The sequence below is a fragment of the Sesamum indicum genome, linkage group LG15, assembly GCF_000512975.1.
Source record: "Sesamum indicum cultivar Zhongzhi No. 13 linkage group LG15, S_indicum_v1.0, whole genome shotgun sequence".
Taxonomy (NCBI): domain Eukaryota; kingdom Viridiplantae; phylum Streptophyta; class Magnoliopsida; order Lamiales; family Pedaliaceae; genus Sesamum; species Sesamum indicum.
The window spans coordinates 8,198,297-8,267,945 of NC_026159.1; the positions used below are offsets into that span (position 1 = coordinate 8,198,297).

Sequence of the window (69,649 nt, forward strand, 5' to 3'; positions counted from 1 at the left end):
TCCTTACTATAATTTCTCTTTCTTATCAACAGGTTTCGACAGTATGGACTTTGGACTCGTTATCAAGATTTGTATCCACAAAATGATCTAGTTTTCACAATTGGCACCAGTAATTATACAAAAGATTGGTTTTTTGCACATGTTACAAGGTACAATATTTATTTGTGTCTTTTTTTTTTTTCCTTTCTCTTTTTAAAAATCCAAGAGATTAGTTTGCATCCTTCTTGATAGACATATAGCTTTCAGAAGCCCTTTAAATTTTCTTAATCTCTTATTAAATAGTGAAACAACAAACAAGAACCCCTTACCATACTGTAGATATATTTTTGTCTATTTTCTATATATTTCTAGCATATTATCCATTTTGATTACTAAGATAGAAACAAATATTACTCAATAGCTCTACTGAAATCATAAGTATTGCAACATCAGGAAAGTGAGAAATGATGTGTTCATACCAACAATATGGCAAATTTTGTTTGACCTCAAAAATGTCTCTCAAGGGGCAAATTACACTCTACAATTGGCGCTTGCATCCGCAAATAATGCTGAGTTACAAGTAAGATCATTTTTCAATATATCTAGTATGTTTTTTCACATGTCAATATAACATACATGAAAGAATTAACATTGAATTACTTGAAATACTTTTCATTTAGTTACCATGTGTGTTTATGTAATGTGGAATATCAATGGCTACTTTTATATTTGAAGGTGCGTCTCAATAATCGAAAATCACCTCCAGATTTCACCACAGGGGTGATAGGCAAGGACAATGCACTAGCAAGGCATGGCGTTCGTGGATCGTACCATTTTTACAGTATTGATGTAGCAGGGAGTAAACTTGTAGTTGGGAGAAATATAATATATTTAACACAAGTAAGAAGTGAAGGGCCATTCACTGAAGTCATGTATGATTATATCAGTTTAGAAGGTCCTGCATAAATGGATTCACATAAAAAAAAAATCATTTATCTTTTCATTCAAAATATATAGTTCTTATGATGTTATCACTTTATAGATCTACAATAGGACGCCATTTGAGATTTATGGAATGAGTTTAGGGTGACTTCTTTTTTATATCCTTGTTCAAATTCAATTGATACACTAAATTCCTTCTTTTTGTTGGTTCTAACTTGAAATATGACTTATAACAACTTTGAGCTTATATTATTGAATATTTGGAGTGATGCATACTAAAAAAAAGCATTCAATTGAGTAAGTGGTGTAGTGGGGGTGATGAAACTTTTAATCCAAGCAATCTTCTTGAAAAGGCTGAGCAAGTTGTGCAATGGGGATGTAGGGACAATTTCCTAAAGTGATAAATTCAGCCTCTGACCCCATCATGAAGACGCAACCTTTTTTTCCATCCACTTGTCATTATAAGTTATTATCTATCTGGTGCCCTAAAAGCGTTTCAGCTACATCCGCAGGAACATGGCTCATTAGTCCTCTAGCATTTTCATAAGCCTCCTGAAAATAAAAATTATAAATCAGAAAAATCCAAAATTAAATATAAAATATAAACAATATAAAATAATTTTCATCAAGGAGGGTACCTACTCAACTCCTCAATATGTCCACAAATAATGGTCGATTAAACATAAAATGAATAATCAGCTAATTAGCTAGTTATTACACTTAGCTAGGTTAGATGTTTAATACTGCCTGATCTAAACTTTTTTACGAATTCATATCAATAAAATCACATTTTTCTCATCCATATATTTTGTTGCAAACTATGGAATAGGCTGAAATTCCTTGGCTATATGTTGCTATGGCGCATAGTCAAGCATATGAAGGTGATAATAAAATATGTTCTAGTGACATTATTCTTAAATATTTTAAGCCATTGATTATTAACATGGAACATCAGCAATCCCATAGAAACACATGATAAGGATGTAATGTTTTATGGACATTAGACACTAGTATGTGTACTGGTGTCTGTTTGAATAAACTGAACGAATATGTAAGAACTATTGTATAGGTGTGATAATGAATAAAAAAATTCTGACGACCGACTGTGTGGTGGTGGTTAACCATTATTTGTCAAATCAGCATCCACGTAGAATGTTGACTGTGTAAGTAATGTCCATTTATCGTCGAAATAGGCTTCCTACCCAACCACCAAGTCTTTAGGATCCAATATTTTGGACCATTTTTCTTCATTGATGAAAAGTATTAACTGGAACTTACGCTCTTCATCAAAGGATAAAAGGCGAAACGAGCTATCGGAATAAGCAACCCATTTGGTAAGATTAATTCTTAACTTAGACAAAGACAAAATTCTCAGCTAATTAAATTTCATCCTATGTAACCAAAATGTTGATTGAATGCAGCTTCCTGGAACCATAAAACATAGAGTGGTTCAGTTCCGCAGATTCAGGGAGCAAAATGGTTCTCCATTATGCACCAATAAGTTTTCAAAACCAAATTCATTTAGTTTTGGAGAATATGGAAAGGTTCTTCTATTCTTAGTTTTTTTGGTTCAAGATGCATAGTGGGCCGGACTGGGCTAATCCAACTCTGGATCGGATTTAACCAATAAAAAAATAAGCTGGTCCGGTGCAGGCCCACTTGGAGCATGGCTGGTCCTGGGCCAGTCCTAGAAATCAATACCTAGGACCAAACCCAGCCTAGTAGCCCCTGTCTAGTCTTGGATCGGGTTTGAGCCAAGTCTGTTGGGCTTTTTGTTTAAATAATGCATGGCATATTATTTTTATTTTTATTCTTCTAAGTTGACTATTCCAATAGTTTTTATACTTTTAAAATTCTAAAAGCTACTTTATTGTGCTACTTCTAAATTTTTAGTACTTTAATTTATTAATACTCTTTTTTTATAAAAAAAAAATATTTTAAGTCCTTTTTTAATTTATTATCATTTGAGTTTATTATTTTAAGCTTGTTAGTCTAATTACTATATAAATTCATTATATATTCTTAACTATTATTTTTCTATATATAAATTTTCTTGTGATTTAATTTATTATTTATTATTCCATAAGACAATTATAAATTTAAGTAATTGTTTATAAAAAGACCTCAATATCATTCAAAAAGTAATAATAAAGCAAGTACATTCACGCCTGGTCCAGGCCTCAATTGAGTCGGTCTACGATCTGGGCTTGAGTTTAAAAATGAACCTTATTGAGGTCCACTTAAAGGTCCAAGACCGCTCCAAGATCGGCCATGAATAATCGTGGGCTGGTCCTAAGTGAGGCTTTTGCTAACTGGAACGTGCCGGTTCTGGGCGGATCCTGACACAATGTGCACCTTGAGTCTTAGTTTTCTCATTTGTGAAATAAAATTATTTTTGTATACTTGGCCACTATCCTAATAATAACCTTCGAACTAATTGTGGTTAGATGTCCAAATTTAACTACTTTTTTCATACATTTCATGCACAGTGTTTGAGGCTTGTCTTCTCGCAATCTATATTATTTGGGTAAGTTTTTTTTTTTTTTTTTCTATTCTTTGCTCAAGCTAGTTTCACGGACTCTTCCTCGTTTATGGGGTTCTCTTATCTTCGCAAGGTATGTATTTTAGATTCTTTTTCTTTGTAGTGTTCGTAATTACTTTCTTAGGCTATTTTTTAAGTGTTTTTGACTTTATTATGAGAGTGTCTAAGCAACATGGAGAAATGCCGATTATGTATGTCTCACAAGTATTCTACTCCAGTTATCATCCCAACCCTTAGCTTTGCATGGAGGAAAGATAAAGAAAACAATAAGATACGAAATTCGAGTTAAGCATGTTTTTTTGTTAAGATTAAATGCAATTTTGGTCTTCTAACTATAGTCATTTTCCACTTTAGACCTTTAACTTCCTAGGGTTGCGAAATCAATACATGTGGGTACTGTTTATTTTCCCTCTCATTCCACATCAACGTATGATGTGGCAATTCATGCCACATCAGTTTTTTTTTTTAAATAAAAAAAACTGCAAATTCAGCTTCAAATAGCCAATAATGTCTCACCCCTAATTTAAAAGTCCACATGGGCCCCATATGGAATTTTCCGGCAAGCTGCGTAAATTTTCAGCGAAAAACGTCCTAAAATTGAGCAATTAAAAAAGGTAAAGGACCATTCGCAACCATAACAAGTTAAAGGACTAAAATGAAAATAATTATAGTTAGAGGACCAAAATTACATTTAATCCTTTTTTCTTATATCATATTTACACCAAAATTTATCACTGTAAATTTTAATAAAGGTATCTTGCCTTTATTGAAGTTGGTGTTGCAAAAAATATAACTTTTAAAGAAAACTTGATAAGAAGAAGTATTCTAAAAGTATAAAAGTAAAACACAATTTATGTGTATGTAGTGCTTATAGCCTATGTAATATATTTTTGAATATAAATGTGGATGTCCCCTCAAACATTTTTTTTAAAGATTAAAGTTAAGAAAGTGCAGCCCCACCAAACAGTGCAACCTGCTGGCTTATGAGCAATTAAGGTATCAAGCCCATGGTATACTTATCTTTGTTAACTTGGCAGGCCCATAAAATGGAGATCGATCCAACAAGATGATTCAACATACAATACGAATGATATGTCACACGTATTTCTGATATCACAAGATACGTCATGCTAAAAAATCTCCAACTAATGCCACGTAATCTTCAACTCCTCAAGCAGTAGGTAAGCTGATTCTAGGATTCTTGGATTGGCTGGTAAAACTCGATCAAGAGGTTATATCTTCGTCCAAATAAGTCTTTATCACGAGCCAATTTTCTTTTTTTATATTAACACGTGCAACTTTCTAACGGTGTATGATTTATCCTGACTACTTTCCCAATCTTGTTCACGACTGCCTATAAGTTGAAGTCTTGTGCAGTTATTTTGGTGACTAAGTCTCTCATACTCTCACTCTTATTCTCTCAAGAAATTGCTACTTTTGAGCAGACTTTTGCACTCCACAAGAATTTTATCAGTCCATCATCATATTAAACTATTATGGTCATATTATTTCAATTTTTTCTATATTGATTCAGTAAAACCATTACTATCTTAAGAATCAAATAACTAACTTTGTTTTGCAGATTAGTCTTCTTTTGATCTTAAAATATTACAGAAAATTCTTCAATCTTTATGGTGTTACTGAACTCCGATATGCATCAAATATATACACCAGCTAAAAATAAAGAAAAACTAGAAGTACCTCATTTAATATTGAAAAATTAAAATAAAGTTTAAACATTTTCCACTATGTAATTATTTTAATCATAATTATAGTTTTAAAAAATTATGTAATTTATTCATGTACTAAAAGAATGAAAATATTTGTGAATACATTAACTATTAGTTTAATAACTAAAAGTATTTTCATATTATAATAATAAATTTTGTTATTACGCATTCATTATTCTTAACCATGAAACATGTCTCAATCTTTGGGATTCTATATTTAATACTAGCTATTTTCCATGAACTTAATATTTTTTGTAAAGTATCGCAACACACAAATTAACACTATCTTGTATAATTAAAAACTACAATCGAATTATAATTTTTCCTTATTGTTTTTAATCAAGAAAATATATGTAGTGTAGATTTTCTTTCAAATATATATAGTTATAATCAAATAAATAAATATATATATAGTAAATGTATAAATCAAATATCAATCTCTACCAAACAAATCACACCAGCTCATAAACTCCAAAAATTTTCAATAAATTGTCACTTAATCTTTCATTAATATCCCCAATTAATTTGGCGGAGTTTCCATCCCCAAAGCAATCAATTTGTATTCAGTTGAAATCCATAAATTAAACTGATCCTTTCTTAATATTTCCTATTCCTTAATCTCAGCTCCTGTTTTCCATATTTACCTTCCCACTCTGCACAATATTAATCCTAAATTACTATATATTTCACAATATTTGGCCATTGATTTACTTAAATCCATTCTTCCCATTTTGCAATTTTAGCCTTTGAAAAACATTCACTTTTAAATAATTTATATTCTATTTTTATGTTTTCTGCACTCCTTTATTTTCCATATCTTTCACTCACAAATTGGTTTAGTACTGTCTTCTCCTCTCCATTACCATGGTTCTTCTTCAAGAGGATCTTTTCCCAAGGTATGTCTTCCAGACTTCATCTCATCACTACCATGGTTTTTTCTTTTAACTATTTATTTCTTGGAATTTAGATCTCAAGTTTCTTAATTTTTTTCTTTCTTCTGGTCTTGTAAATTAATTTTATTTTTAGTATGTTTGTGAAAGTGTACAATGCTTCAATTTTTACGTGCAATAGTGATCATGCCACACTCGATCGATGTCTGTGCAAATTAAATAAGATAAAAATTTACTTGAGATTTATGCATGTAAGTGTATATATATATTAAGGCAAATGTAATGTTTTGTTATTATGCATATTGTATTGTGATAAAAATTAAATTACATGAATGTGGTATGTCCTATTTATGTACAAACAAATACAACATACATGCACTCAATTATATAAAATATATATATCTATATATATATATATATAGATTCTAAATTTTTAATAGCAGAAATGAATTAAAAAATTTGCACAGGATTAAAAATGCCACCCCTATATGTTACGGGACTAAAGTTGCGTTTTTCCTAAAAAAATTATATAACATTATAGTTCTCTTTTATATAGTATGGATGATAAAATTGTCTCTATGTCAAGACGGGAAGTCGCATCGAGCTTCTTATTTCGTCCTAATACATTGATAGGAACAATTAAATGTATATTTGATTCCAAAGATTAAGGTAGGCGTAATCCGTTTTAGTTTCTCATTGTAGATTCGGACGATGAGCTGTTACAAAAAGGATTAAATACATTTTTTATTTATAGAAGTATATAATATAGTTGTATATATTCATATCCTAAAATATAAGAAGTAACAAAAACTCCAGTAATAACTTTTACTATAATTGTTTTAGTATGAAAATTTATTAGTACCTCCTCACGGCTTATACCTTAAATATTTGCATATTCAATCAAAACTTTTTCCATAAATTACTTTTGGTAATTTTGAACTTTTATTTAAAAATAATATTTTAACATTATAACTTTTATAAAAGAAGAGAACCAAAAAAGATTCATAAATATATTATTTCATAATAATCTCTAGACTTGTTATATAGATATATTGATTTTTCAATTTACTTTTTCGGATATAAAAATCTCTCTAGGTTCATTTGAATTAATTAGTTATAATAACTACAATATATTATTCAATATTAAAGTATTTCTAATCTATGGTCTGTTACACAAATGGCTCCTGCCTTTTGAATATTTACACATACAATTATCAAAAACATCGACATTTTTTTATAAATTGTTCCTATTTTTTAGAAAATTAAACATACACCTTTTAAAAATATCAATATCGTTACATAAACTATCTCTATAGTTTTTACTTTCAAGGATACATAGTTTCTATAGTTATACAAAAAACAAAGATAATTTGTATAAAACGAACATAGATCAGAATAATGAGTGTTAGAATAGGTACCGATTCTTTCAGAAAGGATGAACATAATATGAAGGAAGAAAACTGTCCAAGCTTACAAACTACCACAATATGGGCATTGAGACCTTTGACAATGATGTTTATGTGATCTTCAAATTGAATTTTCTTTTTTATTTCAATAATAGGAAGGGGTCTATATTATATGCATTTTATTTTGAAACTATAATAATTATACTTTTAAATTTTTAAATGGAACACATATCTATTACATTGACATGACACCAATATCAAGAAAATTGCATTTTTCAATTGGTAATTTAATCTCATTGCTCATCAAATTAACGAAAATAGTTCAATAATTTTAAAAAAAAATTCTAATTCTATAAAATAGGTCGATAATTTTAAAAATTTGTACTTTCAGTCGTTCCACCAGCTTCCGCTAGGAAAATGACGGGAAAAAAATAATGCGTGTAAGTAACGTGGTCGTCTTTCTTCAATCCAAAAGAATGCCCCCTAACTTGCATGTGGTTATTTTGTCAATTTTCTTAAACAAATTGGTAAGATTGATAATTAAGTTTAATTTTCGCAAGTTATGAGATTATTTTTAATAATTCTATAATAATGAGACAGAAAATATATATACTAACCTCAAATTATGAGACAAAAAGGGCAATTTCGTTGAGTGAGTGACACCAAAATATGACAAGAAATCCCACCACCCAACTTTTGCAGTCTCCCAGAAAATAAGAAGGAAAAATGTCTAAACACCATAAATGATGATAATAATAATAATAATAATAATATAGCACTTCCCTATCACCATTAATTTAGAATTCCTAATAATAGGCCAAATTCCAATCTGGTGAGGATGATACCGTAGTTTTCTTCAGAAAAAAATTGCAGTTTTACTCCTTTAAATATGGTGTTGGCGATTTAATTCTATACGAATATACTTTGATAATTTTGTCTTATAATTTAAAATTTCGTACACTGAGGAAAAAGAATGATCGAGAAAGTGCATTCAATTAAACTAGTTACGTGAACTATCCGAGCCATTTTTGCTTGAAATGTGCGAAATTCTTAAAATTACATACAGAACAAAATTTGCAACTTCCACACAGTATCATTATATCTCTTTTTATTTCTTCTGAAACAACATTGTATACCTCTCTTTGTACACCATATTATTACACCTTAGAATATTCTTGATTTTAGAACTTCAGTTCTAGTTGCACTATTATTAAAGTTCTTGTATTTTTTTCGATGTAAACCATAGTATTATTAAACATTTTTTTTTATTTTTTTGAAAAAGGGGATGGGTTTTTTATTGTATTAATTTATTTCACAGGTTGTTTGAATATGGAGAAGGGTCGAAAACAGGTACTCGTTTGGGTCGCGTTTTATTTTACTAAATATTGTTTTATGTACCTTTGCATGAGTTGTGTTATGTGTTTCCTGTAGTAATCAATTTTTGTGTGTTGATATTACGGATTTAATGCAATTTATCTCGTGTGTTAATATTATGGGTTTCTGGAAGGATCTATTTTTCTGCCTAGATTATGATAATTTTTATTTGTGAAGTCGGGATATAAATTGGATTAAAGTCTAAGTAATACTAAAAAAATAGAAAAAATATAAGCAACCCCCTTGTGATATTGCAAATGAGTAAATTATCACCTTATGAAAAAATAAATAGTGATTTACTTCCTTTTATTTTTTAAAATACAACAATTTATCTTCCTGTGTTTTTCAAAATGAAGCAATTTACCTCCCTTTATAAGGAGGTAAATTATTTCATTTTAAATAGTACATGGTTGTAAATTGCTATATTTTTTTCATAGGGGGTAATATGCTCATTTTCAATATCATAGGGGGTAAATTGCAATTCACCCCTAAAAAATAGTGTGCCCAAATCACTCTTATTTTTTAAAAAATTACAAATATACCACGCGAAAATATCATCATAACACAACCACCACTATTTGTTAATTGTTAGAGGTAAATTTTATAATTATACAACAAATGATAGTAATTTGTGTAAATTAGGTAAGGGGATAAACGCAATTATCCCTTTAATTTATCTCCTGACCCACATCTATGAGCGCATGCAGGTGTACTCCACAGAGTGGTGAAGACTCATCTCCCCCACTCAAGCTCCATGTATCCCGTCGCCATGTAAGCCTAAAAATGACTAACAATCCTTAGATAAATTCTTCCATTTTAAGCAGAAAGATTTTCAGGTACATTTTAATTTCACACCCACGCATATATTATATATGGCCTGACTTTTATATTACAATTTAAAATTTTCCAAGAGAGGCATATGTCAGTATAATATCAGAGTGTGATAGAAAATTCTTATAAAAAAAATTTTCTGTTGATTTTTTTGGATAAAAATCTTCGATCACATATGTACACATTATTGTCACACCAATACGTGTGTAGTATGTGGCTCCACTTTTCAATTATAATCTGATTTGATTATATTTCTTAATTTAAGAAAGAACACGTGTCGATATTTAACATCAATGTATGATGCAAATGTGTAACAAAAAATTTGGTGAAATTACATTTTTGGTCCCATAGAATAGGGGGTTCGTTACTTTTCGCCATTTGCGTCACAAAATTTTTGAAATGGTCAAATAATTTTAAAATTTTATACGTTTAATTTTATATTTTATTTTCATAATGATCACAGAATTGAAAAATTTCGACAAATTTAGTTCCATATATAAAACTAGTAATTGTGTAGGTGGTCTCAATTTTTGTGATGGTTTTGAAAAAATGTCATAAATTAGGATTAAATGTGTCGAATGTTTTTAATTTTGGAATCATTTTGAAAATCCTGTAAAGCAAAGAATTAAAAGAGTTCATCCCCTCTTCAGTGGGACTAAAAGTATGATTTTGCGTAGAAGATTCACATCGATTTTTCTGTTGTATTTATAAATGTACACGGATGGCAGGTTGAGATGGACAATGGAATTGTTAAACTCACATTAACAAAGCCGACAGGCATGCTGACGGGAGTAGCATACAAAGGAGTCAAAAACCTCCTGGAATATCGTCATAAAGAAACACGAAGAGGGTAACGTCTGATGAGACGATTGTTTTCCGTTTCCAAACAGGCTAAATCAGACAGCCCTTCACTAACAGTTATTTCTTGCTTCATATATTCTAATGGTTTTGTCAATTTGTGAATAATGTAGGTATTGGGATATCATGTGGACTACGTCAAAGAAAGACAGAAGTTTCTTCGACACGTAAAAATCTTTCAGAAATTCAAGAATACCCATTTTATTACATTGAAGTAGAGAAGGCATAAATTATTGTTCAGGCATCTTATCCTGTCCCTGTTCAGGCTCCAAGGTACTGGTTTCAGGGTTGTAGCACGGACTGAAGATCAGATAGAAGTTTCATTCACAAAGACATGGAATGTCTCCAATGGTGAAAATGATGTTCCTCTCAACATAGACAAGAGGTGTAGTATAAATACAAACTTGTTTTGTTTGCTGGGTTTAACTAACAAGAACGTCATAGTTCTTGGCGATAAAATGCAACAGACCCCCTTGTGAAAATACTAATAAGCAAAAATTCCTTGAGGAGAAACAGAAAGAAAAACGACAACACGACCTCCTGAGCTTTGAAAAAAGGGGAAGGGGTAATCCGATATTCCCTAATGCAGGAAGCTCGGGGCTGCATTCCTTTCGGTCTTTGTTTATTGAGTTTTTGTGCCTATTGATACTTTTAGGGGGTAAAATGCTATTAACTGAGACTATAAGTGAATTTTCCGGTACTAATTACAGTGATTGTTTTCCAGGTTCATAATGCTTCGCGGAGTTTCTGGTTTCTATTCATATGCAGTACTTGAACACTTGCATGGATGGCCTGATCTAAACATCGATGAAGCAAGAATTGCATTCAAGCTTCGGCAAAACATGTAAGAATTCAGCCTTTGATTCACATTCAAAGCATGAAAAATCGCTCAATTTTTGTGATGAAATTGATTGATCAGGTTCCGTTACATGGCTATATCGGACGACAGGCAGAGAGTCATGCCGACCGACCATGACAGGACAGTAGGCCACACTCTTGATTATAGAGAAGCAGTTCTATTGACAAATCCCAGCAATTCCAAGCTCAAAGGAGAGGTAGGCGCCCCAAAGATCATGATTTCTATAAAGCTATACAGACAAGAATTTTAACTTGGTGAGATGTAAATAATCATCCAGGTTGATGACAAGTACCAGTACTCGTGTGACAACAAGGACAACCGAGTGCACGGTTGGATTAGCTCTCATCCGCACGTAGGCTTTTGGGTGATAACACCAAGTGATGAGTTCCGAGCTGGTGGTCCGGTGAAGCCGGATCTTACTTCTCATGCTGGCCCAACTTCCTTAGCCGTAAGCAACTCTTCACATTTATCTACGTTAAATTCAGACAGTAACTAACCACCAAGAATGTTGTAAAAGATTGTCGATTAACATGTTAATGAAATACAAATGACTGATGTAATCAAGTAGGTACTGATTTGTCTTTATCGCTTGCTTCTCCACATACAGATATTCTTCAGTGACCATTATGCTGGGCCAGCTTTTGGAGTTAGATTACGCGATGGAGAGCCCTGGAAAAAGGTTTTCGGCCCTGTTTTCATTTATCTGAATTCGGATTCAGGCGATAAACAGAGAACTCTTTGGGAAGATGCAAAAGAGCAGGTCATTTTTACGTGACATTCTTATTCACATCGTGTTAAAAACAACCGATCACCCTGAAAAAAATAGCAAAGAGAAATAAAAAAGAAAAAATTAGCCGAAAAATTGATTACATTTTTTGTCTACACAAATTAATTTTTATAATTTAAAGCTGTAATTTTAAAAAATTCGTGATTTGAGGAATTCTCAGACTAATTTAGCCAGAAAATTGTATGTCACTTGAACATGATTTGAGGACTTCTCTGTTTATGAGGATTTTGTGTTTTACAATGTTTTACATGAGGGTAAAATGCAATTAATCATATGCAATTCATACCACAAAAACCCTTCAAACACTTATTTCTTCTCTAATTTTTCCATGAACTAACCGGAATTTCACCATTTTCATGAATCAGATGTCAAGAGAAACCAAGAAATGGCCTTATGATTTCCCGTTATGTAAGGATTTTCCTCATGCAAACGAACGTGGTGCGGTCCGTGGTCGATTACTCGTCCATGACAAGTACATCAACATGGACCTCGTACCAGCAAAATCAGCTTATGTGGGATTGGCGCGACCTGGAGCTGTGGGATCTTGGCAGGATGATGCTAAGGTACTCAACAATCATTTCTTGTAAAATGAACATTCATTTCTTCAATCAATCCTTCAATTAGAAGCACTGATTTACCTGAACTTGCTTCCAAATCGTTTCCAGGGCTATCAGTTTTGGACACGAACGGATGAAATGGGGTACTTCATGATAAAGTTCGTTCGAGCAGACAATTATAATTTGTATGCCTGGGTTCCAGGGATCCTCGGCGAGTATAAACACGACAGCGAGGTTATAATAAAACCAGGTTGGTGTCATCTTCAAATAAATTGACATAAACTCTCTCAGTCAATACCAACATGTTTTTTTGGCTCAAATACAATTTTGGTCCTATAATTATAAATGTTTGGTGACTTTAAGAAATTCATTTTGCAATTTAATCCTCTATCTTTGTTAATTTCATAAATTAAGGATATATTTTGCTGAAAATTTGAAAATTGGCCTGAAAATTGCATTTGCGTTCCACTTAAATTTGGAGGGAACCAACCAGGAATACTGATTTGAGGTGATGCGGAAAATGGGCTGATTGTAAACCAAAACAAAACTAGCAATGTCACCAGTTTTTTTCTTTTCAAATCAGCCTATTTCTTGGCAGGTCAGCCGAAATGAGCCTCAAACCTGGTTTTCCTCAAATTTAAGTCAGTAAATGACTTGCACATGCTAATTTTTGGTTAATTTTCAAATTCTCTGCAACATGTGTCCTTAAATTGCTAAATTAAGAAAAAAGGACCAAATTACGAACTCAAATTTCTAATGGACCAAATCGTTAAACATCTATAATTACAAGATCAAAATTTATTTTAAGTGCTTTTTACTCGAGATATGGAGTGACCTACGAAAATACTAATAGATAAAAAATATCCTAAATAAAACAAAAAAACAATGTGACCCCGTAAACCTTTGAAATAAGCTTGTTATCTCTCCCATCAGAAGTCGTATTGCCCTTTTTTTCATTTAGAAGAGGTTTCCGCCTATCAGTACTTTTCTAGGGGGTTTGTTGCAAACCTCAGAAATGAACTCATACGTGCATGTTTCCAGGAAGTGAGATTCGAATAGGTGATCTTGTGTATGATCCTCCAAGAACTGGTCCGACCCTGTGGGAAATCGGGATCCCTGATCGTACTGCTGCCGAATTCTACATTCCTGATCCAGCCCCTGAACTTACGAACAAGTTATACATCAACCATACAGAAAAGTAAGCTCTACAAAATACAAAGTTACTTGAATACATATAAACTTATGTTGCTAATAGCTTTTTCTCTTCTGACATTGGATAATCTGTCCAGGTTTAGACAATACGGTTTGTGGGACAGATATACGGATTTATATCCTGACGAAGATCTGATTTACACTGTTGGCGTCAGCGATTATAGAAAACACTGGTTCTTTGCCCATGTTAACAGGTGATGTTTATTACACTTATCTGTTTCTAGTTCCCACGTTCTTCTGAGATAATGATGATTTTTGTACTGAGATTGTAACTCTTACTTTGCAGGAAAATAAACAAAGATAACTATGTTCCTACCACATGGAAAATCTTGTTTGATGTAAGAAATGTCATCATGGCAGGACAATATACACTGAGGATTGCTCTAGCATCTGCTAGCTTGGCTGAAATTCAAGTATGGACATGTTCTGAAACTATCTTTCCAATAACTACTCCCTCCAAACATTCTGAATTTCCAACTTTCGTAGCATTTTTATGCACATACCTTATTCTATAACCTTACTCATAAGTACTACGTATGAAAACGTGGGATGATCCTCACCGTTAGCTAAAAAAAACATTCGGTGTAAGGAAGTGTTGTTCGTATCTAATGTCGTATTGCTTTTGTGGTTAGGTATGGATCAACGACCCGCACACACAGCGCCCTCATTTTACGACAAGGCGGATAGGTAGGGACAATGCAATAGCAAGACACGGCATTCATGGGAGATACTGGCTGTATAGAGTGGGTATATCAGGATTCCAACTCGTGAATGGGAAGAACACACTCTATCTTAGGCAAGCAAGAGGCTCGAATCCGTTCATCGGAGTCATGTATGATTACATTCGCCTTGAAGGCCCGCCCGAACAAGACTATTAGATCGATGAAGGAAGAATTTTTCTTTGTGGCTTAAGGGTGAAAGGCTGTGATATACTTGAATTCTTTGGCACCAGAGGAGAAAAGAGCAGGTTGATTCTTAATTTTTGCTTTGCTTTTCTGTTTGCAAACACAAAAATCAAAGTAAGCTTCTTGCTTCAGAGACTCTTTGTTTTTAATTGATGAATATAAATGGTTGTCCAGCTCTTCTGAGAGCAGCTGAAATATTTACTTGCTCACGATTGACACAAAGAATGGTTTATTAATTTTGTTTTTCAGTGTTTTGGTTCGAGACCATATACTGGATTTTATTGTTTCCTGTAATGTTTTTTTGAGAAAAACTATGATATGTGTAATGAACAAATGCCCGCTCTCAAGAAAAAATTAGCAAATTAACCTCTTGTGTTTCAAAAGGATAATTTACTTTATTTTTCAAAACATAGGGAGTAATTTATTATTTTATTTTTTATACAACTTTTTTTCCTCATTTCTCATATTATAAGACAGTTTTTCCCGAGAATAAAAAAAAAAGGTAGTTATGTTAAGTAAAGAAGTCTGGGCAATCTGCCTTAACACAAAATGATGCTCATAGCTACTCGAAACTCAACAAACCAGCTAACTCCAACTACTACAGGCACCTAGGTCGCGGCCATCAATTGTGCTCGTACTGCACAGGCAATCATCTACTGTATGGTCTCCAACAACCGCGGACAAACTTATTATATTTAGGGGCATCATGCAAGCATGCTCTCATAAAACTTTTCCTTTTTTTTAAATATTATTTGAATCCGGGTTAATTATTTTTATATTATAAAAAATAAATAAATGATATTAATATAATTTAAATAAATATATTAATATTATTATTACGAGTCGCGATTTTTCGAATTAAATTTTTTTTTTTTTAATTTTGTGCGCAGGTCGCGGTTTACACCCATGACTTTGCAATTCACAAGTTGTAAATGTCAATTGGCCCAATTCACAACTTGTATTATTTTTTCTATAAATTAATTATATTTAATTAATTTTTAAAATTGTATTAAGTTCAAAATATAATGAAGCATACAAATGTAATAGTGTATATTTTTCTATACAATTATAAAAAAATACAATGAACTATACTGATAAGTTTGCGACAGAGTTGGAACCCTTCGATTGAAACCCGAGTCTGGATTCAAAATTTAGAAAAAAATGCAAGTACTATAAATGTATAAATTATTATATTATATAAAAAGTTAGCAGTTTACTTTAATTTATTTTTTAAAATACAATAATAAATAAAGTAATTTATTTTATATTTAAAAAATAAATTATTTTATTTTAAAAAATACAAAAAGATAAATTACTATTTGTGACAATTGGCCCAATTTACAACTTGTGAATATAACTATTTTTAAAAAAAATAGTTACATATAAATTTTAAAAAAATATAACTATTTTTAATTGTAAATATTTACAGTTGTGGAATTAACCAATAATAACATATAATTATAAACATAACTTTTGTGAATATAACAAACTTCTTGCAATCTTCAATTTTTTTTCTTTAAAACACTTGATTAATGTGGGAGAAAAAAGTTTAAATAAAACATAGAGCAAAATGTTTTTAAGCAAAAAAATTTTGAAATTAGACCCATTCTTCAACATTTTAACTAACATATTTATTTTTTTATTTATGTTTTTACCTCAGAAGATTCTTTTTTTTAATTCTAGAATATATGTTTTGAAATTTTATGTTTAAATATCTGAAAAATTCTAAAATATTTTGAATAGAACATTATTTAAAATTGTAAAATTTCAATACCTTTTCTCAAAATTTACATCTTATAATTCAAGATAATCGCTATGCCTTTCCAGAATGTGACAACCATATGAAATTCGACCTCAAAATCGCATTCCTTTTTCGGACAAGAATAATAACTATAAATATTATATGTACCTCTCACCGCATGGGTCGCGCGAGGCCTTTTATTATTTATCTATTTGTTTGTGTTATGTGTAGGGACAGTTGATGAAGCCATGTGGTGGCAAGTGAATGCCAAAATACGTGACCAACAACTATTCTTTTCTTACTTGTAATATAATATATTAAACTTTTTTAATTGTATTCACGTTATTAATTGTTGAGGAAAATACTATTTTTTTCGTCAATTCATACATTTTTCATTTTATTAATCAAAAAATTCTTATTAATTAGACCAAATTTGTAGCTGATTTCAGTGTAAAAAAACACAAGTCTATTTTTCCCTCTTTTTAATATCCACGTGCACTTCACACACTACAAGAAAACAGCTTGATAGCAACGAAAAAAAAATTAGCGCCAAGGTAATTAGCAAGTAAAATTCTCGTTGCTAAATCACATTATTTAATACAAGAATTTACTTGGTAACGAATTGTTTACAATACATATTAAATAGTGTAAATTAACAACGAAAAGCTTACTTGCTAATTGACTCGATACTAACTTTAACATCAAATTTTATCGTAGCTATCAAGCTATTTTCTTGTAGTGATGCGCGCATATTCGTTAGTGTTTGACGGAGACGTTACGATTGGGATCAATTGTGTTCAAAATTGATAAGTTCAGGGGCCAAGAGTGTAACTCGTGAAGAAGGGGGGCCAAAACTATTTTAGTGGAATTGTTCAGTAACCAAATATGTAATTTTTCCTATAATCATATATTTTGCTTTTAAATACCAACTTTGGTCATTTTGCATTTCTCAGCTTTGTAGAAACCTGTCAATGGCGACATCGCCCGAAACAGAGCACCCGGTGAAGGCTTTTGGATGGGCTGCCAAAGACACATCTGGCATTCTTTCTCCATTCAAGTTCTCCAGAAGGTACGTACGTCCCTGCATACATATACTTCTTATTTCAAGTCGGAATTAGGTTAAATGCAACATAACTCCTAATCGACAAAAATGGGGAAATTGCATTTTTCTTCCTATACGTTAGCCTTTACGTTTTTAGTCTTATTGTTCACGAGAATCTTAGATTTAGTTCCGTATCTAAAAAAATCAATTTAGGTCCTCTTTTCAATTCTCGTTAGAAACTTAATGATAAAATTATAGTACGTAAAAATTACGGGTCAATTGTTCCTTCAAATTAAAAACTTAACGGTTATGTGACTTGGATGTGCTTTTTACTGTCAAATTTTTAATGGATGTCGAGGGAAGGACATAAAGTGAGAATTTTTAAAAATACAGAATTAATTTTGAGATTTTCATAAACAATGAGACTAAGAACGTAGAGACCCTAAGTTATGTGACAAAAAGTGCAATGTTCCGTCAAAAACCCTTCAAGGAAAAAAAACAGACACTACGCCCTTGATTTTTAGAAAAACTGGAAGAAACACGGCTACCTAACGCAAGATGTGACGTTCGTCCTTTATAAAAGTTCAGGAATCATATTATTTTTAGGGTAAATTACAACAACCTCCCCTGAAATTTGGCATAATTATGAATATTCCCTCGTTGTTTGAAAAATTATCAATATCTTCCTAATTTTAACGGCCGTCTAATAATTATAATTTTATTTATTGTTTAAAAAAATTATTTTTTTATGGACTAAGTGGATAATTTTTTTATAATTTTTAAAATTTTTTCATCCATCCCATTCGATTTTTCTATAAGTTTTTAATTTTTTTAAGAAAACAAAAAAATACAGTAAGGGCAAAGTTGACAATTTTATACCTTCATCCAAAAATTATATAATTTCATCAAACATCATGGGGTATTTACAATTTTTCAAACAATAAAAAATAGTCATAATTATGCCAAATCTCAAGAAAGGTCATTTGTAATTTATACCCTTATTATTATTATTTTCATATAAGCTAAAATATGTTTAAAATTGACATAATTTTTGGTGGTTGTTTTGGGGTGAGTGTGCAGGGCTACTGGGGAGCATGATGTGCAGCTCAGAATCCTGTACTGTGGTGTGTGCCATTCAGATCTTCACATGGCCAAGAATGAGTTGGGTTTCACTCAGTTTCCCATGGTGCCTGGGTACGTATTTCCATTCTTAAATTGATCGAGTGCGTGTTTTTGTATGGTTTCATGTTGCCATTTGAATATCTATCATGGGAAATTTTAATTCAGATCAGGTTATGCTAAATTTGAGCTAATTATAAGATAAATATGATGAATTTGCTGCATAATTTGTTGACAGTTTAAGAAAAGTGATAATCACGTGGCAAAAATATATCACAACTGTTCTGTGATTGATTTGATCAAATCTGATTTGGATAAAAATTTTCTCCTATCTAATGAACTTTTGAGACATTAGAGATATGTACTATGACAAGATAAAAGGAAAAATACTGATATCATCAATATAATATAGTAAAAAATTCAACTGGACTTATTAGTTGTTGTAAAGCTAAAGTTTGAATCCTTATACACCGTAACAAAAATCAATATTAGTGACAAAATATCAATAATAATTTTATTATGCATATATTTAGTGACAATAACTTTGATTTCATTATGTTATAATTAATGACAAGAATTATGCATAAAACTTGCCACTATAAACTATTAGTGTCAATAATTTGTGGTGACTAGGTCCTGACTAATTGTTTCTTGGGATAATTTTGTACAAAATTTTTCTATTACTATTATTGCTAGTGAGAAATTTTACAAAAATGACTTTTACCATTAAAAATTATAAAATTTATTATTGTGACAATAAAAACTTTTAGCACTTAATACGTATAATTAGTGATGATATTATCTATTTTACTCTGTTTTTTTTTTTTTTTGTTTGGTGGTAATTTTAGCTGTCCATGCTTTAATTTCTTGTTGTACGTGCATTTTACATCCAATAATCAATGAAAAACATAAGAAAAATCCTAACAGCTCCATTAATTATTGGATGAAAAATGCACGTGAGAGCTAAAATTGAAATATTTTTAACTATGGGATTCAATATAAGAAAATCGTAATAAATGAGATTATATTAAAAAAAGCCCACATCTAAGATCAAAAATATGATTTTTCAACCAAAAGTGCGACTTTTCCCCTAACTTGAAATTATCTGATCAATATCATGGAACTTGTATATATGTTAATTTCTTTTTTTTTTTTTTTGATTAATTAGTGTATATATGTTAATTTCAAATTATATTGAAGGGAAGTCCTACATATGGATATGCTAAAGAGGTGGTGTTTGATACAGGCATGAGATTGTAGGAATAGTGACAGAAGTAGGCAGCAAGGTGAAGAAATTCAAGGTGGGGAACAAAGTAGGTGTTGGCTGCTTGGTCGGCTCTTGTCGCCAATGCGACCTGTGCGATAGAGATCTTGAAAATTACTGCGCCAAACAGATCCTTACCTACAGTATGCCTTACTACGATGGCACCATCACACAGGGAGGTTACTCCGACATCATGGTGGCCGACGAGCATTTCGTCATCCTTTGGCCGGACAACTTTCCGCTCGATGCCGGTGCTCCCCTCCTCTGTGCCGGGATCACAACATATAGCCCATTGAGGCACTTTGGACTCGACAAGCCCGGAATGAGTGTTGGGATTGTTGGTCTTGGTGGACTTGGCCATTTGGCGGTGAAGTTCGCTAAGGCTTTTGGGTGTAGGGTGACGGTCATTAGTACATCTATTAATAAGAAGGAGGAAGCAATAGGAAAACTCGGTGCGGACGAGTTCTTGGTTAGCAGTGACCCAGAACAGATGCAGGTATTTTATTCTATCAATTTATCCACAGTTATTAGTTTTCTGGACGTGATATATTACTGAAGTAATGATATGATATGACATGATACGATATGACTAACCGTGTTTGTGTGTATGTAGGCCGCAATAGGCACATTGGACGGTATCATAGACACGGTCTCTGCAACTCATTCCCTTTTTATGCTAGTGAGTTTGTTGAAGGCCGAAGGGAAGCTTATCTTGGTTGGTCTTCCACAAAGCCTAGAAATACCTATTTTTCCCTTACTTATTGGTAAAAAGTCCAATTCCACTTCATTTTTCTTTTCTAGGGTAGTTCAAATGTATCGTTTTGGATAACACGCGATCATGGATGACAGGTAGGAGGGCTATAATCGGAAGTGCAACCGGAGGATTGAAGGAGACGCAGGAGATGATTGATTTTGCTGCTAAACACAACATACTACCGGATGTGGAGATGATCCCTATGGATTATGTGAACACGGCTATGGAGCGTCTGTTGAAATCTGATGTGAAGTACCGCTTCGTTATTGACATTGCAAGTACACTAAAGGCGGAGTAAGATTGGTATTTGGTCTTGGAGTTGTTACGTTGGTCGTCTCTTCTATAACTTTTACTTATCCTTAGAAAAAACAGTGAGATTGTTATCTCGCTTTTTAGAAAATTGTGGGGACATGTTATTGAGATGTGGAATAATGAGAACTAATTAATCATCCTTGTTTTCATTTAATAAGACCTCTTACTTAATTTGGTGCTGCAAAACGTTGATACGTTCCCTTCACAAAATTATTTGACATAGTTCGAACAAAAACGAGTTTCAGTTTAGGCTTCTTTTTTTATTCGACACTTATATCAATGACTTTCTTTTTCTTTTACCAATCAAAATAAGTTAGTTCTTTTTTTTTTGACCAAAAACAAGAATGAGTTAGAAGTAGTTTTCAAGTTAAATACCACTTAAAAAATATATTAATTGCAACGGACAATAACAATCGTCCTAAAACTTAATCGCGACCTAATATTTAATGACAAGGATGTAATAAGAAAATACTATCGTAAATTTTGTTGGAAACATTAGATTACGGTGGATTTTTTACGACAACAAGAATGTGGTAATATATATGTTGATAATACTAGGAGCAACACGAAGGGGCCCAATAGAGTCCATTTTTAAAATTAAGGCCCGATCCATATACCAATCATGTGGGGGCCCGGTCCAGACTCAACCCAATCCTGAGCTAGGCTCGGTTGGGCTTATGGTTTTTATCTTGTTATGAAATTGAGGTATCCTTTTAATAATTATTTAAATTTATGATTATTTTATGGAATAAATAAATAATAATTTAAATCATATAAAAAATTTATAACTAAAAAGAATAGTTAAAACTGCGTAGCTTCTATAATCATTTACTAACAGACATACAATAATGAGTCTATATAATAACAAGTCAGAAAAGACGTAAAATAAACTTTGAAAAAAATAAACAAAGAGTATTATGAATTAATGGGCTAAAGAGTTTCAGAATTTCAAAAATTTGAAAAAGCTTCTAGTATAATCAATTTAAAAAAATAAAATAAAAATTACATGTTATGCATTATTAAAAATATTGGCCCAGTATATTGGCCCGAATCAGGCAGTGCTGACCACTAGGTTGGATCGTCCTAGATATCAGTACTTGAGAGCGGCCTAGGACCACCCCATCCCAACCAGTTCTGGGTTGAATCAGGTTGTTCTTTATTGGGCCATATCAATCATGAATCGAGCCGCTATGCATCTTGAGTTGGTTATTATGACATGAAGAGCTTCTTATATACAGTAAAACCTCTATAAATTAATAACCTTGGGACCATGAAATTTTATTAATTTAGAGAGATATTAATTTATCGATAAATTAATATTTTATTAATTAAAAGAGAGACCTTTTAAATTCAGCAAATTTAGTACATATGTATTGAAAATAAATGAATTCATATATGTTTCATTGATTATATTCATGCATCAATCAATTTTTTATAACTAATTAAATATATTCATGTATAATATCAATTTATTGTATACAATTAACTATTATATTTATAGACACATGTATCAATTTATTGAAATTACTTAAATATACATGTTTACAGTAATTCGTTGCACTTAAATAACTATTATAACCAATTAAATATATTCATGCATGATGAATGAAACATATATTACATAAATCTCTATAGGATAATAAAATAATTTATAACACCCAACCATGTCTCATCATCTAAAAGGCACAACAAAATCATCCATAAATGATCAAATGCGTAAAGCATTACAGACTTCATATTTTAGTAAATTACCTTAATATTTATGAATTATTAATTTAGAGTTTTAATGGGACCTAATATTTATAAAGGAATTCTCCAAAAAATTATTATTTTATTATCTTATCGAATTTGATGATTTTTTACAAAGGCCCAAGTCGGGACCGGAAGATTTTATTATTTTAGAGAGTTTATTAATTTATAGAGTATTAATTTATAGAGGTTTTATTGTATATATATATATATATATATATTGATCGTTGCGGACGCCGTTTCTATATACATATAATAAATTATTTTTTACGCTTTAAAATATATTATAAATAAGAGTAAAATAGAAATTAATATATTATATAAAAAATAAATAAAAGAAAAGAAAATTAATTTATTATTTAATGCATAATTTGGAAAGTTGAATAAGTTAGTTATTATTTGTTGAAGGGCATTTTTTACTTTATAAAAAACTAGTGCGACGATGTCATTAATAGCCATTTGGAAGTATGCAACTCCTTTTCTTTTTATATTAGTATAGATATACGCCATACACTCTAACATCTTATTTGTCCAAATATTTAAGAACTTATTTTTAAAGTAGGATTCAAAATAGTATTTGGGTGATCTTATAAATTTTTTAAAGTATCTTATAAAATATTTCAAAAAGCTTATAAGATGCTTATAATGTCTTATAGGATTTAAAATTATCTTATAAGATGTATATCTTAAGAATAATTTAGAAACTGTTTTTACTTTTTCCAAAAATTGAACTTCTAAGCTATACCTTTTTAGTATTTTATATAACATTCTATATATAAAATATTTAGAAAACTTATAAAGACACTCAAATACCATCTTAATTCAATAATTTTTTAAATTAATTACAAATTTAGAACATATTATATAAATTCCATAATCTTATATATATATTATATCCAACACTCAAATAATATATATTTTTTTTAAAAAAAATCTATCATCTTCTAAATTCCAAATATGTCTTATAAAATATATCAACTTATAAGATTTTATTAATCAGCTTACCCCAACACCCTCTAGCTCATAATAGTGTTACTATAAAGTTTAACACTTGGGTGGCGATCACTAGAAAAAATTTATAACTTTTCATTATGATTAATTCTCATATATAATTATAACATTTAACTACTGTTAATTGTCATGGTTAATAATAAATAGTCGTAGCAAATAGTTATTGACTACGGCTACACAGCGGTTGCTGGTCATGGTTTTTGCGAAGGGGGCCAAAACATTTGTCATAGCAAATGTTTTGACCATTGCTCTTATTCGTGGTAAATAAATTGTTAATGGTGGAAAAGCTAGTCTTTTGCATCAATTTTATTTAAAATAGTCATTTACCATGATTTTAGCCATAGCCGTTAATATTGTAGCCAATAGTAATCTTTTTGTAATGTTAATAGTAAAATATTGTAATAAATATTAATTAATTACGACTACGCAAGTACTGTTCACCATTGTTAGTACAAACAAGACTAGTCTATTGTATGCGTACAATAGCATAGGCTAGTTCATCCAAGACAAAGCTAATAGTACGGAATTACACCAACATGAAAGTAGTAGTAGAAGAAGAAATACACACACATAAACAAACAAAAAGGCCCGTGCGAAGAAAGATAAGAAGATGTTGGGGACACTAGTGTGTGTATGGTTAGCTCTCACGGGAAATCCACACACACGCCCCCCACCCCACCCCCACCCTCACGAGAGACACACTGATCTTCCTGAAACCAGAGCTGGTCGGCAAGCTAGCGAAGCAGTTTCCTCTTGATTCACGGCGAAAACACGTTTTTTGCACTGGTAGTTGGTAGACCTAGTTCTTCATCCCTGCTTTCCACTTTTGTTTCAGCTGAATTTATACAGCAGAGGTACTTGAATACGGTATGGGAGAAAATTATACGTATTTAGTGGGTGTTTAGCTAAACATCTTTTAAGGGTGCATTTGGATTAATTAAAATGTATTTGGAATTATGGACTTTAAATTCTTAAAAATAATGATAATACATCTTTGAATTTATTTGGATCATTTTAAATTCAAATGATTTGAAATCTTTAACTCTGATTTCGAACTATATTTTGTTGAATATTGTTTAAATTCTTTTTTGATAGAGAGTTGTTTGAAATTCTTCCTTAGATCCAAATCCCTTCATCTGTAACCTAAGACATGTTATAAGTCGGTTTTGATATTCTAACAGTTTTACTTCACATACTCATGTCCCAGCAATGAGTTAATCGGCACGTGTTCTTTTCAAATTAAAAATAAAAATTTAAGATTATAATTTAAATGGGGTCCACAAATAATATAGACATGGGTTCTGACATTAGTGTGTAATACTGACAAGTATGATAAAAGATCCTTGATTTACTCTTATATATAGTTATACATTTTAATAGATGTTTTTGGAGCTTTATAAGATGTTAACTCTTATTCTAAATTGTTAACTCACATAGCAAAAGAGCTAAGGGAAGGAACACGTGCAATGCTACCGTTCACTGTTTGGATCTGTTCAAGCCTTTCATCCACAGTAATGTGGTGAAGAAGCAACCACTATCCAAATATGATCTCACCAGTCATGGCACATTTTGAATATAAATAAGTTGTATCATTTTTGTGATTAAAGGAACATGCTCTATTCAAACGAGTTATGTGGGGCGACAACTCAGATGTGATTTGATTGATGGGTTGGCCTAACATTGAGTAGTATGATTCACTTGGAGTCTTGGAGATCATATGAAAAGGTGAGACAAAACATCTTGGGAATCTCATTGGATGAGAATGATGTTTGCCATATGAATCATAAAAGCAGAGCATGATAAATTGCTCTTGCAGATCCCAAATCCACTAAGAAATGGTTTTTACCTCACTTTAGAGTGGTGGGCTTTTGAAGAAATAGTGGGAGGGGTTAATGACCAAAAGACCAAGTCTTAACTTGAACAATCTGCTTAGTTTTCTACTTTACATTTTGAATGTAGAAAATGTCTAAGAATCAACTTATTACCATCTTTGAGATTAATAAATTTGATGGAACTAAGTACAATGATTGGCTACGAAATATGTAGATTGTCCTCAATTTTGGGAATCATCAGACTTAAGTCATGGATAAACCGCTTCCGCAGGCCTTACCAGAGGAGTTCTCACTTGAAGAACATTTGACCTTCAAAAATTGGCATGAGGACAACCGCAAGATCCCCATCAGCACCATTGAGCTCAATTTATCAGCAGACATGGCTATTCCATAAACAATTTTAGGGTGAGACACTTATTGCACACAATAAGCAAATTACGGGAATAAAATCACAATTAACTTTGTATATACCTCGATGTATCTGTGTGTGGTCTGCCAAAAATTGAAATAGATATTATATATAAGGTTAATTATTCTTAGAGTCCCTATGAAAATATCAAATTACATTTCCCTCAATGAAGTTTTGGAATTATATTTACACTTCTTCTGAATACTCACTATTTATATCTATCTCTCTTTCATTAGGGTTTGGAAGAAAAAACGCTGATGTAGCAAAAATGTATATAAATTTTTAATTTTATCCCTCATTCAATATTCTCATATGTAATAATTTTGTACTTATATGGAACAATATGTAATAATGTTAACATCACTCCATATATATATACATATATATATATATATATATTACATTTATTCCTTTACAAATACAAATATATACATGAAAATGCTAAATGAGTGGCAAAATAAAAAATTTATGCAATTTTTTTTCTGGCGTCAGCATTTTTCTTTCAAACTCTAATAAAAAGGGATTTGGTGTAAATGGAAAATTTTCGAACGGGGTTTAAGTGTAGTTTCAAAAATTTTTGAGAAAAAAATATAATTTCGCATTTTTAAAAGAAATTTAAGTGTGAGTAACCCTTATATATGTATATGGCTCGGTAATTTTTGGTTTTCAATTTATTGCATAAATAAACAAGTTAAGTAAGAGCAACGAAATATGTTTTTAGCGAGTTTTCGCTTTTTATTTCCATATCTTCTAATTTTGTTAAACTAAAGGATATATATTATAAATAATAATTTTAATGGATTAATAGCTAATATTTAAAGCTTTTCCAATTAAATATTGCATGTAAAAGACCAAATTAGCCATTAATATACAGTACTTTTAATTTCTCCAAAAAAAAATTAAATATATAAAACGTACGTAGGACGATTGATCTTGTTTCATAATTAAAATAGTAATTAGCATTTGGAGATAGCATTTAATTGTTTTTCACATAATGATATATCATTCCTACAGTAAATTCTCAACAAATAGTTACCTTATAATTGCATGCATGGTAGTGTAACAGGGGAAATAGCATTATTTTTAGTCTCCAAGTTCGGTTCATGTCACTTTTGGTCCTATTTATTATGGAATTAATACTTTTAGTCTCATAACTTATAAAAATTAATATTTTTTGTCCTCATGCACTTTTTCATCTACAATTTAATGATGTAGGCCACGTACCTAATACGTTGCTCTTAAGTACTTTTTGTTGGAAGAAAAATTGGCCATTTTTTCAATAGAAGCATATGAGTGCTTCATTTGGCCTACTTGATTCACTTGTAGAAGACATGATTCTTTGCATTGTTTCTACTTGGTTTCAATCTATAAAAATATGGGAAGGATAAGATTCAATTTTTATGAGAAAAGAGAGAAATTGCTATTTTTTTTTTTTTTTGCACTAATTTTCTTCAAGATTTATTTATCCCCCTCAAATATAGTTATATTTTACCCCAAAAATGGTTCCAAGTTGAAAAACAAACTAATTTTCTCTCCAACCAAAAAGACTTAACGATCACATGCTAGACACGTGCTTTACATCATTAAATTGTAGACAAAAGAGTTTATTAAGACCAAAAGTACTAATTTTTATACGTTGCGGAACCAAAAATACTAATTTTATAATGAATGAGATCAAAAGTGAAATGGACCTAGCATATTGGACCAAAAATATTATTTCTCCTAGTATAAAATTGTGAATTATTTTATTTTGTATTTTGCATACTAATTGTGTTAACTTAATTTTTATTTTTTAAATATATAGTTTATGTGTATAAACTATCAAATTGAATTATGACCGAATATATATATATATATGGAAGAAATTAAACATACCAAAATTGGGTTGAAGTCCTCGCTCGGTGCTAACAATTTGATGGCCTTTTCGTACCAAATTAAAGCACAAAAGAAATTAAATTTGAAATCTTCTATATATTCTACTTAAAGAATAAGATCCAAGAACATGGTTGAATGAAATTTAATTCCAGAAATAATTATTGAAAAAAGAACTAATACGGCACTAGAAATTGTATTTTCATTCGGAACACAAATTAATAGATAAATATATATACATATAGAGTGCATCTATAATTAAAATATAAAGTGGAATTATATTAAATTTTTAAAAAAATGAAAAAAAGAAAAACAGATGATGGAAAATCATGATCAAAGCAACCTCAAATGAATGAACTCAATTAGAATTTTGAAATGGCAAATCAACATAGAGGAGAGGGGCTCACTGTCCAAGACACTCAAAAGCTTGAAACAATGACAATTCTCCATTGCCAAAGGACTAACTCTATGCATGCCTTATTGTTGCAATCTTTCTCCCTTATTCATTCAATTTGCACTTTTCAAGCCCCAACTTTTCCAGACACCCCCCAAAGTCACACCATCTTCCAACTAATTATTATATACAAGAAAGCCCTTCCCACTGTGTGTACTGTGTGTAAAAGAGAGCCCTTATTTCCCACTGTGTGCACTGTGTGTGTGGGAGAGGGTGCAAGAATCAGATCAGGCCCATAAGCTTTATGGTTTGCAGAAGCATAGGTATTGAGAGAGAGCCTATATATATATATATATATGTGTGTGTGTGTGTCTGTGTCTTCCTTCATCGGCTACTGTGATTTTCTGTTACATGTACTGCTTGTATATGTTGTCAGAAGCTGATCAAAGTCTCAGAGTTTTAGTTACCTGATAGAGAGAGACATTGAGACAGTGAGGATGAGTTCTGTCTGCACTGACTCAACATCAAACAAATCAAAGATATATATATACATACACATGCCATTAACTCCACAACTGTCCAAAATTCATCATCATCAGTTCCAAAGAGATTGAATTAAGCAAGAATAGAGAAGACAAGAAGCATTACATAGAGCTTTTCAAAGCAATTAATAGCTTCTTTCACTGTTGGTTTATGAATGAATCGACTGTGTTGCATTAATCCGCTCGAGAATTTCATATGAGAATTGTAAACATTACAATGAAGAAAGAACAAAGAAAAATGTAGACATAGGAAAAAAGTACTAAAGCTGGCAATCAAATGTAAAGACACAATCATGAATAAATACAAATTAACACACTTTTCTTGATTAATTGTACAGTATTAATCAGCTTTAATTAATCCTAGTCATATAAAAACTACAAAAGCAACTTCTCTTGCTTTTGAACTCTTAATTCTTTCTCCATCTTGATCTCATCCGGACGACATAAGGGGAATCAAGAGACTGATCACATAATTATTTTCTACACTATCTTCTCATCAAACTGAGTCAATTCACTCCAACCCTGAATCCCACTCCAGTTGCTGGCGTTCTCGTTCACATTGTTGCTGCTGCTGGTTGCCGGGGTCGGAGCCACATTTGCATAAGAATTGTCGAAGAACCACTCAGTGCCATCTTTTCTTGATGATGTCCCAATTAGACAAGATTCTGGGATTGAATTTTCCAGGTTCTGAAACGTAATTGGCTGCTGTCTCTGAATAATTAGAGGCTCAATTGTTGCAGCTGGGATCATGGTGCTGCTTAGTTTGTGGTGATTATCTCCATTGACAAACAGCATTGCTAGCCTTTGTTGCTGTAGTTTCCAGTGAAGCTCTTGGTTGATAGAGCTCAAGCACTCGATTGAAGATATTGCAAGATTGTTGCTGCTGCTGTGAAAATTCATGGCTCCCAGTTCTTGATGAAACCCTGATAATTGAGTGCTGTGATCTCCTTGTTTGAGTGCAGACGATAGGGGAAAAGAAGAGCTGAAGCCCATTAGAGGAGAGGAGATTCCTGAATTAGGGCTTGAAGAAATTCCACCTGAAGTTCTTGATAAGCCCGGCCCGAAAGCCAACGCGAACTGATTCAGAACGCCACTGCTTGGTGATTGAAGCCCACCAAGCTGAAAATCCATGGCCGGCGAGAGGCCCTGAAAGAACTTCAGCCCCCCAACATCGGCTGAGTGATCATTTGATGAGTTCCCGGCCGCCGGAGAAGGCTTTATTTTTTTGCTTTTCCGGCAGCCGCCACCTATCGGCACGTTGCGGAGGGCGCCTCCTTTGGTCCAGTACCGTCGGCAGGTCTTGCAGAAGTGCCGTGGCTGCGTGAGGCTGTAGTTGTTGTAGTAGCAGAACTTGGTGTTGGGCGAATCACATCGTGGGCACTTGAGGGCCGGTTCTTGGGGCCTCGCCGACGAGGTTTTCCGGCCGGTGGAGCTCTGGGATTCACCTTTTCCAGCGGGTTTGGCTGCTATGATATTGTTGTCCTGAGGTGACATCATGTGAGAGAGAGGTGATTAAACCCTAGGTCAAGAAGAAATACACAGGTAGCGAAGTAATTGACAGAGGGAAATCTTAGTTGTTCAGTTTCCGTTTGCAGAGGCAAAGATACTGATGTGAATTCATTGGTTTCATGCATGGGGTTGATGGAAAATGAGAGGATGTTGATGGGCTCTTGTGATCTTCATCAAGAAGAAAAACAACATAGGCTATAGGTGTAGATGTAAGAGAGAGGAGAGAGAGCAGATCTCACTAGAAAGAGGACTAGATTTATTTATATATATATATATATACACGGTGTAAAATTGCATTTACACCACCTAAAATTTTGCCTAATTATTAATATACCCCTGTTATATTGAAAGTTACTATTATCCCACTTAAGGTTTGTTCTATTTTAAATACCTGTAACTTCATTCCATATGGTTTAGGTGAATTTTATACAAGTATTTCAAAAATTAACACCCCTCATAAAATTTTACTTTGATGTACGTATGATTTTTATTATTTTTTTTTTAAACTGAAAGGCCCTTTCAGTCAAATTTTAGGTAAAGCATTTTTCGTCCAACTTCGATGGTTGTTTTTACTGCTTTAAAATGAAGATTGTCAGCAACAACAAAGTAAAAAGAAGGCTGGGTATAATGAATAATGGAGATGATAGCGAGATATGAAAAAAAAAAACAAAATGAATACAAAATATTATTATCTATCTCAAACATTTTTTGCCAAATTTTATTTAATATTCTTTGTCCATTATGTTCTAAAAGAGCCAGCAAGAATTTTAAATATTTTTAATTGTAATTTTCAGTCTAGCTAATAGGAATGTGTTTGTAATTAGATCAAAATTCAATTAAGTATAAATGTATTTTACTCCTATATATATATATATATATATATATTTAACCCATGTTCAAAGTAATGGAAAAAGATTGTGGCAATATTTGTCTTCTACAAATCAATTTGTCTTATAATTTAAAAAATTTCGTCACATTAAGGATAAAAATAATCGAAATGATAAAATACCAAAAAAAAGTGGACCAAATTAAGTAGGTCACGTGCATGTTACGTGCACTTACAAGCCGTTTTAGCAAATTTTTATTATTTTTTTCCTTAATATATAAAATTTTTAAAATTATAGGATAAAATTATCAAAACGAAATAGTAAAATACTAGAATTGTCGCCCCATATTTGTGGGACTAAATTGCATTTTATCTTAAGTGATTAGACAGGGGCTCAGGGTGGGTTGGATTGATTTTTTTGGTGGGGGGTGGGGGTGGGGGAGGGGGGTAGGTAATGTTGTAACAGACAAAGTAAAGCAGATGATGTAATGGGGATGAGGCAAAATGGAGGGTGGGCATGTACCTAAAGATAAATGAAAGTGAAGGGCAAAGGGGAAATTGGGAAAACAGAAGAACAAATGAGAGCCACACTGCCATTTCAGACCCTCACAATTCCTTGAAAACAACTTGGTAAGAACTTTCTTGTTGATGCACAGTGAGCGTACGTACCATGAATATATACGTGTCGCTTCCTCCATCTTTTTTTTTTCTTTTAATTTTGTGTTGGAGAAAATATTGTGCATTTTTTAAGCTGGGGCTCGGAAAATTATTTTTTTCATCCTTTGATTTTTATTTATTTTTAGATTTAGTCCTGTACATATATAGTTTATTAACTAATTAGTCCTGTAAGTATGCAAAATGATGAAATTAAGTCCGATTTAGGGTTTTCTCGTAAATTTTCTAGCAACTTTTTAAATTTATGCCGGAAATTGTATGCGTGACAAATTTTGCTGAATTGTCCGATCACTTTTCCAGTTGTGCTCTCCATGTGTAATGAGTTTTGGAGGAAAAAAGGAGGTTTCTTCCATCGAAAACATTTCCTACATGGCTTTCAAGTCATGTTCAAGACCACATAATATATATTAAAATCCCAAAAAAAATATACAACTCAGCTGACATATCACCTTTTTCGGGCAAAAATACAAATTCCCAACCACCAGAGGACTATATATTTGTCATCATTTTGCAAATTTATAGGACTAATTAGTTAATAGACATACTTAATTACAGGACTAAATCTAATAAAAGATAAAATTAAAGAACGAAAAAAATAATTTTTCGAGCTGATGCCCCATAATAAAAAAATGGGCTTGATTTTATATTTCAAATTCTATTACATATTCAGTTTTATTTAATGTACGCATATAATGTGTACAACAATCACATTATCTATTTTACTTAAAGAAAGTTTTTTACGTACGAACATATGCATATTAAAAGAAATAAAAAAAAATATAATACTTGCACCACCTTCAAAATTTCTCCCTAAACAATTATTTTCTTCTATTATGATTTGAAAAAAAAATATTGACGTCAACACAAAACCTCATATAAACTTTTATTTTTATTGTCAATGAGGCCCAGCATAGTTTAGTGTCAATAAATCATATAAACTAATGGGTGGAGCGTAAAATCAGAAGTTTATATTATTTTTGCTGAGGTTAGCACCGAACCCTTACGAAAGGGATATAATTGTAAACAGAGAATTCTCTACATTGGGTTGACGATTCAGATTTGAGGGCAGAATTTGGATAAAAAATATTAAATGACTTCAATTCAACATAAAATAATTCAAATTTAAAATTAAAAATCCTTTGTATTTAAAGTTAGAGTTAAATACATTGTTGCATTTCTAAACTATACATAAAGTGCATTTGCACCCCTAAACGATAAAATGCAGTAAAATAGCCCCTTATGATATAATCAATTATTTTATGAAGAAAATGCCCTTATTGATTTACACCCTTAAAATATGTTTATTATAATCATTCCCCTAAATATAATTTGAATTATTATAAAAAATTTATTTAAAACAAATAGTACCCAAAATATATGATTTTTATACTGAGCATAGAATCTGTTTAATTAAACTCTACAAAATTTACAATCCTTATATTTTTTACATAACTGGTAAAATATTTGTGTAATTGTATTTGTGTTGTTATACATATCGAACTTTTTGTAAAAAATAATCATTAATAAAATTTTAAAATATTAAATTGATCATATATATACACTGTAAACTATACAAATTTTGTATTATAATTAATATATAATTTTCTACAATTTTTTTAGTAATGTTTATTATGTGGATATATAATTGAATAAAAATTTAATAGCTGTATAACATAACTTTTCCATAATATTATATGCATTACATATTTATATGTACTTTTTAACATAAATTATTTATTTGTAGATATTCAGTTAATTATAAATATTTTTATATTACATAATTTATAAATAAAAGTTATAAAGGATTAAAAGGTCAAACCACAAGGAGCACATGATTTATTCGAAAACTTTTGCAAAAATCTGGAACTAAAATGACCAAAATCGCGAAATGCCAAAAAATATAAAAGACTATTTTACAACTCGAGAAAGAGAAAAGATAAAAATATATACCAAAGTGCCAAAATTACATAACCATAAATATATCTAAGCCTTATAGGTATTATTCAAGGGTTTGCTCCACTGCCTCTGAGTCATGGTCGGCATGTCCGACCATCTTCGTCTAGTACTCGCCCATCGCAGACTGATCCTGGCCTCAAATTCAAGCTCGATAAATAAGTATTGGTCTTGAATGCGTTGTACAAAAGGATAGAGATGCCACAGATATTCCACGAGGTGTAGTAGGTGCCCCAGCCGAGGGAAGCAATGCAACTGGTACCCGAGAATGCTGCAGACCTCGAGCTGGTGTATGAGCTGCAGCCAGAGCCATTAGATTAGAATTTTTTTTAAATTTTAATTTATTACTTTGTAAAATGATAGTATTAACTTTTTTTAATTAATTATGATTTAATTGGAAAATTTATTATCCCAAAAAAAATTATTTTTATAAAATATTAATAAAATAAAAATTAAAACAATTTTTTTAAAAAAATCTAATAAATATTTGGGATAAACTTTGAGACAATAACCATAGAAATGTCATCCTAATCGCATATTAAGTCTCATACTATTTTGGAACGGATTTTTTGAGACGATAGTTGATATATTCTAGGACGGTATTGCAACCAATTCCGTCACAAGTTCCGTCCCAAATGCATTTCAATTCTCAAAGTAATTTGATACGGTTTCCAACGATGTTTCCATCACAATTTTCCGACTAATTGTTAGACAAACTTTTCAACTAACTTCCGACGACAATATATAAGATTTTTTTTGTGCAAAATCCATTGAAAATCCTCAATTTTTGTCCCAAATTCTATTCCAAATGAAACATTATTTTTTTCCTAAGACGGAATTTTCCTACTCTACTTTTTGAGGCAGTCTCTTTTGTCCCATAATCATCAGAAGTTCCCTCGGAAATCCTATTAGGGACAAACTTTTTGTCACAAATTCCATCTCAACAAAGCTTTTCTTTTTTAGCGCTAATAGAAACATATTTAGAGATGAATAATATATCCAACTGAAAAGTAAATTCACAAATAATATCAAAATGCAATTACTTTGGTAAAAGAAATCTTAAATATTTTAAGAAAAAATTTATTTACTGTGGCACATGAAAATATAAAATAAATAAATCATGAATGACATATAAAGTATTGATCTAAACTTAAATATATCTATCTCTACATATATAATAACAAATAAATATCAAAATTTAATTTTGAATAAAAACCATCAATTTTATTAAATGAGAAATATTATTGAAAAAATTAAAAAGAATGGGTTCTAACTAGGTTATAATATCACAAAAAAAAATTAAATTTAAAAATAGCAAAGAATTATAACAAACCTACAAATAAAAATTGATCAAATTTATTGAACTGGAATTTCTTAGAAGAATATCTAAAATAAGGAGCTTTGACTAATTAATTTTATTTTCATATTAATTGATTTGATTCAAGGTAATTAAATATAATTATTAGAGAATATGAAATGCAAAATTTAATTTCGTGAATATTCTTTTATTTAATAGTATTATTAAAGTTAGAAAGTGAATTACAATTAATAAAATTAAATAGTCTCGTTATCAATTAAAATACTTATTATCATTTATTCAAAACATAATTGTATATACTAATATTTCAAGTACGGAAATATTGTTATGAACTTAATATTTTTATAGCTAATTATAAATTGAATTTGGTCGGATCTGAATTAAATATACAACAAGCATAATACACTCATAATATAATTAATATACAATTCAAAGAGAGTGATCAAGCATATATAAAAGTGTATCATTCTTATTATGTGATTATTTGAGCTTATTCAAATCTAATTTGAGTAAGATTTAGTATCAATTACAACGGGCTCCTCTAAAATTTATCATAATTATAAATATTCCCTCGTTGTCCGAAAAATTACAAATACCCCCTTATTATTTGAAAAATTATAAATACCCCCAACAATGGACTATCATAATAAAATATTTGTTACAATATTTATAATTTTAAAAAGATATTTTCAAACAATAAAATCTTTTTTATAATTATATTAAATTTAAAAGAGCTCCGTTATAATTTACCGTAGAATTTTCCCAGAAACGAGAAAAATGCATGTATGAGTGTCACCCCATTTGGAGGGTTGTGACTCCAGAAACAAACTACAACCCATGCTCTCCACGCCAACTCCCCGCCTAACCCATCCCAAAACTCATCATTTCTACTTTGGCCTTTAGTATATGTATTCTTGTTCGTATTCATAATTTTTGTATGTACTCACCGGTTCATACATATTCGATGCGTTTGTATATATATAAGGAAAAAATACTATTTTAGTCCGTTAAGTATGTCTAATTTTAATTTTAATTCGATAATTATGTCTATTTTTGTTTAGAATCAATAACTTACGAAATTGCTTACTTTTAATCCTTTGGCAGATTTTCGGACAATTTTACCCTTATGCAACTTTTGAAAGGTAGTTTTAGTCCATATGCATTCATAGGGGTAAAATTGTTCAAAAATCTGCCAAAGGACTAAAATTAAGCAATTTCGTAAATTACTAGATCTAAAAAAAATGGACATCGTTATCGGACTAAAATTAAAATTAGGCATACTTGGCGGACTAAAATAATACTTTTCCCTATATATAATATATTTACAATAAAAAGATTACAAACATAATATGGTTGAAATCTATATTGAATATTTAATGATAATTTTATGAAAAAATAAAAAAATAAAATAATGTTCCAAAAATAATAAGGTCAAAAAACGTATTTTTAATTTTTAATTTTTAATTTTTAAAAAGAATATGATGTTGGAGAATATACGCATTTGGGTAATTAAAGTCGATTACTATATATTCTTTTCATTTAATTAATCGTGTAATTATATATACAACCATCTGTACGATTTATTAAGGAGATACTTCTAGAATAACTATCATAATCGACAAAATATGAAATACTTGAAATGGCTTTAAATGTATCTTATTTATTTGACCAGTAATCATCTTTTCTAATTAATTAGTTTTTATTAATAATTTAAATCTTATTTACAAGCATTTAAAGTTAATTTCATATCATTAATTAGTTTTATTTTCAGTTATTCATTTTATTTTTATTTTTCCACATCAAATTAAATAAAAATAACTAAGAAAATAAATTTATGCAGATGCATCAAGTAGGCTTCAGTGGCAAATTTTCATAGTTGAAGATGGGTTAATTAGTGTACTTTTATCCTATTATTTCCAATTTTCTCCATTATTATTATTATTTTTTTATCTATGTGGTCTTTTTCTTTGTTTATAGTTGGTTGGTAATTAAAATAAGAGGGTATTGTTACGTAATTTTTCAAATAACAATAAGGTATTTATAAGTATCAGAATAATTCATTGTAAATTTACCTTTTTATATATTATATACTTAAAAGATTATTTGTTAGTGTATATAATTACCATATAATTTACATTCACTAAAAGAACAAAAATTTGTGTGCAAATGCATACATAAAGAAAAGGGATGATTATACTCCTCTACTCTAAAGTTTGGTGTAATTACATATAGATTTTCTATGGTTTGAAAAAATATATTTAGCATTCTTGAGATTTGAATCCGTCTAACAAATAAGTCTTTCCGTTAGTTAAAATTTATCGAATTTGCTGATGTTAATAAAAATATTTTAAAAAAATCTATATATATTTACCTCTAATTGACTTAATTATTATTGATTTATTGCAGGTCAAATAAATATTTTGATGACCAAATTACCCTCATACGTCTTCACGCGTTAATGCATGTGAGGGGGTATATCTTCACCATTATAAGGTAGTTTAATCGGATAAAAATTATTTGACATGCAATAAGTCAGTAATAAATCAATTGAAGATAAATAATTGTCATTGACGTTTTTTGTTAGTATCAGTAAAATTGACGAATTTTTACTAAGCAAGAAACTTATTTGTTAAATGAAAGCAAACATCAAAATTACTAGATAATTTTTCAAACTGTGAAAAATTTATGTGTAATTATACCAAATCTCATAAAAGGGGTTTAATTATCCGAAAGGGAAATTAAAGTTTTATGGAGCCAAAGTCAGGGCTGGGCATCATTTTGCTTATTGCAGACTTTTGACCGAACCCTACCTAATTAATAATTAATCATCACGTTTATTTAAATTTTGTCTTCAAACCAGACTTTGTTAATGTGGATTAGTGGTAATTATTAAGGGTGGCTAAGTTCCCCACTGTTCGAGTACCATAGTTTTGACCAAAACCTGTTCCGCTGGCAACTACTTCACACAATTTAAACACCAGCAATAGGGTGCATCAACACTTTTAAAAATTATACAAAGAATTCTTTTCCTATGTAAAATTGTAAGTAATTTTTGAGATTATAGTTGTAATTATAAGTACATTTTCTGTATAGAAGTAAAATTTTACAAATACAGCCCTTCTATTAAATTACATTGAGGAAAAATGCAATTCACCCTCTGTGTTTTGGAAAATTAAGAAAATTATCCCCCTATCTAAACCATTAATAAGGGGATAATTTGATTATTTCTCAAAATATAGTGGGTTTAATTCGTTATATTTTTTACAGGGATTCTTTTGTTTATTTCACACGTCACAGGAGGATAAGTAACATTTAATCCAATTATATTTGAATCAAGCAACTCATTTTATAATTAAGCAAAACCATATGAATTTTGGCTAATGTGTCAAAGGGAGAGCTTATTATCAAAATTTCATTAAAATATCAGTCAAATTACTCATAATTTAGAGGGGGGTTTTTTGCATTATTTTTTAAATGATAGGGAGCTTTTTTGTATCTTCTTTTTTTGTATGGGGTTTTTCTAATTTTTTTAATTTCACAGGAAGGTAAAGTGCATTTAACCCTTTTATAAGCACTTAAAAATATCTTTGAAGTAGGGTTACGGACAAGCCAAATTGAATCGAATGCATTATTATTCATACTTGTTTGAGTTACTATTTAACTTCAAAAATTGCATTTGGGTTTGGTTTGATTAATAATCAAATCGAGTTTTTTAACGAGTTTTTCTTTAAATCGAATAAGAGTTGAGCTTTTGAGTAGTTTGGTATTTTCAAGTATATTTTATTAGTTTATTTCGTAAATGAATCGAGCTCAAACCCAACCTGAAATTTGTCAATGAAAAATTAAGTTCAAGTTTGATTTGTTAAATTAACGAATCAAACTCAAACTAGCTTATACTAATCAGTTTCAGATCGTACATCGAGCAGCGATATTTTTTCATGCCTATTGTATGGGGTTAAAATTTATAAAAACTCCTTTCCTAAAATTACTTTTGGGTTTAAATTTTATCAAAATCATGTTTTGATAAAAACTACAATTTACAAATTTTAATCCCACCACTACTTATTTTTAAATCTAATTATCTATTATACCCGTTAAATTCTACCAAAACCACTTGACATGAAATCCGTGTTGGAACTTATAATTGTATAATCAATTATTAAACTTATGAATTTGAATGTTATAATTACTTTTCTTAAAATCAATTCTCTCATAATTCTTTTTGAGGAAAAGCGATGAAAGATTATTGCAAAAATAACCAAAAAGTTGCATGAGCAAAACAAACAGAAAGAGACCCCAAAAAAACACAAGCCAAAATCCTGAGAATCAACTTGTGTCCTGATACCCCCTTTACCAACCTGCTCGGAAATAGGTGACCAAGGGAGATTGGAGAAAGCCCACACTGCACATGACCAAGTGCATAGAAAGTGGACATGGGTTTAAGTCCTCTGGCTCATTACCGCAGCAAGAGCAGCACACTTCTAGTCCAGCTCCTCTCCGCCTAAGATTCTCAAGCGTTGGTAGAGCATCCATTGCACATCGCGGTGCAAACAACTAGCCTTCCAAAGAATTTCCCAATGTACTGCTCCTATCTAGGAGTATGAACCGCAATTCAAGGATGCTGCCGAGGTGTAAGGTGCCGCTCAGTGTCGGATCCCCTGGCAAATTGCTATGCACGGATTCCTTCTACCCCTTTGATCCCCGAATGCTTGCTACCACACTTAAGTCTGGCAGAAAACAAATCAAAGCAGAACACAGGCCTAAGGAAAAAGAAACAATGAAAAGCATAAACTATCAATCCGAAAGCCTACGAACTGAAACTCCTAGAGCAACATTAAACTGTAGACAGCAACAAAAGAGCAGAGAAAATGGAAAAACAAGATACTCATAAGCAGGAGAAAGCCAGAAACTTCTCAAGCGCAACATCAGTAATACTGAATCCTGCCATGGAATAGCAAGACAAAAGCCTCGCCTGAACAGCCGTCGGACGCCAGTAGATATCGCTGCCCACCAGTCCCGGCAAAAGAAATAAACCGAATCTAGGACTCCCATGCAGAGAGAACTTACGTGAGTTTACAAACCACAATTCTCTCATAATTAATTATACAATTGTCAGGCCAAATTGGGCCTTATTTGTAAGATTTTAATTAACTCTTTCTATTTTAATCATCTTAATTATAAAGACTGTCGTTATCTATATCTTATAACATTATAAATAATCTTATGGGATTTTAAACACTTAAATGTTCATTTTTTAAACAAGTTTTAACATCTTATAACTTTTTCATATTTTATAAGACGCATGAATCTATAAAATATTTTAAATACATTTAACCAAACGAGAGTATTTGTCATTTTGCCAAAAATTAAAATACGATTGCAATCTTTACTACAGCCTCCAAATATTTAGTTGGAATTAGGCCTCCAGGGGACGCAAATTGGGCCCAGCTACAAAGCATTCATTTCAATGAGACGTTGCACATGTCATGGCTGATTCTACATGCATTACACTGTTACAGATGAAGAAACACACTACCTTATCAATACATGTCTGAACTCTGAATCACCATCCAGCAAGAACTGAAGTCAAGTGAGAGTTCGTTATCTTGACCACATCCTTTTCTTGCTATCCCTCTCTTTAGTCCCCAGTATTGGATCTCTGCTTGTTTTACTACGGATAACGGGCCTCTGAGTTGCCGTGGCTACTGGCTTCGTCGTTTTCAAAACTCTAGGAATGGGTTTTGGCGGATCCGAGTGCCTGCATTTGTTGTCACTTGCTGGAGTCGGAACCACACAGTTGTTCTCGACTTCACTGTTTCTTGACAGTCTCTTCTTTCGGACCTCGTTAAGAGAGTCATATTCCTTCACCGGAACAGACCCCTGACTGCCTCGCCGGTTTACTGGATTCAAACTTCTTAAAATACGATGCTCAGCCTCGTTTGCTGTCTCGTCCCTGACCATTTGCTTGCTTTCATTAGGGGTGGATGATCTTAATGAGATGGCAGATTCTGAGGTCATAGTGGAGGCTAGCTGCTTTTCTTGCTCTCTCACTTTATCTTCAAGTTCTTTGATCTGTCAAAGGCACAAGCAAATGATGAAGTTAGCACTTTTAGCATTCAGAAACAGGTTCTTTTGACGTTCTTCGTCCAGGAAACGAAGTTAAATCCAACAAGATTTGCACATTTGAAGAGACGAAGTTAGCACTTTTGGCATTCATATTTAAGCAGAAACAGGTGCTTTTGACGTTTTGGTCAAAGAAATGAAGTTAGATACAAGATTTGCACATTTGAGGAAACGAAGTTAGCATTTTCAGCATTTATATTTAAGCATAACAGGTTCGTTCAACATTCTTGGTCAAGCAGACTAGCAGTTAAATCCAACAAGATTTTGCAAATTAGATGTCCCTATACTACTAAGCAAAGAGCCCATAAAATTTTATCATTTCTTTTGCTTCTTCATGTCATCAAATGCAACAACCAAGAACTGAAACTCATATCCAGGACAAAGGAAACAACTGACCTTCTGACGATGTGAGAGAGACTCTGGGTTTTCTTCGAGTTCTTTCAACTTTCTTTCGAGCTCTCTGACCTGTAAGTATGAGAAAATAGTGTTCTTTTATATGGTTAATATATGAATCAACTATCCATATATTAATGCAATAATATAGCAAAAACCTCAGACCTGTTGTTGAAGGATTAGAGAACTAGCCTCAGACTGTTGCATTTGCTCCCTCAGCTTGTTCTCAAGTTCGTTAACCTGCATTTACCAGGATATTACTAGTTACAGTACGTTCATCATTTGCAACGTCGAGATAGTGTTACTCAAAAGAATTATTCTCAAATACCTTCTTCTGGTAAGTTGTAGACTGAATTTCTTCTTGCTGTTTAAGCTTGTTCTCTAAATCCGTCACCTTCAGAAAACATAACAAATATTATCACAGATAACTTAATTCAATAGTTTGCAGGACCTGAAGTTAGATAAAATAAATGTACCTTCTGTTGAAGTCTGGAACAAGATTCTTCCTTTCCTTTTAACCTCTCAGAAAGATGTAAAACTTGTTTCTCGGATTGGCAGTGGAGTGATGTCTTCAATTCTAGTTGGCCCTCTAGCTCTTTTATCTTATCCACTTGGTTCTTGTAAACCTGATCCTTTCCTTTGGCCTTGCTTTCTAGGCTATGTAAGTTCTCTTCGAGCTTTTTCAAAGATTCGTCTTTGGACCTAGATTCTTGCCTTGCTTTCTCAAGCTATAAAGGAATCAGAAGGAAATAGAGAAGAATGAGTTCCAGATGCCAGAGAATCATGTCGACATGATGCTTTAAAACCAGACATACCATTGTTTTCAGCTTCTGGAGCTCATTCGTATCAATTTGTTTTCTAGCAGGACCCAATTCAACCCCTCTGACTCGAGTTGCAAAGTTCAGTGAACTCAGGGTCTCGCTCACATCTTGATCCGAGGGACTAATTTGTACAAACATCAACGTCTTCGAGTCACCACCTACAAAAATGAGAAAAGAACATTATTGTATAGTGAAAGTGAAGATGCTAAGACCTCGTAGCTATATGTACTTTGTGGAATGTGGATAAAGAAACAAATTTCATTACCTAATGAATCCTGCAGTAGATGGGTCAGCTTGGAATTCCTGAAAGCAATAACCATGAGACACAACAAGGTCAGTTTTACGTGCATGTACTGATGCACTCGGAAGAATAATGAGAAGGGGTGACTCAAGTGAACCTGTATGGTATATGGCTGCTTTTATTGGCTAAAGCAGATATCACATCTCCGAGAGCTGAAAGTGACCTATTGATGTTCTGAGCTTCTTTCAGCCGATCACCTTGCACATCGGTCTTCGCAAGCCTCTCACTTCCAGCCAAGTCCACAAGCCAAAGCTTGCTTTTCGTGCAGTCTCCAGTGATTAAATTCTTCGCTCTTACCATTATACAAAGCATGCTGAGAAAGAAGGAAATCATAGGATAAAAAGAAACTCTGACAGTCGAACACGGTGTGTAAATGCTAGACGAGCAAGAAAGTATTACGGGCTGCAAAAGTTGTTACCAGTGAGATCGACTACTATGCTCGTTCACATTATTTGAACCAACAGAGCGAGCGCTACTTCCTGCCTGTAGAACATTCCACACTTGTTGTATGTTTTCCACTTTGGCTTCTACAATTCCAGGGATGTGATGAAATCCTTCGGAAGCTTGCTTTATCTCCAACCTGGAATTATTTAACAGAAATATAAGTTCATTCCATAGTCATATGCTATAGAACTATTTCAAATGTATGTATTAAAGAACAAAGGTTTACTTCTTGGATGTTTCTGTGGCCAGCAAATCCCTTATTTGTTCATTATAGACTTCAAGAACACTAACTGAAATATTATACGTGCAAGTGTCCTTCCTCTCTTTTGAAATTCTGAACAATTCTTCCAATGTCCTGTAATTGACTCCCCGATTGGCCTCAGTTCCCTCCATTGTGAATGTCTTGCCTGTTCCTGTTTGCCCGTAAGCAAATATACAGACATTGTATCCGTCCAGTACGGATATCACCATAGGTGCGGCATCGGCAAAAACATCAACTGTTCAAAGAGAAACAAAGACTTGGTAAATAATTGATACTTTCAGCTGGACTGTTATATCTTCCTTCAAAAAACTTTTTCAGTAATTTCATCACATAATTATGCATGGATCAGAAAACCTTATGTGAAGCACCTTGATCATCTTTTGGCGTGTAAACGCGGTCAAACTTGAAAGTTTTCTTTGTTGAGCCATTACTTAGAACTCCAAGTTCTCCGTCCTTGGCTGCATCAAAGTCCACGACTGAAGCACAACCAGCTACGTGCTCCGTCTTGCTCAAGGGACGGCAACGACAGAATACCCTGATATTTCCTAATATTCGAAGCCACATAGTAAGAACTCAAAGAAAGAGGTTGGTTACCCTAAATTCAATTGATTTAATAAAAAATGATACGAGAACCATAAATGACCTTTCGCCTCCTGGACTTGATTAAAGAGCTTCCGTCTCTTCACTTGCTCTTCATTGTACTTCACTTTGAGATCTTCACACTGTTCGACTGCAGAGTAATCCAACTTACATAAAGTCCACCTCTTATGCAAGATTTAAAACATTTATTTGGAAGAAGCTTACCAAGTGCCTGAACTGCAAATACCATTTTATTCAGGTCGGGGATGGAGTCAGCACAATCATGTGCTTCACGAGAAAGCTGAGCATGCTCTCGTTTCATCACCTGTACAAGACCATTTCAGCTTACATCAATAAGAAACATAGCGAACAAACATTTACCACCAAATTTTAGTAGGAAAATGGCTAATCACCTTTACTTTCTGCTCTAGATTATTGATGGCTACTTTCCAGGACTTCTGGTCATTTTCGTACTTGCTCGAGATGTCCCTAAGCTTGTCAGCTTGCTTCTCTAGAGCTTGGTCTGTATGAAATCCAGATACTCAATTATAGAAGTTTAAGTTTCCACATATTTTGTATATGACATCTGAACTCAACTGATAATCAGTCTACAACAATCATACAAAGTCAGTTGTCCATTCACAACGAACATATAGGATAAAAAAAGCTTTTTTCCAGGTGAGAAAGAAGAGATGAAAGCTGAAGAAGAAATCTACTACTCTGAGATTTTCTAGCCCTTAAGGTCCACCCAAGTTGCATGTAACCACCACATTATGTTCAAATAGAGCAAGGAAGAGAAAGATGTTGTCCATCACATTGAAAAAGCCATTCTTTTTATTGGTCCTGATTGCCGAAATACATCCATCAACACAAGAAACTAATTCCTTTTCGTCCAAAGACATTCTCTATCCTGTTATCCTTTGAATATGTGCTGTTAAACCTAGCTGTCATAAACAAAATAGAATGATACTATATTTTCATACCAAAATATGAAGCTTGTATGCAAGGGTGATTGGCACCCAAGAAAGAAAGCGATAACTAATTTGGATTGCATTCTAACAGCAAGCTACATGATTTTCACTGGACAGTGATGGGCTGACGGCAGTAGCTTGGAGAATAGCTCCCTCCGACCCTTTCGGATTGTCACTGCCATAAAAGTAATACAGAATCTTACAATGGGGTTAGTTCAATAATGGTTCTCTCCAGAGTTCTTTGCTGCTCATTTACTAGGTAATACAGATTCTCCCTCATTGTAATCTAATATAGTTATTTATCATCTACAGAACTTTATCACATTATAACCTTAATAAACAAGAACCTGATGGAAGTTAATACCATCTATGAAAATGCATTCGGACTGCAAATGCAAGTTGACGGGTAAGTTCAACATAAGCAAATAAAGCAACGGACATAACCGGTGTTATCATTGCTGGGTTTCAATCCAGAGGAAAGAAATTACATTTTCCATAAAAGATAAGCCACACTATCATGCTTATGCATTCAGAGTATCCAAATGAACATCCAAGAAATCGAGCATGAGGGTAAATAAAAAGAACTCCAGTCATTAGCTCTAAAACTTACCAAGGGAATATGTTCGGAATGTCTTCTTGTCAAGGTCCATCCTAACCTTCTGTAGTTGCTCGTTAGCAGCAGTCCAAGACATCCAAGATTGGTAGCATTCATCAGTCTTCCGTTGCAACATATCTTTCAATTCTTGTATATTTTTCTCATACTTGGCTATTGTTTTCGCTTGCAGAGCTTTTTTCTGAAAGTTCGAAGGAAGGCATGAATTATAAGAAGATGTGGATGAGTGAAAAATCATGACACAAAACTAGGGTCCTCGCCCTAAAATTCGACAAGGCGTGGGCTTAGTTGTACCATACCTCAGCTGAAGGGTATTCAGTCTCAGCAGAACAGTTCTTACATACAATATATTCACGATTCCGCTGAGGGGCTGCGACCAATGAATAATAGCTCAAAAATTCATAAGTTTCTCACTAAAAACGGAAACCAAAGTAATGAATTTAGCTGCGGAACCAAAAATACCTGAAGTTTTAGGTGCTCTCCTAATACAGATTCCACTAACTACTGGGCTTCCAAGTGTCCCTTCAAACCTTAAGGCGAGACTTCCATCGTCCTTTACACAAACTCTAGCACCAACCAATTGCAATGGTTTGTTGGATCCAACAATTGAGAAGATATCAAAATCAGACAGAATCTGCATTGAGGATGATCCTAATTTGTAAGTTACAAGCACCAACATTTCAAAAGCTTGCTCATTATAAAACACCAAAAGCTATACATAATAAGTTCACTTGCCTTTTCATCTTGCATAAAAACATTGAACACTCGCATTCCTTTAGGCCCATATGTGTTTATAATTTCTACAAAATGAAGATCGACAAAATAATCCCCAGGCAGGAGATTCTCAATGCGGTAGCAGAAATCCCCCAATCTTGCTGATTGATAAATGAATGAAAAGTCTCCACCTTCAGCAATGAACTCCTCAGTTTGAAATGTATCTCCACCTTCAAAAAACTCGTCCGCCAGAAACTTAATGCCGGAATCTGATTCTCTCAATGCCGTGGCACCAGCATTAATAAAAAGCACAATTTCCTCTGATTCAACCAAGAAATGAGATCAAGTCAGAAAAAGAAACTCCTGAACCAGAGAATAATATAAAAGCAAATTCATCTAACTATTACAAACCAGCATGAAATTTGTGTAAATAGCTACAAAGGGCTTACAAAATGAAAGCCATTTATCAGAACTCTTCCCTATATTACATTGGTCTATCTATGCTGATCAACAGACGCACAATCTGCCTTGTGAATTATCATTATTGTATGAAAGATAGTTCATTATAACCACTAGTACAACTAATGTAATTCTCAACAAGATCTCAAACAATATTCCACAAAGAAATGTTAAAAGAAAATTCTTTCTTGATTTGAACAGACTCTTTCTTCACAAGCAGCAATCAACGTGCCGAAGCTATAAACCCCAAATATCCTCCTGAACTCCTCAAAATTACATTTCTTGAACTAATTTTCGGTAACATTTCTACTTAAAATCACTACTAAGAGAACTAGTGTTTTGGGAAACCAAAAAACAAAAAAAAGAACTTAAAACTGTGGAAATATTTACAAGATAAAATTACCAAGTAAGAAATCATATCTCTTATATTCCAGAACTCAAACCCATCACGAGAACCTTATTTTTCAGTTTCTTTTTCCTTGGATGAATACGTATAAACACCAACCTGTACAACAAGGATTCGCGAACCCACTTGGGACTAGTCTTGAACCAGAATCACAAACCATCGAATCAGCTAACGACTCTTCATTTCCATCTTCTTCCATAGCAGAACTCTCGGTTTCCTGATTCAAACTTCTTGACTTTTCCCAATCAAAACTACTCGAGAAAACACATGGGTCTGCGACATGAAATTCCGGGTTCTGCTCAAATGAGGCCGACTCAGCGTTTTCCATAGCAATTCGGCTTCTGGGTGTTCACAAATTTGAAGAATCTTGAAGTGTAATGACAGGAAAAGAAAATGGCAACTTTCTCTGCAGCAAGACTGCGTGTGTTTCCGAGCGTTCTGGCGTTTGAATTTCTATCCGTTTGAATTTTGACCGTTACTCTACTCACTACCTTTTTGGACAATACAGATTTTTCTTTCCCAATTTTCTGAGAGGAGGGCAAGTGAAATTAACTAAAAATGCAAGGGGCGAATAGCAATTAATTTGAGGTTTTCAGTAGGGAAAATGTCATTGTCCAAAGGTTTGAAACAACCAATTGAGTCCTAGAATTTTGTAAGTTGTCGAGCTCACTCCAATCACTTCTATTTTCAAGAAGCAAACTGGAAAGGTGACTTACAATCATATTATTTTTCAATTTTTTATCCGTATAACGTATTTCTTTCTTCCCTTTTCTTTTTTAGTTCTAATATTAAAGTTGATCCAAAGATTTTTTAAAGTCTTGTAGATATTTTGATCTACTTGACTAACACAAGACCCAATATTATATATCCAGTTAGTCTAATATCAAGGTTCATGCACGATCCAAGCAATGTCATTTTGCAGCCACTAAGAGAGTTTTGCGATACTTTTAAGGTACGAGGAAACTTGGTAATAAATATATCAAAGAGAAAGACAATAAGCTTAATGGATTTACAAATAGTGATTGGAATGGATCCGGGAATGATCGTATAAGTACGTTGAGCTATGTATTTTGCTTAGGTACGAAGATAATTTCGTGGGCATCAAAAAAGTAAAAATCAATTGCACTCTCATCAACAGAAGTAGAATACATTGCCGCAAATTATCCAGCTTGTAAAGCAATTTGGTTAAGAAGGATTTTACATGACGTGGAGCAACAACATGAAGCTCCCACAATATCCTATTTTTCATGCAAGGTTGAAGCACTTTGAACTTCGTCACCATTTCATGAGGAATTGTGTAAGTAATTTAGAAATTTACTGGAATTCATTAACACGAGTTAGCAGTTAGCTGATGGTTTCACTAAACCTGTAAGTTCAAAAAAGATTGAGCAATTCCTAAATCAAGTCAGAATTACAAATTAAGAGGGGGTGTTGGAAAGTGTAATTTGCAATTTTTAAAGTATTGTGCATGCATTTAACGCCTCAAAGTTATCAAGTCAAAAATTTTATTCATAGAAAATTGTTAGTCAAATATTTATTCATTGGAATATGTATTTAATGTTTGCTCTCCTATATAAAATCTTGTAATCTTGAAATTGTGGTATGAAAAAAATAAATAAATAATATATTTATAAGACAAAAATCTCTCCAATATATCTATAATTTTTTTCATCGCAAAATCTTCCTCCAAATTTTCAACATTGGTTGTAACATATAGGACGCCTTTTAGCCATGCGGCAAAACCTATGAGCTCATTTCAAATTTCAATTCCCTCATCCATTACAAAAAATCATCCTGGAATGCATAAGAAAGGAGGACGAGGAAAGTGTTCGTCGCTAAATTTTTTGGAAAATTAGTCGATTTTTTTTTTTTTGGTTGAAGATTTGAGATGGTATTTCTGATGGAAGACTCAACGTCCGAAATTTTTGACGGTTTTACAACGTTATTAATTGCCTTTTTGACGGTTTGCACATAATTCAAATTTTCAACGGGAAACTAAGAAATTCGGAATGGATTTTCCGATGATTTTATGTCAATCTAAAAATTCAAAAACTATTTTCAGAAATTGTCGTTCCAAATACCGTTGCAAATCTGGGACGGAACCTTTGAGAACTCGGTCCCAAATTTTTTTAACTTGACATGCAAGAATCAAAAAGATTGGGAGAGTTTAAATTCAATTGTCCATTTCAAATCATTAAATACTGTGGGTATTACCCTAATTTTGGAGGAAAAAAAATTAAAAAATATAGAAACATTAGCAATTAATTTTGGGATGGATTTTTCGATGAATTGACACTCTCCGTCGGAAGATCAACCACAAAATAGCATTCATATTCGTCCAAAGATAATAGCCTATTTTCTAGATACAATAATCTATATCTATTAACGGTATCTACCGTCTTTTTCGATGAATTGACACTCTCCATCAGAAGATTAGTGGGAAATGGCGTCCATGCTCGTACAAGATAATAGCCTACTTTCCAGATACGATAATCTATCTCCATTAAGTGGACTTGTGTAGAACTTCAAGTAAAGTAAAATGGTATCAATGCGATCATATTTAATGGTCGAATTGTTCGATTGAATGATGTAGTGTAACAATTGTTGATTACAATAGTATAAGTATTAATATTCAATTATTGACTCAATTGTGTAGTAATACAAATGTATTACTCAATTATGAACAATTACGTAACATCCAAAGATTTCAATATATAATTGTGGGACTAATTAATAAGTCCTAGAGAAATTTAAATTAGTCATAAATAAATTATAGGTTAAAATTTAAATATATTACGACTTTAAGGGATTGTATTAGAATGCTATTAAATTTTCAGGGTTGAATTATATAAATGTCGAAGTTTGGGGACCACATTCTCATTTTGTGAAAATTTAAAAATAATAATAATGATATAAAGACATTAAAAAAAAAAGACGAGGATGTTGTTCGATGGGGTACGCGTGTCTTAATTCGGAACATAGCACGACTTGAAATTTTGAAATAGTTTAACGATACCGCCCTATATTTTGAGATGTTTCTTTGTTCTTTAATCATGAGATCCTTAAAGTATATTAGTTGATATCATTTTACTTCAATAATTTCACTATCTTTGTCTAACAAATTATAAAGTGTTGAAAAGGAATGTATTTATTATTTGGGTTTTAATTAATAATTTTTTACTGTTTACGAGTTTGATTACTCACGATTTTTTTCATAGAATGAAAGCATTTGAAAGATCTGCATCTGAGATATTACGTTCTGTTATTTAGGAGGTTTCAGCTTCTAATTTGCAGGAGTGATTGGGAGATTCCTCTCAAGTTTGAAACCTATACCAATTATAAGAAGGGAGGTTGATTGGGGAAAAGTATTATTTTAGTCCGCTAAGTATGTCTAATTTTAATTTTAGTTCGATAACTATGTTCAGTTTTGTTTAGGTCCAGTAACTTACGAAATTGGTTACTTTTAGTCCCCTAGCAGATTTTCAAACAATTTTACCCATATGCAACTTTTGAAAGGCGGTTTTAGTCCATATTGATTGCCCACTGATTGGTGTGGGCACTTAATGCAGCCTTTAAGATTTATGCTAGGCGATTGCCAAAGGCCGAGTTCGTTATTTTCTATTTATTTATTCCATCAATTTTGAACAATTGTTTTATATTGATTAGTACGGCCTGAAAATTTATTTAGAGCACACATGGAACAATAATTTCACCTACTCTATCAAAAAAAGGAATTTTTTATTTGTTAGTTTTAAGCAAAAGATTTGATTAGTGAAATTAAGTTATATTGTATCCAACGGTATTCTATTAATTTTCAGACGACTATTATTTTTCTTTTTTTTTTTCAACTATACCAATAAAGTTCTAAACGCTCGTATTGAACTCATATGTGATCTAATCCAGATTAAGTATATGAACACAAGGGACAACTGGAAATGCTAATCAAGCACACTTAGGTTACATGTAACATAATTTAGTTGTATTAAGTCAAAGAATTTACGAGTATGAAAATTATATGTATTCAATTAATACTTAAAAAAAAAATTATATGCATGAACATCGCGTGCTATGGTTGCTAGTAAAGGCATAAAAAACATGAAGATGCTGTTTGGTTGGGTACATGTGCCTTAATTGGGAATTACTTGAAATTTTAAAATAGATGTTCTGTGTGAGAAAGGACTTTCATCTCTATGTTTTATTTTTTATGTATTTTTCTATTTTTTTTTTGGCAAAATAGAAAATCATGTGTTATTTTATTTTATTAACTTTCAGAGCTTAAATCAACCTTTATAAAAATGATCTTGGCGTGGTGCACACTTCATGAATATGTAATTTAGATTTCTATATGGTAAAATCTTTATAAATTAATAATTTAGGGACCATGAAATTTTATTAATTTATTGATAAATTAATATTTTATTAATTAAAAGAGAGACTTTTTAAATTCAGCAAATTTAATACATATGTATTGAAAATAAATGAATTCATATATGTTTCATTGATTATATTCATGCATCATTCAATTCTTTGTAACTATTATATTCATGGACGTATGTATCAATTCATTGAAATTACTTAAAATGTACATGTTTACATTAATTCGTTGCACTTAAATAACTATTATAGCCAATTAAATTTATTCATGCGTGATGAATGAAACACATACTATATAAATCTCAATATTGGAAATAAAATAATTCATAACACCCGACCATGTCTTCTCATCTAAAAGGCATGGCAAAATCATCCATAAATGATCAAATGCGTAAAGCATTACAGACTTCAAATTTAATATTTATAATTGTAATATTTATGAATTATTAATTTAGAGTTTTAATGGGACCTAATATTTATGAAGGAATTTTTCAAAAAATTATTATCTTATCGAATTTGATGATTTTTTACAAAGGTCTAGTTTGGGACCGAAAGATTTTATTATTTTAGAGAGTTTATTAATTTATAGAGGTTTTACTGTATATGAAATATTAAACTCTTCCAAACAATTAATTGATTTTATAAAATTATTTTATATATATAATTTTAAAAAGAAAATTATAATCTTAGTCCTGCAATTTAGGAGTTGTATTTTTGGTACTATACGTATTGATTTTTACAGTCTAATCCTGTAATTTAATAATTTTGGCAATTTTAATCCTTTTTTTGGTCAATTTATCATAAAATTTGCATGTAACTTGTACATGACCTAATAAATTGCAATTATAATCCTATACATCAATTCATGTAGAACCAAAAATGCCAATTTTTTTAAATTGCAGGACTAAAAATGCCAATACTCTCTAAATTATAGGACTAAAATTATATGTTAATTGGATCATATGCAAGTCATATGTAATCTTTTGGCCAAGGACAAAAACTGCCAAAATTTAGAATTACAAAGCTAAATTATGGAAATGAATTCGTGCAAAATTAAAAATGCCACCCCATGAAATTATAAAACTAATATTGTTATTTTTTTCATTTAAAAGATTAAATAATATATATTTAGAGGTCGGATCTTTTTCAGCTTTTTTAGTACTAAATCCAAACCAAATCAATAAATAAACATACGAGTTTATTTTAAATTTAAAAATATGATTTATTATAATAAACGGTATGCCTCCCTCAATTTTGGTAGGGGCTGTTTGGGGGGGTTTAAACTTTTTTTTATCACCTTTTATGAAAAGAAACGAACATTTGACATTTTCTCCTACTCGGAAACACTTAAGTCGAGGGACAAAATCACAGTACAAGAATGCAATGTCTGAACAAATTCTTAATCTCAACAACTCTCTTTTCCCTGAATAATTCACCGAATTCGCGGAACAAGCCTCCAATTTTTCAACCCAGGATTACAACCCGCAAAAATTATCACAGGCCAGAAGCTTATGATGACAATGACAGTGAAATTGCGTCGAAGAAGAGGATCCTTTTGCCGCCAAATGTGAAAACTATTACAAGCACGTCAAACCCATTTGTAAAACACTGTGTCAAGCTCCGCCAGAGCTCCTCTTATCGCCATTTTCATGGCTTAGTTCTTGTTGTTGGCACTACACCTATAAGGTACTTAGTTTCGTGTTACCTGTTTTCCAGGTTTATTCTGAATTTTCAGTTTGAAATTGTCTAGGTTGTTTTCAAGATTGAAAACGCCTCTTATCCTTATACGTTTTCTTTTCGGTTTGGGGCTGTCTTTTGTGGCGGTACTGCTACATGTATTTGATTTTTTCTATACCTGTGAATGATGCATACATGTGTTTGTTGAAAGGTCTCAAGTTTAGAGCTTTATGTTGAGAGTTTTCTGGTATCTGTATGTTTCAGTGAAAGATATGGAAGGGTTCTGGAATTGTAGTTGCTTTGTTTTAATCTTTTCTAACAAAGATGGTTCATTGATTTTGATTCTTGGTTTCTTGTTATGTGGTGTTCTAAATGAAATTTCTGAAGGAGTTACTTGATCGAGTAGTGAATTTGCTACTTATGTTTTGTAAATTATCAGAGACAGCAGATTTAAACTTAGAACTAGCACCTTTAAAACTATAAGGAATTACTGAGAAACTAGATCTTCTATATCAAGTTTGGCTTGGTGGACGAAATAACCAAATTGGCAATGCACAGATCAGGATAAGAAACTGCGATAATAAGAACCATTTCTGAAGTTGATGATTGTCTGGCAAATATTTTCTATGTGATGATGCAGCTATATGTGGCTCTGTTACAAAACGAACTAGATGTAATTTAGGATAGAGTGAAAATAGGGGTAAATATCAAGGTAATATAAAGTGAAACATGAAGCGACTGCATGGAATTTCATGGCAACTTTAATAAGGCTGTTTAAAGGTTTTGGTTACTTGTTTTGAGTATTGAATTCAGGCATGGCATATATTTCATTTCTCGTTTTAAGTTTCTTGAGCTTACTGTCTTCAGTTACCTCCTTGCAATGGGTTTTCTCATCAATATATGTTGGATTGGATGAAAGTAGAGCATGAATAGGGGAGAAGGTCAAGGGGGAAGGGAAGCAAGAACGGGAAAGTGCCTGTGAGGGGTTCTTTGATAAACTTCAGCAAGGTTTTTATGCTTCTTTGATTATGGCATTCTGGTATATATTGGGCTTTCCTGCTCCTTTTTTAATTTTTCTCCTAGAACGAATTGATTATCTTCTACAGATGTACAAAAGTATACATTCATCTGCTACTTTTTATCTCTCCTAACAATCTTGTGGTGAGCTGGTGGTCTATGCCATACAAAATGAAGAATGACAAGGGGTTTGTGAGTCGCAACTTTTAGATCTCCGAATAAAGGTGCTATTGGCATGTTGAACTAAACCTTGAGATACATTTTCTAATTGGAGACGTGTATGAGGATAGATCTATTTGATATTGTGAGTGAAACTGCAACAAATCTGACATCATAGAGAGTTTATCATCATCATAATATAGATTCTCACTAGATACGAATTGATTGACTTTTATTTATGGTTTTTAAATAAATCCTCTGGATTTTATTGAATCATTTTAAATCCAAAGGAGTTCAAACCCTTCCAACTTTATTTTAAAACTATATTTTGTTAAATATTGATGGATTTCAATTTTTTTTGGATATAGAGTCATTTGAAATAGTTTCTGCAAGTCCTTCATTTGGCTTTGATGTTCTGGAAATGTTATTGCAAGCCAATTCTTACTTTTGACCCCTTCAACCCTGTGGGCCCTGCTAGTCTAGAGATGCTAGGGACACTGCCTCTTTTAACCTACATTAATGTCTTCGTCTTTGTTCAAGCTTGTATCACATTTGAAAAGTTAGTAAAGCAGAAGTGTTCAACATCACTTAACTAAGAAGCATGTCTGCATTATTGGTGACTTCCTCTGGCGCTAACAGGTTTCAGGATGCAAGGCAATTTCTTTGTATGCTGGATTTGACATGGGATTTTGAGGGGTGCATGTTTGGTTCTATTGTACCATGCTTAGTGAATTAAACTTTAAGAATGCATTTATCTTTCTTTGCCTAACTACCCGTGATGCTCATTTATTGTGCTGTTGGCAAATTGTTGGTTTACTCGGCCAGGATTGTTTTCTTGAGAACCTTGTAGTTGCATCAGAAGTTAAATCTCTGCCAAATAACAAAATGCTAGGCATACATGAAAATTTAATTGGGAAAACATAGACTGATATTACCTTTTGCAGGGAAATATACAACTTCCATAAAGCATGGTCCAATAGGCCTATAATCGAGTGCTTATTTGTACTTGATAACTGTCGTATACCTGAAGAAATAGAGAATAAGGCTGTTCGTGTTGTTCATGTTAATTTAGAGGTAATAAGAAAAATTTCTGGTGTCCAGTCCGTTGATTCTGTTGAAGTCATTGCCTTGGTGAGAATTCCTTCAACATTTCACATTGTCAGCAACAACCTGCGTGCAGAAGATTGCCATACATTCTTCTCATTCCCACAGCGGATTCTTGTTCTTGATAGAATCCAGGTAAGCTTATTGAAATTTCTGTATAAAAATACTTGTTAGAGATATTTCACTGATGATTAAGTCATTTGACTACATTGTGGGACTTTTATGAAAGCATAACCTTTTATGGTAGGATCCTGGCAACCTTGGCACACTAGTTAGATCAGCTACGGCATTTAGATGGGTAAGTAATGTTACTTCCATGTAAAATTTTTAAATTTAGCATGCTTTCTCTTCAAAATTCCAGTAGCTCTGTCTTGCTCAAACTTTCCATTTAGGGATCATTGCATAAACCCCCAAAGGATTACAAGTTTAACTAGAAAACCATTTAAATATTGAAATTCCCAATCTTCTGTGAGGTAGATTCTTCACAAAAAGAACAAATTAACTTCAAAATTATGTCTACCCCCTAAGTCGAATGGTCGGTAAAAGAATTGATGTAAGTTGTAAAAGTCGATTTAATACCTCGCACTAAGTTAAAAAAAAGTAGAAATTATGGAGAGATCGTTTTACCTCTACTCCCAACTCATCCTAAAGACACGGGATAAGTAAAAGAAATTCCTAGAGGTTTTCACCTAATTTTAACTTACAAACAACCTAGCTTCCTATACAGGAGAACCGGTAAAGCCATCCAATTTATATGCCTATTGAAAATTATGATAAGTAATGTAAAAGTTACTAAATATATCATCTGAACCTTTTAGTTATTTTGTTTAATAAAGAATTTAAATCGGAGTATTAGTATTTAAGTTGAAATTCAATCAACATTCTAAACATATTTAAATTTTATAATAAGATGTAATATGAAAAATAGTGGCTAAAATATTTTTTTGTTTGTTTAAAATTTTTATATTCTGTTTAAAAGTTTGAATTTGAATATTTTCATAATTTTGCAAAATAAAGGTGTAAATTACATTTTGTCATTTGAACTATGTTGGTTTTTACACTTTGCCATCAAAAAACTTTTTTTTTGTGTCAACTTACCCTCTCAACTTTGAGAAATTTGCGCTTTGCCAAAAACGATCATTTTCTTTTGTTGATTTTTCTGGTCGAAAAACATCACATGTTGTGCATATGGTGAAAAATATCACATCACATAAGCATTAAATATCACATATCAACTGCATGTGATGGCAAAATATAATTAACCCTAAAATAAATTCTATTGATACTTTATGTTTTGTAATTTGCATATATGATAAATATTTAAATCATTATAAGAGGATTTCTTATTTAAAGTCTTTCACTTTTTGTTTGAAATTACGGAAAGTATAAACACTTTTGTAAAAGTGATAAAACTTATAGTAACTTATATTTAGCCCTTTCTACAATAATGTAGCAACTATAAACCCTGAAAATTGAAGAACCTTACAACTAACACCAAGGCGTGTCACAGCACATAGGGGAAAACTAAACCGGGCGCAAAATAGAGTTTTTGCATTTATTTTTCATTGAATTCAGAATTTTTTATTACTGTGGCAAGTGTAACCTGGAGGAAAATACTGGGGGGTATTTTGTAAGTTTGGTAGTTGATCGGGTTGTTTAAATGAAAGTTCTCGAAAACCATCTTTGAAGGCTCCCCATTATTCTTTTGGCTATTGCTACACAAATTTCCAGTTCTCAAAGTGAGATTATGTTTCTCATCCTGAAAATCATGAAAGATAATGGATAAATATTTGTTACTTGTTCCTGTTTTATGCCCGTTTTGATACTACAAACAGAGTTTAAGGAACTTAGATACTTCCAAACTTTAGACTTACTTTACACTGTTGGTGCATTGAAGTATAGGGAGATAATTTTCCAGGCATATAAAGAAGCCAATTATTTCGACGTTTGCTCTTTACTTCCACATTCCTTCTTTTTGCATATAAAGATTAGCTTTTCACATAGACAAGATTTTCGAAGACTTTGATCCCCTTCTAAACCATTGTAATTTTTCCTACTGTCCAATTAACAGGCTGCAAATTTTTGCCTATAATTTCTGACAAAAGTGTGAATTTGTAATCTTTATCAAGTCATTGCCAGGAAAACTAAAAACGTTTTTTTTTATATCAACACATTTAGAATGGCATGTTTACGTGATCAATCCAGGAAAACTGCATGTCTACGTAATAAAAAAACAACATTCTCCATAACTCAACCTTTATATTTGATAGAAGTAGCAAATGCTCTTCCAGAAATCACAATGACATATCCAGTATGCTTTTTGCAGATATATGTGTTTATTGTAACCTAAAAGGTGGTTGAAAAGAATGAAATCATGGAAGGAGTCAAGTGATTGGGTGTCCAAAATATCAGATATAATTCCTCCAGTGTGAACTATCATTGTCCCTTTCCTTTCATTTTCTTATCAAAATGCAAGGGTGACGATGCAAGAGTAAGGGTGAGATAGAAACCATGTCTTATTTCTTAAGTTGAGAGATGGTGACTCGGGAACCTCTCTCTTTTAGCCCTTCCTAATTCCACATCTCTACCAAACAAAGGGACTGGCCTTTAGGCGCAAAGTTCTCTCGTATGTATTCAATCCTCTAAGTCATGAGGGCAGCTGTGGTATTCGTAGCTCTGACTGTGAACTCACCTATTCCTTCTTCCCAGCTCCTCAAAAACACTGTTCTACTCACACTATAATCAGAATTTAGTTTTTCTGCGGCATAGACGGAGCTATCTGCATAATCTGTTGTATATCATATTTGGTATTAATTATATCGATGTGTCTTATCCAAATCTGAAATGCAAAAGTACCAAGATGTAAAATATGCATCCACCCTTATTGAGTTGAAATTCTCATATGCAGTATGTGTATGAGTATGAAAGACGATGACCAAGTCACATTGGCAGTGAGACCTGCGTTGCATCACAATGTTAGATGATTTGGCGCTTCATGGATATAAGAATTTCCCTAGCTGAGTGTTCATTGTTGCAATGTAACGGAGTGCTTATAATACATGCACACAATCTGATACATGAAGAAAATCAGATATTTGGAACACTTTAGTTTCTCAAATTGATTTTTAGCCCCTTCACTGTTTACATTATACTTCACTGATCCAACAGGATGGGGTCTTTCTGCTTCCTGGTTGTTGTGATCCTTTCAACGACAAAGCCCTCAGAGCTTGTCGAGGGGCCTGCTTTCAGATTCCAATAGTTTCTGGTAACTGGAAACACATTGATACTCTCAGACAAGAATTCCAATTGAAAATGTTAGCTGGCCATCCTGCAATGACTGATGACCCAAATCCAGTGATAAGCCTTTCTAAAGATTTTGCAGATTCTGTAGCAGATTCGCCTCTGTGCTTGGTTTTAGGCAGTGAAGGAGAGGGTCTTTCTGATTTCAGTCGGAACGCTTGTGAGCTTGTGACCATTCCAATGGCCGGAGAATTTGAGTCTTTGAATGTTTCTGTAGCTGGTGGTATTTTCATGTATATGTTGCAGCATGAGAACAATAAACCGGTTTGACTTACTAATAATTCAATTCTTTTGTGGTATTTGTTATTTCACCTCTCTTTCTTTTGGTAACTCAAATCGGGTTTAGTCTTATCTGAACCAGTTAGATGACAAAGTGCAATATACTTGTCGTGTGATTGGTATACAGGTCAGGGAGAGCGACCAAGTCTATTACATTTGTTATGTGATTAATTTGATTTGATCAAATTTAACTTGGATAAGAATTTTTTAGCTTACGGGAGAGCCAACCTAGTGCTAATAAATGGCACCAAACTTCATAAAGGATGTTTTGTTTTATATTCATACAAGTCTCGGAGAAATTTGTTAATTTTAAAGACATACATCTTAATAGTCAATTTTATCATATTGAAGCCACTAATGAAGTTAGTAAAGGGTATTTATCATTGCACTTGGAGTCACAAGCTCATCTTGAAAAAATTGCTAGCTTCCTCTGGGATTTATGTCATAGGAATAGATAACGCATCCATTGTAACCATATCATGACTTGATGACATATGATTTGTTCACAACACATTTTGAATATTGTTGATTCGATGAGTTTATTTTTCTCCCATTGTATAGGGAGGAAAGAGTCTGTGCTTGAAGCACGATAAAAAATTATAAAGTACGAGACAAAGTTATCTCATTTTGATAATCAGGTTAAATAATGTAACTTAAATTTCAAATATCAATCATTCGTGCAAAAAATTACAAACCAATTGCCTGATATTTTTACTGACATTCGAAATATTTCACAATTTAACATCTAAATGCACTTATAAACATTGAAGTCCCTAAAAGATGACAAATCAACACATAGCAATATATGAGTCAACATCACGTCTGAACTGGAGCGGGCCAGTTTTCGAGAAAGATAAAATTCATCGAAATAGAAAAATGAACATTTTCTGCTCGCAACGGTTAGGTTCTGGGCAGGGAACAGAAATTTCAAGATAAGGGTCATACTGGCTCGACATTATATATAACTTGACATTCAAATAACAGAAATTAGCAGTGCGATTGGACATTTGGTGTATCAAAAGAGGTTTTACCGAATGAAATCTGTATTTGCCTTGATGGCTCTAAAGTCTTGTAGAGAGCAAGTCTTGAGGTAATTAGTGATGAAATCACAAGCACACAGAATTCCAGTAATTCCTACCTTGACATCACATTTCTCCTTTTCATGCCTTTATTGGCTATTTCTATTTTTGGGTTATAGAAGGCGTGTTCATGCTTTTATAAGTGGCTAGCATTTTTATCCGAAAAAAGTGATGTAATGAAAGAACAAGTGAGGGATGAACTTCATGAATTGTTTAATGATTATAAATTGATATACGGTCATAATCTTCAAGGAACGCCAGGAAGCCTCAGGATCATCATTTAGACGTGTTTCTTCATCATCTTCCTTTTCAGTAGGGACATCTATGCAATATACTGACAATAAGGCGGCTCGTACGTTTATCATAGAACAAGAGTTCAGTATGTACAAATCAGGTGGGAAAGGGGATCGCGTAAAATCAGAATTAGAGAAATATCTTGGTGAGGATGTTGAAATGCATAGAGACAAATTTGACATACTAAATTGGTGGAAAGTAAAAGCCCAAAGGTTTTCCATTCTTTCCAAAATGGCTCGAGATGTATTGGCAGTTCGGGTTTCAACTGTTGCCTCATAATCCACATTTAGTACCGGTGGTAGTGTTCTTGACACTTTTAGGAACTCTTTGTCTCCTAAAATTATACAAGCACTTATTGTACTCAAGATTGGATACGGAAAGACTCCAAACCAATTAGCATTGAGGAGGATCTGAGTGAACTTGAAGTAGTTGAGAAATGTACTTATTTATTTTTTTCTTGTATTTCTCTTAATGTTCAATTCTATGTATTCTACTTATATATTTTACTTGTCTAACTATTTTCTATTTTATTGTAGAGTTGACTAAGTTGGGGGTTGATTCAACAATTATTGACATTTAATTATGGTAACTGCTACTTGTAAATTTTTGACAAGGTACTAGAACGGTAAAACCTCATTTGTATAATGTTACATTTTTTTATTTGGTTGACTTTCTCTAATATTTCTTCCACTTTGTATGTTTAATGCTTGACAGGTCGAGGACTCGAGGATGAAAATGTGATATGAGCTTTCTCAGTCTGTAGGCATTAGGATTTAGGAGGTCTTGGCCTTATTGTTGTTATTGAAATAATTTACAAAAACTTCTGATAATTTATGGATGTGATTGAACTTTTTTTTTGGTATTTATGTAAAGCTTTAATTATTTGTGTCCATAAATTACATTTGAGACTTTCATGGATTTACTTTAGTGAATGACTTTTATTTTGAAAAATTGACCTCTCTACATTTTTGGAAGCAGACAAAACCCGAACCCGATGGGTAACCGATTCAGTCGGGTTCAGATTCATTTTCTCCCAGCCCAACATGTCGGGTACCCGATCTGAATAACCCGAACCCGAAAAACCCACCCCGATGCCCACCCTTGAATAAAAAAAAGTTCAAAAATCAAGTGTTCACATTTTAAATTTATATTTTTATATATATAGAATATGTAATATATATATCACATATATATCCATAAAGGATTCTGCCATTGCCGGCAACAGTCAATTCTTGCGGTTGTCACTGCCCCTTTATTGGGTGACAATAGTTCCCTCCTTTAGGGAGGCGGATGATTGCCCCCTTTTCTTTTCAAAAATTAAGGATTATTGTCCGCCCTCACCTTCTTTGTTTAGGTGATTTTATCGTTCAAAAAATGAGAAAAATATATAAAAATAAAATACAAAATAGTCATTTTTAATGGACAAAATGACGTGGAAATGCATAAAAGTCTTCCTAATCACATGTGAGCGCTTGCAACACCACCACCGGTATATATGACTGGAGAGGGGTATTATTGCAGAGTTATATAATATTAGGAGGTTTTTAGACTATATTTATATTAGAGGTGGGTTTTTTGCAAGTTCCTAAAACACAGGGGGCTCTTTTGCATTTATCCCTTTTTTCTTTTTAAATATCATATATTGTCATTGCAATTTAAATCTAAATTGCATTATTATCCCCATTATATTATCGTGAAAAAATAGTAAAAATACGATTTTTAAAAAAATTATCTAATATTAATATTCAAATCAAATCAATTAGTTAGAAGCCACTTATGTTAAAATTTTCAACAGGACTTCTAATTTCATTAAATTGAGGGATTATTTTATATATTATTTCATGCTATTCTTTAAATTTTACTACGCTCTAACTAAATTAATCATTTATTGTGATTTATTATTCAATAGATTAGTTGACTAAAAATATAAATATATTCTCACAATGAGAACATACACTTGAGAGATCATCACTTTTATACATAAAAAGTCTAAAAAAGTGAAAATAGAAGCCCATGCAAAAAAAATAAAAGGGCTGCCAAAACTATCACTCACACTTCCCAAAGATCTTGAAAATTTTAGCCCAACACTAAGTAGCATTAAGACCAATCCGGAAGGCCCGAGATGGATTGTTTGCCCTCTTTAACCTGCATCAACCTAGGTCTAGTATCTCACGAATCATCAATATCAGATAATTATATTAAATTAATATATATTATTAAAATAAAATAATATTCCACATGTTGATGGGTCACGCCACTTCGACTTGGACAATTGAACCAGATCTCGTTCGCAGACCATTCTTTGTTCCGATCTTTGTTTTTCTGCTTATAATTTTTCTTTTCATTTTGCTTATTTTCTGATTCCTCCTTTTTGCTTTCTTTTCCCCCACCCCCACCTTTCTACACTTGTTTTTTTCTAGCAAAACTGCACCAGAATTGGTGGAAAAAGGCAGCCATGGAGCACATCAAAGGTGCTAAAAATAGAAGCTCCCAAGAGAGTCTAAGGTTGAAAGGACACATGCATGATGCATAGGATGGCCAAACTGAAAGTATGAGAAGCAAGATTTGGACCAGAATTCGGAAACAGATCATGTCAACAAATGTGGACTTCTGAAAAGAGCAAAAATAACCAAAATTAGTCATGAGGGGTACCACTTAATGTAAGCAATATCCGTTATAGGTGTTCAAGTCAGTTAACCGAATGGAATTGAATTGAAAGTTCGATTAATTAAAATTTCAGTAAGTTATTTCTAAATCGAAATATTTAGTTTTGTTCGAATAAATGAACTTATTTGGTTTGGTTCGATTTTTTGTACTAAATTAATTGAAATTTAAAAAAAAAGGTAATGTTGATTTATTTGTTATAAAATATTAATAACTATAATAGTTATGTAAAATTATATTTTTTGTTATAAATATATATTAAGATATTTAATATTTATATATTATTTTTATTATATTCATAATATAATATATATAAATATATCTTTAAAAGTTGGGTGTTTGGTTCGGTTCGGTTAACTGGCATAAAAAATAAAAAACAAACTGAATAATCCAAATCTAAAAAAAATAATCAAAAACCAAACCAAATTTTAGGTTTGGCATTTAGAAAAAAAATTGAATCTTTGTATTGATTGTTTTCGGTAGGTTAACCAAAAATAGCACACTCCTAACGTCCAATGCTATCATTGCAACAAATAACCAAATTTATTAGTGTCATAGCATTTAGCATTTTGCTTATCGTAAATTACAATGATCTTTCCTGATATTTGTCATAACTATAAATATTTTATTTTTGTTTGAAAAATTATAAATATCTTCTTAAAAATAATAGCCTTCTAATAAATATTCGGTCATAACAACCCATTATAGAAAGGTATTTATAATTATGACAAAATTGAAGAAAATTTATTGTAATTTACCGTTTAGTAAGTAATGAAAAAGGTAAGAGAAATGAACAAGAGAACAAGGGAACAAGGCTTACCCTCTCTAGAATAAGGGAAAAGTATTATTTTAATCCGTTAAGTATGCCTAATTTTATATTTAGTCCGATAACTATATCTATTTTAGTTTAGATCCAACAACTTACGAAATTGCTTACTTTTAGTCATCTGGCTGATTTTCAGACAATTTTACCCCTATGCAACTTTTGAAAGGCAATTTTAGTCCATATGCACTCATAGGGTCATAGAGAGATCGTGCTTCCACTTCCCTGAAGGGGAGCTTAGATACCTATCCCCTAGTCCACATAACGAAGGCCCTATTGAGATAGCCAGCGGAGATACTCACTCTGCAACCAAAAACCAATCTCCATTGGTTGAAGAATCTAATGAAGAATTTGACTCTGAGCCACTCAGAAGAAAATCCAAGGAAAATGAGGTCAACGATGATCCCAACAAGCTAGAAGTGCATAAAAAGAAGCATAGGAGCCTGCGATCTAGCCGCTCATCATCCTCCCGAAAGAAGGCTAAGGTTGCTGCTTCAAGGGCAAAGGAAGAATAAAATTTGAAGGTGCTTAACGAACTTATAGTCTTGTGGAAGGAAGCCAAGGTAGAGTTTCGATCTCCTTCCTATAGATCTGCTGAGATGGAGGGTAAAACTGATACCCAACTGGGCTATCTCTGCTCAGAGCTCCGTGTTGAAAACCTACGCAGGCCAAGATTCATGGGAGTTGTACAAGTCTACAGTTCTGCCTCGCATTTAGGCTCTCTTGACTCATTTTTCGCATATACGGGTCGAGCAGAACCTAGCTCATACCATATCTCAAGTAACTCCTTTTAGAAATATAGATTGCATATTGTCCTTGATTGATAAGCTAACTAAGTCTATTCTACTGGATGCATGTAAGCTTCTGCTTTCAGCCATCAACTCTCACTAAAGTGTACATACTGGCGACACGAGAAACCTGCCACTGATAAGCTACTTGAAGAGGAGAGAGCCAAACTGGCAAACCTACGAAAAAAAGAGGGCTGAACTCGACGCACAATTACAAGCACAAGCCCTGAAATTCCAATCTGCGATCAATGCTGCTGAAGGTTCGACCAAGGCAGAAGGCTTTTCTGCAGGTTGCATGGCCGACCGAGAAGAGGGGTTGAGGGAAGGCCGACTTGAAGGTCGCGAGGAGTACCTCACTTCAGAAGATCACAAGCATCAATCGGAAGCTGCTCGCGATCAAGATCGCGACATATATCTGGCATCCAACGATCACAAAAACTTCTATTAGATACTCGATTACAGAGTGCCAACCACTTCTTGAAGTCCTTTGCATTCTAGGTCGCTGTAGAGATCAAATCTATTGACTACCTGATGCAAGGCTTTGATCGTTGTACCTTGCAAGTCCAAAAGCTGAAGGGCTTCGTAGAGGGTTTCGACATCAACTGGCTTGACCCCACTCTAGATAGCAACCTCTCTGCATTTCCTGAGGAAGAACTCCCTAACTATAAAGACGATAAGTTCGGGGCCTTGGTAGAAGAGATCGAGAATATGGATGAGGATGAGGCATATGAATAGATTTTAGGACCCTTAAATCTGACTTGTAACTTAAAATTTTTATGTAAATCATATTCGTCATCTTTCCCTTAGTATTTCTGTAATAGGAACGACCTCTTCATTCCTAGCAGACATGTACTTAGAACCATTTTGCAATACAATGACCATTTTCTTTATATGAAATCTATTGCATGCCTGCAAACTTTGAATAATTCCCTAGAATAAATAGAACCAATAATGTTATCTCTTAGACACGACCTCCTTTATATCGAAATTATTAGGTCGTTTTCAGGTCCATCTTTTCCAAATTGCACGGTTGCTTAGTCTTTTTCAGATGCACAGTCTTTTTCAAATCATATAGGGTCCTTTAAATTACAATATTTTTCAGGTCGTGTGGTCTTTTTTAGACACAGGATCTTTTTCAAATCACATAGGATTTTTCAAATGACAACTTTTTTCATATCGCGTGGTCTTTTTCAAACGCACGATTTTTTTCAGATCACATAAGGTTCTTCAAATGACCACCTTTCTCAGGTCGTTTAGTCTTTCTTAAAAACAAGATCTTTGTCAAATCACATAAGGTTCTTCAAATAACAACCTTTCCCAAGTCGGTAATTATTTACTGCAATGTGAGTGTATCCCAAAAAATGTTTTTAGTTATGCCTGAGCTTACTTAGACACAGTACGTGATCGTTTTCAAATCCATTCATGAGTGATCTTTCTCGGAATGTTACAGAAGTGTACACATGATCCCTTAATTTTAATGCTAGCAAAAATATTGATTCCTGCAAAAGCTAATACCCACCATATAAAAATAGTGGAAATACAAACTGACATATCTATATTATGGAACTCCCATCTTCTTCACCAAAATAACTCCTTTTACAAGAGCATTATCACGTTATCATTCCTTCCCTCTCTCCTGCTTGAGTTTTCCACTGCTAGGCGATCTGCTCCGTGATCGATTCCTTGCTCTGCTAAGGGATTTTCGACCCCTACTTCCTGCCTTCAATACGATCTCCTGGAAGTTCCCTATCGAATTAATCTTTTGATCTCATCCTTTAACTGATAGCAATCCTCGGTGTCCCCTGTGAAACTTACAATACGTCTTGGAATCCCTTTTTGCAAGTGTTCCTCTAGTCTTACTAAGCCATTGCAACAGGTCGTCCCTTTCAACCATCATCGTGGCTTCAGCTCTAGAAGTAACCAACGGTGTATACCTTTGATATCTCGCCTAGATAGATATGTCATCCTCCGATAGCTTTTGCCTATCTCGACCTCCGATCCATTCCTTGTCCTTGATTGCATTCATCTCCTCGTCGATATATTTTCAAGCTAATCGCATTAATTATTACACATCTGCAGGAGGATCCCTTGCCAATGCTAATGCGAACGGTCTTTTCTTCAACCCATGAATCAATATGCTCGTTATCATATTGATCCTTAGATCGTATACCTCAAAGGTCTCATTATTAAACCTCCCTATGAAGTTCTTGAGGAACTCATCGCTTTTCTGTCGGATCGTGAAGAGGTTGGTCGTTGACCTCTTTGCTTTCCTTTTACTAGCAAAATGAAATGCAAACTTCTGAACCACTGTCTATATGATTTGATGGTTCCACTCGGAAAACTGGTAAACCACTCTTGTGCCTTCCTTATCAAAGTTGTCACAAATAATTTTGTGTTAGTCGAATCAGTTTGTCCATACAAGTTCATTACCAATTCGAAGGCAGAAACGTGCTCTTGTGGATCTTTCAACCCATCATATTTAGGTAGATCGGGTAGTCGAAAACTTGAACTTACGACTTCAGTTAGGATTTTGTTGGTAAAGGGTGAGTATCTATTCCCTGTTACCAGCTCGCCTCGCTTTTTCAGGTCATATATCTGTTGCCTCAATCTTTCTATCTGCTTCCCCACATTTTCTACTTCTGTTCTCGATATCACTGGCTCCTTCCTTGTCCTGCTGTTAGTAGATGCTGTGTCCGACACCTCTCTCGCTTGGTTGGTTTCTAGTATTGGCACTACGTTATGCTCTGTGCGACTCGTGTTTCCCTTATGGTCATCTGTTATCATTTTTCCCTTTTCTTCGAGCAACCTTCCCCTTACTGATTCTCTAGCAACAAGTGTAATCGTTCTCCTTCATACTTTACTATAACATTCCTGGTAGTTATATCGACCATTCGTTGCAATTCTTCATTTGTTAGATGCAACATTCTCCCCTCTACTTGCAGAGATACCCGTTCCCCTTGTTCTTGCCTTGATGGTTCTGACATGGCGAGTTCTCCTTTCTAAAGATCTGAATCATTCGACCACCTTGAGAACAAATAAAAAGGTTCTTTTCTCAGTATTCCCACAGACGGCGCCAAATGATTCAGGTTGAAATCAATGCAACCTCCCTAGTCGGATGAACCGGTCCTCCAAGCGGTTCCAGATTGTTACTCTCCCAGACTGATGTGAGGGTCCTGAAAAAAGAGAAGCAGACCGTTAGGCTTGATAGGGTGGCCCACAATTAAGATTCTCCGATGCTTAAGTTAATACTTGGTATCAAGGTCATAAATAAGTAGGTCGATGTTGAACTAGAGAGCATAAACGATCTAAATAAAGAGGTGAATAAATATAGCATACCATATATGCATTGAGTATGGGATATTTATAGTGTATAAAGGGGGGTTCCATTGGCCAATAGACGCCTGCCACGCATCCCGAGTTACGAGTGGCGTCCCGCCGGTCTTCTGGGTAAAATCGCAATTTTGAAGCCTTTGAGGGATAAAATAGTATTTTTCAAATAAAATTAGGGTTATACACATCATTAATAATAATTTTATTAGAAAAAAAATGATCATGATATTTGGATCCACTATTTCATGAATGGATTGATGCTAAATTTCAAAAAATGATCTCATTCTTAAAGTTGACGAAGAAATTAAAATTTTGTTTAAAGGGCATAATGGTTAATTAGGAAAAGGATAACTCAAGTGGGATTAAAAGCTACCACTTGTAGCTTTTATTAAAATGTAGCTTTGATATAATTTCATTCTAAAAGTGATTATTGAAAAATGGATCAAACAACATAAAACAAAAAAGATGTGTTTGCATTCTGAACTCGTTTTGAATTGTTCATTGCAGGAGCATAGGGCTCAATGATAGTAGAAGTTGAGCTTTCAGTTCAAGAATTGAAATATTTAAAAATTATGCACTTGAAATTGTTAATAATAATTTTTTTTTATTTGCTTGTATAGTTCTAAATTGAGAAAGATTCAAGCAACTTTCTTGAAATATTATAAATGAGCAAATTACCCCTTATGAAAAAAAAATAGCAATTTACTCCCTGTATTTTTTAAAATGAAACAATTTACCTCCTTAAATAGGGAGTTAAAATTGTTTTATTTTAAAAAGTATAGAGAGGTAAATCACTATTTTTTTTTCCATACGGGGTAATTTGTTTATTTGCAATATATAGGGGATTAAATTACATTAAACTCATGCTGAATTATAAAATTTCAAATCCTTCAATTCTAATTTCGAACTTTTTTGTTGAATATAGATGAATTTCAATTTTTTTTTTAAATAGAATCATCTGAAATCTTTTATCCGAATTTTTCTTTCAAATCCAAATTCATCAAATCAAACGCAACCTAAAATCTTGGCAAAAATCTTGATAGTTGATATTTGTTGATTGTTAATAATAACTAACATCATTGTTGATTGATACATGATACGTAGTGTATCTGACTGCTTAACTTTTTTCCCCAAAACAAAAGGAATATGATGTACTAATAATTAGAAAGGTAAATTCCACTTTATCCTTCAAGCTATAGTTGGGTATGAGATCACTGCTCTGTTTTTTCATATAGGAATAATTACGCTTTAACCCCTCTAAAATATAAAATTATATTTTTCTCTACAAAATTTAAAATTATACTTATATTTTCTTTGAAAATCTATTTACACCTGACTCCCTTTCGTTAGAATTTAAATGAAAAATACTGATGTTAATAGAAAAAATTACATAAATTTTCAATTTTGCCCCTCATTTAATATTTTTATGTATATTTTTGTATTTATGAAGGGATAAGTGTAATATATATATATATATATAT

The 69,649-nt window shown here is 32.5% G+C and overlaps 6 protein-coding genes across 7 annotated transcripts in view; 4 read left to right on the plus strand and 2 right to left on the minus strand.

Annotated features, from left to right (window-relative positions):
• LOC105178227 (probable rhamnogalacturonate lyase B) overlaps positions 1–958 on the plus strand; it is a 7,629-nt gene extending 6,671 nt beyond the window's left edge. The window contains exons 13-15 of the mRNA XM_011101653.1: positions 33–149; positions 433–559; positions 715–958. Of these exons, the coding sequence (XP_011099955.1) occupies positions 33–149; positions 433–559; positions 715–945 (475 nt within the window). The 3' untranslated portion in view covers positions 946–958. The remainder of the gene's footprint in view (positions 1–32; positions 150–432; positions 560–714) is intronic.
• LOC105178228 (probable rhamnogalacturonate lyase B) lies at positions 9,542–15,094 on the plus strand. The gene is made up of 14 exons (XM_011101655.1): positions 9,542–9,634; positions 10,423–10,544; positions 10,666–10,719; positions 10,818–10,937; positions 11,277–11,396; positions 11,472–11,607; positions 11,689–11,859; positions 12,019–12,171; positions 12,564–12,761; positions 12,864–13,005; positions 13,797–13,953; positions 14,045–14,161; positions 14,254–14,380; positions 14,600–15,094. Exons 1-14 carry the CDS (start codon positions 9,557–9,559, stop codon positions 14,843–14,845), a joined length of 1,941 nt encoding a protein of 646 aa, XP_011099957.1. The 5' UTR covers positions 9,542–9,556; the 3' UTR covers positions 14,846–15,094.
• Positions 17,547–21,275, plus strand: LOC105178229 (8-hydroxygeraniol dehydrogenase). Its single transcript, XM_011101656.2, has 5 exons — positions 17,547–17,682; positions 18,736–18,849; positions 20,021–20,534; positions 20,652–20,802; positions 20,888–21,275. The coding sequence occupies exons 1-5, from the start codon at positions 17,585–17,587 to the stop codon at positions 21,088–21,090; spliced, it is 1,080 nt and encodes a 359-aa protein (XP_011099958.1). The 5' UTR covers positions 17,547–17,584; the 3' UTR covers positions 21,091–21,275.
• LOC105178230 (dof zinc finger protein DOF5.7-like) lies at positions 29,079–30,657 on the minus strand. Its single transcript, XM_011101657.2, has one exon. It carries the CDS (start codon positions 30,408–30,410, stop codon positions 29,394–29,396), a length of 1,017 nt encoding a protein of 338 aa, XP_011099959.1. The 5' UTR covers positions 30,411–30,657; the 3' UTR covers positions 29,079–29,393.
• On the minus strand, positions 39,497–47,767 carry LOC105178231 (kinesin-like protein KIN-14R). 2 transcript variants are annotated; one of them, XR_002288299.1, is made up of 20 exons: positions 47,380–47,767; positions 46,437–46,735; positions 46,164–46,335; positions 46,001–46,071; positions 45,699–45,882; positions 44,531–44,640; positions 44,343–44,442; positions 44,182–44,268; positions 43,907–44,083; positions 43,503–43,773; positions 43,251–43,412; positions 42,930–43,145; positions 42,797–42,834; positions 42,526–42,689; positions 42,187–42,438; positions 42,039–42,104; positions 41,876–41,950; positions 41,714–41,782; positions 40,731–41,266; positions 39,497–39,921 (listed from the first exon to the last, which is right to left on the minus strand). XR_002288299.1 is itself a non-coding variant. In XM_011101658.2 (19 exons), the coding sequence occupies exons 1-19, from the start codon at positions 47,606–47,608 to the stop codon at positions 40,796–40,798; spliced, it is 3,213 nt and encodes a 1,070-aa protein (XP_011099960.1). In that variant the 5' UTR covers positions 47,609–47,767; the 3' UTR covers positions 40,625–40,795. The 2 variants fall into 2 exon arrangements, 1 of the variants encoding a protein (XP_011099960.1); XM_011101658.2 differs by lacking the exon at positions 39,497–39,921 and having other exon boundaries at positions 40,625–41,266.
• Positions 52,967–59,334, plus strand: LOC105178232 (uncharacterized tRNA/rRNA methyltransferase YsgA). The gene is made up of 4 exons (XM_011101659.2): positions 52,967–53,340; positions 55,452–55,746; positions 55,859–55,909; positions 58,780–59,334. Exons 1-4 carry the CDS (start codon positions 53,033–53,035, stop codon positions 59,179–59,181), a joined length of 1,056 nt encoding a protein of 351 aa, XP_011099961.1. The 5' UTR covers positions 52,967–53,032; the 3' UTR covers positions 59,182–59,334.

What these genes read in the sequence shown, in the direction of transcription:
- LOC105178228 (XM_011101655.1), top strand. Translation starts at nt 9,557, where the DNA reads ATGAGCGCATGCAGGTGTACTCCACAGAGTGGTGAAGACTCATCTCCC. An exon ending in TCCATGTATCCCGTCGCCAT is followed by an intron (nt 9,635 to 10,422) that starts GTAAGCCTAAAA and finishes CACGGATGGCAG; the next exon opens with GTTGAGATGGACAATGGAAT. An exon ending in CCTCTCAACATAGACAAGAG is followed by an intron (nt 10,938 to 11,276) that starts GTGTAGTATAAA and finishes ATTGTTTTCCAG; the next exon opens with GTTCATAATGCTTCGCGGAG.
- LOC105178229 (XM_011101656.2), top strand. Translation starts at nt 17,585, where the DNA reads ATGGCGACATCGCCCGAAACAGAGCACCCGGTGAAGGCTTTTGGATGG. An exon ending in CAGTTTCCCATGGTGCCTGG is followed by an intron (nt 18,850 to 20,020) that starts GTACGTATTTCC and finishes TGTTTGATACAG; the next exon opens with GCATGAGATTGTAGGAATAG. An exon ending in GTGACCCAGAACAGATGCAG is followed by an intron (nt 20,535 to 20,651) that starts GTATTTTATTCT and finishes GTGTGTATGTAG; the next exon opens with GCCGCAATAGGCACATTGGA.
- LOC105178230 (XM_011101657.2), bottom strand. Translation starts at nt 30,410, where the DNA reads ATGATGTCACCTCAGGACAACAATATCATAGCAGCCAAACCCGCTGGA.
- LOC105178231 (XM_011101658.2), bottom strand. Translation starts at nt 47,608, where the DNA reads ATGGAAAACGCTGAGTCGGCCTCATTTGAGCAGAACCCGGAATTTCAT. An exon ending in TTTTTATGCAAGATGAAAAG is followed by an intron (nt 46,336 to 46,436) that starts GCAAGTGAACTT and finishes TCCTCAATGCAG; the next exon opens with ATTCTGTCTGATTTTGATAT. An exon ending in GTTCCAGACTTCAACAGAAG is followed by an intron (nt 42,105 to 42,186) that starts GTACATTTATTT and finishes TGTTTTCTGAAG; the next exon opens with GTGACGGATTTAGAGAACAA.
- LOC105178232 (XM_011101659.2), top strand. Translation starts at nt 53,033, where the DNA reads ATGCAATGTCTGAACAAATTCTTAATCTCAACAACTCTCTTTTCCCTG. An exon ending in GTTGGCACTACACCTATAAG is followed by an intron (nt 53,341 to 55,451) that starts GTACTTAGTTTC and finishes TACCTTTTGCAG; the next exon opens with GGAAATATACAACTTCCATA. An exon ending in CAGCTACGGCATTTAGATGG is followed by an intron (nt 55,910 to 58,779) that starts GTAAGTAATGTT and finishes CTGATCCAACAG; the next exon opens with GATGGGGTCTTTCTGCTTCC.